The following is a 72,089-nucleotide window of genomic DNA, read 5'->3' as shown; positions in this document are numbered from 1 at the left end:
CCTTAGGAAGACTGGCCTAGATTCGCAAAAAAAAAAAAAAAAAAACTCCAACCTTCGCCGTAATCGTGAAAACAATTGCTCGAAACGATGAAGACACTTAATAGCGTACGCCCCTCCAAGGTGATGCCGAATGATTATCGCGTTCAATAAAATGAAAGAAGCTCACAGCTATAGCAACAATGATGAAAGAAAGGTCTTTGCGGCAGCGAAGAAGAAACCTACTGGCTGCAATCGTAGACTTCAACCTTTGTGATGGTAGTGTAGGTTGCGTACAGCTTCGCGACCTTCAAGTGATGATTGATTGTATGGTTTAACGCGCCGACGCAGCGCAGGCGATGAGGCATGCCGTGGTGGAGGGCTCCGGATTAATTTTGACCACCTGGGGTTCTTTAACGTGCGCCGAAATCTCATACACACGGACGTTTTTGCCTTTCGCCTCCATCAGAGACCCTCCAGTGTTATGCGTTAGTGTTAGCTTCTTCCATTTTTTTGTTTACCTTTAACTTGTTCATGAATATACTTTTCATCGGCATAAAAACTCTCGTAATGGCTTCTAGAACAGGATGACAGACATCCTTTACCTATGAAAATAATTCCAGGTATTTTGTTGCAAGGCTGTTGATATTCATTAAAGAACCTCTTTACAAGTAGGGACCCATTACGTTGGAGCTGTAATCTGAGATGTACAGGTGCCCCAAAAAGAAAACGGAGCACGGCTTCGGGAAATTAAATTTTTTCTGTTTTATTTTATGCGGCTGACAGCATAAATAGGATATCTGCGGCTCGATTTTATTCCAGAATGACTTTCTTGAAAAGGGAATTAGAGGTTGCTTGTTAGGCGCATGGCGGAGAAATACTCTTTAAAATCACCAACCCTTGCTCTGTCTACATTTTGTAGCACCTGCACTCCGGCAGACTATTTTTGTGATCACGCCAAAAAACTTTCCTTTTTAATAAAAGATCTTCCGCCCCCTTTCTCCCTTCTTTCTGTCTCTCTTACTTGGCGTGATGACCAGGTTTTGGGTTACAGCTTCAGCTGGCGGCCATAACTGGCGTATAACCCGAACGGAACAACCTACAGAGCGCTCCATCATTTATTACACGCATTCGCTGAGCGGAAACAGTTCCCACTTGACCAATGGTAGTGGCTGCCTTACCCCTCGGCGAGCCTGTTAAGCCAGCTGCTGGACTGTGGCGTACTAAAGCTTTAAATGCGAATTCTCAGTGATATGATTCCAACGGCGCCATACGGCAAAAACAATAAAAACAATTGGTTAATTCCGCTCGCAAAAGCAATTGGTTAACTTCGAAGATGGCTACGGCCACGAGAATGATTGTTTTATCTTGGCCGGAGTATGAGTACTTTAAAACTTCGCCAGAGCCTACCCTACAGCAGCTTCGATGGAAAGGCTTTAGGCTACCCCGGTGGGCGAACCCGGCTCTAGCAAATTGGAGTGCTCATCTGTCAACACGGCGTCACGCAGATATTAATTAAACACTCGACTGCGTCAGGCCAGGCCATGCAGTTGGAAATCGGGATATTTCCATTCCCTCCCGCAGGCAAGTCCCGCAGCATTAATCACTGATTCGTCTCCGCGCGCATTCAAGGAGACTTAAATTGCGCGGTTGTACTGTGGCGTACTGCAGTTCCATTAGCGTGGACAGACGGGGACCCGCATCACCTGCCTACGCTCATTTGTGTACACGCAGGTTTGAGACCCCGCACCTAACGTCATCACAAGACTGAATGCACGAGCGAGAACTGGCAAGTTCCAATGAATTTCGGAGCACTACTGATGAAGGCGGGTCAGAAAAAGGTCAACAACATCCTAAAGACTTTGTCACTACCGCTTCAAACAACCAAGTAAAAAAATTAGGTGTTCTGGCTGACTTCTTCGATGGACGATGCGTTTGCTCTCTTTCGATCGATCCTTCTCCTCCTCCAAGTGAAGTCGCCAAGCAGATTACGCGAGGGGCCAACACTAGATCTCAAGGTTTTGTGAGATAAAGCTAAGAAGGCTGTGAAGCAAGCTACAGTTGAAAGAAATTGGGTATCGTAGTTAATGTAACACGATTTACCTAGGGGAAAAGGGGGTTTTACGGTTGTGAACTCTAGAGGCTGTGTCATCTTCTCAAGGGACAGGAGTTCAATAGAAAGCAGTCCTATTAGCTGAAGCAGGTATTTTTCTAATAAAGTGTAATTAATTGTGTGTAGGTCTGTTGATTGCGTGCTGGCTAGGTGTACGTTCGACATTGGATGAACCTTGAGCTGTTCCAAACGAGATGATGAAGCTCCTGTACTGTTTCGCAAGGTTGCATGTTCCCTTTCGGAATTTCTCGGGGAGTAGGAGATTGCAGCATCGCTTTGCAAAAGAAGTACCCGTTCGCTGAACATATCCATATTTTGATGTCTGTGTGTGATTGGGGAAAGGGAAAGAGGGTACCAGCGCTTATCAGACCAAAACCTATGCTTCTCAATGTCTCGCAAGGTCATTCATCGCGGCGCAAGGACCTTGAGCAGCCGAAGCGTAAGTGTGGCAGATTTAATGTCGCGACACGTGATCCGCTGCAAAGAGGCGCCACACCTGCTGCACTCTCTAGGAGCCTCGCCGATACAGTACAACGTGACTAGGAGAGTGAGTCTTGCAATGGATGCAGCAAAGGCTGGGCCCTCTGTGCATGCACGTCACCGCACGCGACAGACTTTACCCAATCATCCAGTTCATAGCGGAGGCGAGGGAGGCGGTAATGCGTGGTCTCGTGGTAGTCCTACAGGCTATCACGAGCTGACCTAACTCGATGGGAGGCAATAGGGCTGGTGTAAGCCCGGTAGGTGAGGGCTCGGGCTGTTGAATGAGCCGCCTCGTTGCCTCCAAGCCCGGTGTGCCATGAGTCCCGATCACTGCTCCTTGGGTGGTGGGTGGATTTTGTTTAAGAAGATTTAGGGCCCGGGGTGAGATGGTACCAGCCGCTGCAAAATTTCGAATTGCCCTTTCCGAATATGATAATACGAATGGAGGGTTTCCTGGTGGGACAGGGCAGTGAGACTGCCCCGTCTTCCACCGTTGCAGGTTCCGAGATATGAACCGTAAGGTAGTTTATTCAGGGGGGAGGGGATAATGATCCCCATTGCGAAGGCGTTAATCGACAACATCTTTGTACACAGTGTGAGGCCGCATGGCTTGGCGTTCTGCTCTGGCGTTCAGCTGCTCTCTGCGGTCCTGGTGAATATGTGGATGCATATTAAGAAGGAGGGGGCGTATATATTTGAGACGGGCGTGGTTGTCATAGCTATGGGGTGTTTGTGGTCAGAATTGATAGGCACACTGAGCTGTCGAGTTGAAGAAGGTGTTTGCGAAGAGTGATTTTGGCTAGGCGGCTTAGTTTACTGATGTGGTGCGACTCTTTAAGCTCTTCGGCCGTGTTTTACACACCTGTTCCTTTTAGTATTGCAGTCGAGGTGCTCTTTTGGAGTCCCGTAGGAGCTTTGTATCTTGTTCAGATTAGGCATGTTGGCAAATTCTGAATTAGACAGTAGGTGGTAGAGAGGGCATATGTCATTTCGCTGACTACGAATGCTTGGATGAGGCAGAGCCGATATACTTCCTTAAACCCATGTTTTTTTTCGAGGCGGTGCGGTGAAAGAGTTCGATAGCTTGGGAAGCGTGTGAGGGGAGATGCTTGATGTAGTCTGTGTTTGGACGAGTATGGTGTGTGACTAGGTCAAGCATGTTGATTTGTGGGACGATTGGAACAGGCTTCGAATCTATAGCTTTAGATATTGGGAATTGTGCTGTTTGCTCTCATTGGTTATGACCGCACACCGGGACGTTCGTTTTCCATCGGCGCGAGACTGAAACACATGGGGAGCACCAAGAGTTTTCGTTCGCAGGCATTAAATGCATGGGACCCTGCCATATAAGCTTGGCTTAACAACAAGACTTGTGCAGCCATTAATGAGGTGCATCCCTTGACCTATGGTTGTGAGAGGGCACATTTTACAATGCAGCGAAGTGTTCTATTACTCCTGCATATTTCATACCCCACAGCTTGTTTCGATTATGTAAGGGTTCACTTCGGCGGCAGAGGCTTAAAGGCACTACAGAACATATATAAGCGCTCCGGATATATTAACAGCGGAGCGGTTTACCCGGCCGTAAGTTGTCCAACGCGAACAGAAGATCTCCAATTGAAAAGTGAAAAAAGAAGTTTCTTGGTGTAAATCGAACGTGGGTCCCTCGCTTTCTGAAACCGGTGCCTATCCAATTGACCTACCATCGCATTCCGGGCTCACAGCATTATTTCCTTCGGGTTATTTGCAGCGCTGGCTTTGGACTTCACGTGAGCGTTTGTTCGTTCGTTCGTTCGTCGTTCGTTCGTTAGTTCGTTCGTTCGTTCATTCGTTCGTTTTGCTTGCTTAGGCCTCACTGCCGGAACTGAGCCGCCTTGAGCCGCTCTCAACAGCAGAGATGTTTAAGCTTGAGCTTGGACCGTTAGCATGGCGTCGTCGATTCTTGCAGAGGAGCTTGCGCCACGTGATGAGCTCGCATAAAAAAAATTAGTAGTGGCTTAGCTCTGCTATGCCAGGATATACGTACCGTGAGTTAAGGTTCAGCAATCCAGTCCAGTCCAGTCCAGTCCAGTCCAATTCAGTCTAATCCAGTCCAGTCCAGTCCAGTCCTGTCCAGTCACTGCTCCTCGCGCATGCTCAGCACGGCGCTTCACGAGCCACGCGAAACGGCTATCAAGCGGCTCTGGTGTAGCGTCAGACTTGGCTACTGCGCAATTGAGGCGCACACCTGGGCACGCGCCAGGGCCAGTGCGTCTGCCGCGGCTATGACGCAACACAATCCAACACAATCCACTTTAATTCAATCCAATCCAAATCCGATCCAATTGAATCCAAGCCAAGCCAAGCCAAGCCAAGCTAATTTAATCCAATGCAATCCAATGCAATCCAATGTCCCTCGCGCTTGCGCAGAACGGCCCTTCACGGCACACGCGAAACTGCTCAACCTCGGCCAGTGTAGCTTACGCTACAAAACCAAGAAAACAGTTCACGGGCGTCCGCACCTCAAATGAAGAGCACAGGACCGCTCGCGCTACGAGCGCTGAGTTTGCGACACCCACTGCCTCGGGTTCTAGCACGTGCTAACGCGTTCCACTTCAGGGTAGAAGTGAACGGCTGCGGTCAAAACTCTCCAGGCCTGCACTCATGAAGAACTTTCATTGCCACGATCGGAAATCCATGTAAGGGGCAACAGCCGGGTCTCCGACGACGGTAGAGGGGCCGCGAGCTCTTGTGTTTCTCCAGCCTTGCGCCACTAGTGCAGGCTGCGCCATTTTTTATTACGAGTTTAGGCGTGATTCATTACCGGGACTTCCAGCATGTTCGCAGATATGGGCGTGCCGTGATGCAGTGAATAACATCCAGGCAGTCACTTATGAAGCATGCCGCGACGTGACCATGCTGCACGCAACAGGTGACACAGGGAGCTCCGTATAGAGTAACGACACGCGGGTCCAGTCGCTTACGCGGGTCATCTCTCAGAGAGCCTCTGGTGCGGCCCCGGCGCTCGCTCTTCGGAGGGCCTGGCCCATTAATTGCAGCGATCGATGGCTGCCCGTCCCAGATGTCGTCTCGCTACAGCCCATCATAGCCAACAGGAATGTGGAGGGTGGAGCGAAAGAAACGCAGGGGACTGCAGCCTAGTCCTTTCTCGCCCATTACATACAGGCGGGCCAGTGAAATGCTCTCGTATCCTTCTCCCACGCAGCTTGCGCCGAGTGCATGAACCAATAGGTTGGGTACGCCTCGGTGGTGGTCTTCAGCGCGCCTCTCCGTCTTGTGCAAGTGGACCTGTCTCGACGAGTGCACGATTGGCCTCTATTGTTTTGTCACGATATTTGGACTCTTTGGCGACGAAGTCATTTCCCTGCATCTTCGCTGAGTTAATCTTTTTTCCCGACTATGGATGAGTGGCCTGGTCGTCATTTGTTGCTGCTTCTGCTGCAGCTTCCGTTAGTATTTAGTACCTTAAGAATAAAATGCCATTTAATTCCGGGCTTATTTCTGGCAGAACATTTCGGGAGAAAATGTACTACGAAAACAGATAGCAAATGGCGTCGCAAACAACATTCAGGCTTCCCGCGTTATGGTCATTATTGCCCACAAGTACAGTATTCAGAATACGCTGTCATGATGAAAGGGAATGCTAGATTTTATGAATTATTTTTGTCTTTCGTTCTCTGAACAACATTACGGATAAGGCCTTCACTAAATAGTCATTTCCCTAAGTGTAAACAAGGGACGAATGTGATTGTGCTGCATTTACAAATAATTTTCTGCAGAACACTTAGCATGCTCCCAATGCACAAGGAAGGAGATTATACCGACTTCTCTGAGACCATGCCCTTCTGCATTTTTAGGCCAACCTACAGGAAACAGATATAGGGGGAATAAATGGTTATTAGAGTAAACGGTGGTGCTTAAGCCGTCGAACGGTGGGGTGGGTATCAGTCCAGGTACCCTTGGGCCCTGGCACGGGTGACCACAGATATCTGGTCAGCAGGCCCTCTTTCCACTGCTAGTGGAAGGGCTGAAATTGGGAGTGAGCAATGGGGTGTTCTGACGGATCCACACCATTTGGTAGGTAGTAATAAGAGAGGGGCACAAGTGACAGATGAGGGGGTATCGGAAAGGAGAAATAGAGCGGAGGATGGGTGCGTTGTAAAAGGTGTTTGCAATTGACGCCAGATGATTGCTTACTCCTGGGTCAGTTTAGAGGGAGGTTGAGTCAAGGAGAGGCAAAGTTTGCGTGAATAGTGCAGGTTATCGCGGAAGCGTGATAGAACAGCGCGAGGTGGGGACGCTTGGACGTGGTTCTGACCCTGAGTGCCCGGTGTGGAAGGGCGCAGGCAGCGGCGTGAGCCTCCCAATTTCCCTCGAGGGACGAGTGGCCAGGGGTGCAGACGATGTAGAGCTCTCGGAGGGGATTGATTGATGGGAGGATGCGTAAGGCCGGAAGTGATATGCGTCCACGTTGAATGTTACGGCAGGATTGATGTGAATCTGTGATAATTGTGAGGTATTCGGAGCCAGTGGTAACGGTGATGGCTATGGCAATTTCTTCGGCAGGGTTGGTTTATGTGTAGAGAGTGGTGAGGGAGGTGAGAAGTGTGATTTCTGAGTTGACAACCGCCTGAGCATGAGCTTGGCGTGAGGGGAAGAGGGCGGGGTCTGTATAGCGAGTACAAGGCTGAAAGTGGAATTTGGATCGCTGATGTTTAACCCGGGAGAGACTTCTACCTTGGTTGATTTTGGTGCATATTCTTAGGAATTTCTAAAACAGTGATGTGGGAACGGACTGAAGACGGAGTGCGTTGTAGGGCTTGTGAAGCAGGTCGGGTCGGCTAACCGAGGGCCTGAAGGACGTGTGGGCCGGTAGTGGTAAGGGGAGTCTGGTGAGTTGGCTGTTGCGTTGAGCTTCCGGGAGTTCTCCAAGGGTGTTGTGGATTCCGAGTTGAAGGAAACGACAAGTGAAGGTTTGATCACGGAGGCCAAGTCCAATTTTAAAATCTTTTCGAATTAGTATGTCGACTTTCTCTGGTGCTTTGGGTTTGGGAGCGATGTATTTGGTGGAATATTTAATGCGTGTAATTAAAAGTGCTTGAAGTAGTCGTATTGTATCCTTGGTTTGTGATGCATTGGATGAGATGGGTGGGTTTGGTAACAGTGGCTTTTAGCTGGGGAGAACTGCAGCACCAGAGCAATCTTGATGGAATTGGACTCCGAGTATACGAAGGGCGCGTACTTTGGGAATGGGTGTGTAATCGATTTTTGGTGCAGGGTCGGGTGCGGGAAGTGGAGGTCGCCCACGGGTGCGAAACCGGAAGATGAAGAGTGCTGACTTGCTGGGGGCACACGTAAGTCCTCGAGGTCGGAGATAAGCGAGGATGGTGTCGATGGCTTGTTGAAGGGTATCTTGTTGTCTGCCAGAAGATTTGGTGGTGGTTGAGAGAGTTAAATCGTCAGCGTATAGGCTATGGTGGAGACCAGGAATGATTAGAAGCAGAGGTGGGAGCTTAAGGAGAACGATATTGAAGCGCAGGAGTAATATAACTGAACGTTGTGGTGCTTCTTTGGAGATGTGCGAAATATATCGATGCGAAGTGGTCTAATGCCAACGGCGGCAGTGCAATCGGTAATAAAGGCCCGTCATAGTGAAGGCAGGCTCATTTGTTATAAGGAAGTCCGGGGGGCTCTCGTTCGTGGTGCCGGGGTCTAGGCAGTGAGAGACTCCAAGGCAGGTGTCAGGTCGGGGCGTCAGGTACGGTTGAAGTTCATGCATGATAGAGTTGAGTTGAACTGAGGACATGCGGCTGAGGGTTGTAATGTGAGTTTCGCTCGTGAGCTACAATATGTGAGCTACAATTATGTTTTGGAATGTCTGGATTTGAATTGTGGCTTGAGAGAAGAATTCATGCTGCGGAATGTTGCTGGCCACCGGTTAGCTTTGCGTGAGAAAGCAAGGCGACCAGGCAGAAAGAGCTAGATTGCATCGGGGTCGATGATTATGGTGTACATATTGGGAGGCAGGCGGGGTAGAGGGTTGCGCCGCTGCGTGGTGGCATCTCGGGGGAAGGAGGGGGAATTGGTAGCGACGTTGTCTTGTAAATTTTAACGATGTTCGGGACATAAACCGTCTTCTTTATGATGCGTGAGTGTAAAACTTCGATCCACGGACTGTCGGCATGAATTGTGGGACTACTCTGCGAGTTGCAGTAGATGTTCTCGGTAGAAGCGAAGCATGAGTGGCGGGAGAAGACTCCGCGCCCGCCGGCATGCTTGCTAATGCCGCAACGGGACCGGGAAAGAGCTCGTCAATGCGTTAGAGTGAGCGCATTGACGCTCACTTGAAAACTTGACAGGCGGTGATCCGGTGAAAGAGGCTCACCGGTTGTTCACAGATTCAGCTTGCCGTCAGGAGGTCGATGTTATAGTTTTCTCCGTGGCAGGGGTCGAAAGTCACCGAAAATAAAGGTTGATAGCCGCGGCTCGTTCAGAGTAGAAATGCAAGGCGAGCTTCTTCTTGGTCGTCGTATAGGAACGAACAATATGTTTTTTTTTTAATCTAACAAACTTGGTGTAGGATGCTTTTTCGAGCGCGCACCAACGTCTATATTTTAGTTTCTGATCCAAACAAGAAATTTTGATGCTTTAGTCCTAAACTGCCGCGGTTGTTTACAGGCTTAGGCGTGGTGATGCTGAGTTCAAGGAGGCGGGTTTGATTCCGGTCGCTGCGTCTGCTCTCCGATAAAGGCAAAAACAAAAACACCCGTGTGTCGAGATTCTGGCGCACTCTAAAGACGCCTGGGAATCGAAATCAATTCGCAGCCTTCCACTACTGCGCCCCTCATAGCCAGGGCTAGGTGTACACACCTTCGGCGCGTAAAACTCCTTAATCTGAAATTTTTATACATCTCGCTTCCAGGTTTCTTGTCATTACTGCAAGCCTAAGGAGGTAACCAGCTTCTGGCTTTATACTATAGGCTTTATGCGCTCTACACCTGAGCAATGCTCAGCCAAAGAGCTTAACAGCGCAGGCGTATCGTTTTGTTTTATGATGTTCAAATATATACCACCTATATAGAAAAGGGTGCGAGTATTTTTGATTCACGAATTATCCAAACATTGCCCCTTATCTAGTGACTTTGTGATTGAAAATCCGCCTCACTCTTTCGTTTTTAGGCATGTGACCTGGACTCCTGGAGTACAGAAAAGCCACTCTAAACCACATAAGAGAATGTAGCGATGCCTGAAAGCAGGACAGACTGTATGAGGAGTGACTTTCGGTGAGTTTGATACGATGTGTGTGCCGCCTACGCGCATCAATAGCCGGCAGCGCTGTGCAAGGCTCATCCCGACTTAGTTAGCAGCACCTGCTACTGCTACTAAAAGAAACAGGAATTCGCGCCGGAGGAGGTGATCTAAGGACCCTTAACTCGTGATTGTCGTTCCACGGCATGCCGCGTTTTTAGGGAAACCACAAGGGCAATTACAGAACTTAGACGATGTGTTGGTCAACTTGTGCAGGGCGCGCAGCTTCTTTAGTCAAGTCACTGCCGAAGATTCTGCCGTGACTAGGTAGGCACTGAGAGACAATTTGGCGACCGCTCGTGACACCGCGGCAGTAGTATTCACAAACCTGCAGCATCCGTCGTTTATGAGGTGTGCACCTAAGTCCGCCAAGTTAGATACATTGGAAGGTGTGTTTAGCAGCGCAGGGTACCAATGGTATTCAGGAACAGCAGTTTTAACCTATTTCGCGGTTTGCGAAGAGTGACTGCAATCAAGGAAGTAGTCGAAGTAGTAACACAGGCACAGCGTGACACGCGTTCCTGGAGAAATCGATAACATCACTGAACCCCGCGTGGTTTAGTTGAATAACCGTCGGATTTATATAAAAATTTTGACAGTCGTTGGGAGTAGATAGGCGTTCATTTTATGCCCGGATTATAGTAGCGAACTTTTTATTCTGACGTCCACCGCGGCGGAAACGATGGCATTCAAAGCGTTGTGCGTAGCACGGTTGTCGAGGGCCGTGTTTCTAAAAAAAAAGCTGCTCGATGTCTTCTCGAGGAATCTTTTCGATAAAAAAAGCGTTTTTAGAAACGGAAACTTGTACTCGTAAGTGAAACATTGCGGTAGCTGCCATTTGAAGCTCGGCGAAATAGTTTTGCACCCCATTGTTTCACTTTCTGAAGGGACATTGCGCTCCTAACATCATGCTGGCATTCGGCGCCCTCGATCTGATCAAGTGTCTCGTGCCGCATCAGGAGTTGTTTCGGAGGGCATTGCGTTGTCCTACAGTGTTCTGTAGCAATTTTCGTTCGGCGTATGTGAACCTGAGGGAATCCTTCAGGCGACAGTTACAAGATCACAGCACTCTGCCTCTGCGAGCCCATTCCGCTTGACAATTGGGGACCCACAAATATTGTAAATGCATGCTTTGCACCGCCTTTTTTAATGTCCGTGATAAAGGCAATTCACGTACGTGATTTGCATCAACCACACACACAGAAAAAGAATTCCCTGTCTACTTTGGCTGGTTCTAAGTTTTATCTCTGCAGTTGCCAAGTATAGCCTTCTAATAGCAGCATTAGGTGAAGTCGACGCTACAGGTGAAAAAATGTGATGAAAGTAAGCAGACATTTTTTGTTTTGTTAATTTCAACCCAAAGAAAGAAGTTACGTTCGTCGTACAATAATCACCCCAAAAGCCACAACGGCTTTAAAGGGACAGACAACCGATTTTGGTCGCGTATATGTTCTCTAGTTCATATGAAAGCCAGCGTTTTATATAGCCCGGTAACCACAAGCAATTTGTAAACAAATTGGCGGGAATAATTTTAATTTGGCAGCCAACTTCCTGAAATCGGAAGGGTGGCGGTTCGTAGTGTCGAAACTTGACACTACAATATGTGTCCCTGTCACGTGACCTGCAAACCTGGCAGCTACTGTAATTGCTGAAACGTTTATTTACGTATTGAAAACCTTTTAACACAAGTATTTGTACAAGCTTAAATTGTATATGTATTTCTAAACATTATTCTGAAATTTTTAAAGACACGCCGCCCGCCGTCGCTGGGTGCCTCTCAGCATGCCTCTCAGTGTGGCTAACTGAGCCTCCAAGCCCAGAACCAACGGCAGCGTTCAGTAAACAGACCCAGTGAAGGAGCTTTGACGGTTGTGCCTGAGTCAAGGGCGTTTGTTCTCCCAAAATATTTGATTTCAGTTTCCAAATACGTCAACGGCAGCTTAAAAAAAAACGTCGCCTCCGGGGAGAATCGAAATTCTTACCTCCACAACGTGAAGCCAGATTCTACCTATCGTCTATCCCAACAGATGGCGCATTCGTGCAAAATGGACCGTTGCATTTAAAAAAAACACATAAAGGAACAGGAAAGCCTGCGATTCAAACTTTTTAGCTGGGAAGAAGTTTTTAAATATCGTTTTTTATTTCGCATACAGACAAAAGTATGTTGCCGAGCTACTCTATGTCATGGTTGCCGGCATTATGTTTGGGAGGGACACATACGGCTCGTAGATCTAAAAATTTCGATTTAAAAAGTTCTAGGGCGTTAACAGCAAAACCGTTTCTCGTCAAGGTTCTTTAAGTGATGCCCTTTCATTTGGGATCGAGAATATACACTCGACAAAAATCGGTTGTCTGTCCCTTTAACGGTTGTGTGTTAAGACAACAGTTGTTCCTTCAGCGTTGCTATAAGCTACCCTGATTTTGAAAACTGCGGAGTATTCGCGCGAGAAGAGAGAGAGGGAGAGAGAGAATAAACGTTCAATCGAGCAAATGGTGGTGGTTGAGCCATCACTCGATGGGGTGGGTTGGCTTCATCCCACGAAACCCTTAGGCCCTGGCTGCAGCCCTGGCTGCAGCTCTGGCACGGGTGGCCAGAGCGATCTGGACAGTGTGATTATAAAGTGCTCAGCAGACCCTCCCACTGCTGGGGGGGTTGGGGGGGGGGGGAAGAGGGAGGGGTTGTTTTGACAGACCCACGCCATGTGGTTGGTTGTATATTAAGAGGGGGGCCGAAATAACAATTTAGGAGGACTTGGGCATGAGATATAGAGTGGAGAGTGGGTGTGTTGTAATAGGTGTTTTTTTGTGACCGACGCCAGATGAATGCTTACTCCTTGGCTGGTCGAGGGTGTAATTGAGGCAGGGTAAGGCGAAGTTTGCGATAACGATGAAGGATGTTGTGGTAGCGTGGTGGTACAGAGGGAGGTGCGGGAGGCTGGGCCGTGGGCTCTGACCCTGAAAGAAATGCCCGGTGTTAAAGCCCGGAGGTAGTTACGTGAGCCGTCTCATTTCCCTCGAGGGTCGGGGGGGCCAAGGGTCCAGACGATATTTGGAGTTGGATAGATGGTTGACTGATGTATCTGTGAGACGGAAAGTGAGATGCGTCCACGTAGAATGTTGGGATGTTGGGCACGTTTTCTGGGAATCTGCAATATAATGGTAATGTATTCGGAGCCAGTGGTAGCGACGAAGGCTATGACCATTCCTTCGGCAGTGGAGGTTTATGTGGAGAGAGTCGTGAGGTAGTGGGAAGTGTGCCTTCCACGGAGAGAAAAAAAAGTGATTGTTGAAATTATTACCGCCTCGAGTACAACCAGTCCCTTGACAGGCAAAAAGTAAATTTGTCGTGTTTATGAGGTCCAATATATGCGGCGTTTGGGTACATTCGTTTTCACAAAAAAATGAGCTCGAGGATTCTGCCCTGGTACGGTGCGATGGTCTCATGCGAAACTAAAAACCACAGAAAGCGTCAGCGGGATAAGGGAGAAAAAGTAAAGTCTTTCTTTCTCAGTATGTTCTTCCCTTTACCCTCACCGTGTACACAGCAAGCCCGCAACTCAGTTGAAGATCCGTCTTTTCGCATCCAAGAATCGATCGCAGCACGCTCGAAATTCGCTCGTCCCTCGGCCTGCGGGGCGTAAAACAGAAGGGCGGCTAGCTAGCTGGAGGCTCGTATTCATTCCACAGCGGCGTGTACAATATGCATTGAGGATGCGCGAGCAACAGGCCGGCTAGGGGAGTGTAGCCGACGCTCTAATGAAGGCCATCTATCTCCGGCCTGATAGAGAGGCTCCACGCCGGTTAAACAGCCTCTGCGGCCGGGTGAAAGAAAAAAAATATGGGAGGCATGATGGCGGTGTCATTAGAGTGGGTGAGGAAGAAAGCAATTGCCAAGTGTGATGCAGGTTGTTTTTGTAAATGTGGAGGTTAAAATTTACCGGGCGGACAAGAGTAGAGACGATTTGGCTACGGACAAAATACTTTGTATTCCAGGGACAAATAACTGACAAAAAACATAAATCAACATTAGCCTAATCAAGACAAGACAGTGAATGTCCTACGCAACAAAGTTCGCGCCTCAAAATAGTTCGCGCTCACGTGTTGTTCTCTGTCGGTGAGCTGGCCCGGTGCGCAGGGTTCGGTGCGCTGCTACGGTGTTCTTGTTGAGGTTGGTGCTCCGGCCGATAGAAGACACGTCGTCTTCGGTTGAAAGTTGTCTGGTAGTCAACGGGAAAGGTGCGGCTCGAAGCGGAGTTCCCCCGAACGTGAGCGCCCGGCAGGTCGCTCCCCGAACCTCGTTCTTCCTGCTCGTTCGTGCCACCACCGTCTTCTTCTTCACTTCTAAATGATGACACGGCGCTGCCCGTGCGCTCGCAGTTACCGGAAGAAGGCTGCTGTGAGGCCACCACAGAGACGGCGTTGGCAGTCCACCAGGCCAGGAGGGAAATGTGGCTCGGCTCTGAGTCTCCTGGGCGTTCGCGTCCAGCAGAGAACTCGCCGAGAGCCGCGTTCCTCCTGCCTTCAACTTGCTACCTCCGTTCCGCCTCTTCTTCCTCTTCTTTCTCCTTCATCCTGGCGTGCTCTTTCTTCTTTACGCCCCCAGCACGAGCGCTTCGTTGTCTTCACTTCTCACTCCGACTCCTGGCTCTTAAACACGCCTCCTCACAATTGCCCCCATCAGAAGAAGTGTTTTCGGGGAAAACCACTTCCAGTGAGAAGGTTTTCGGCAGTCACACTAAAGTGTCCGGTCATTGCACAACCACTGCACCACCTATCACTAATATCACCAACACAGGTTCAATTAATGAGCACATACCAGCAGCCTATACAATAATCAACTTAAGCACACAAACACAAACTAAAAATACAGCTGCTTAAGAATACAAAAACTTCCTGACACGTTCAAACAGCGTCTTACACAAAAACTAACCTAAGCATTACCAGAATCAAGATTGTGCTAAACAAACCAACAAACACACCTTTTAACTGTACCAAGCAAGAAAATAACACTCTGTGGAAACATTCCACACTCTAAACGATTGACTTTGGTTCAAGGCGGCTCAGGCAGCCCGCACACAATTGAGAGAGTACAACCCTTGAAAACATTACACAACAATCTACCACTTTTCTTTCCTAAAATAAATTATATTGAAATCTGTCCTTTTCCCTTACGCATCCAATTTATAGACAAGTTGGTGCCGTGAGTTCATACCGGTTCGTTGATCGTCGGCTTCATTTTCACCTTTTTGCGGCGCTTCCATTCAGACCCTTTCCCTGCGTTGTCCGCTTGGCTCTGAACAACAGAATTGTTCACAGCGCTCATGCGCCTGATGCACGAAACTGGGTCAATTTGTTTCGCTCGAAACCAATGCTTCCCGATTTTGCAGGATACCTTGCCCTTGCGAGGGATTCTTCGGGCCCATTTGTGAGTTCGCAAGCGGCGGGACCCATCAGGTAGTAGTTCTCCACCCTGCGCTTTTTGCGGTGGATAAGTATGGGTTCCATTCATCTGGAACCGTCTTCTGCACGTCCGTTTCTTTCGGTGCATCACTTTCTCGAGTTATTCATTTGGCCTGTATCCAAATTCAGGTCGACTCTCACCTCTGTCAACAACACTAGGTTTTGACCATTTAGACTCCCGCTTGTTCGCAGGTTTTCCAGAGGGTGTACGCTTTCGCTCAAAATCGCCAGTTAAAGATTGGCCGCGCTGGTCAGGCAAAAGATTTTTGACCGGGAACATGAACTCCTGCAGGCCATCTCTACCCGATTCTATTACTCGCTCTTCGTGGTCGACATTTAATTGCTCCGTCTGAGAGCGCGTTCTAAACAGCTCAGACAGCTCGGCACACGGCTGCACAACGCTGACCTCACTCAGTCCATTCGCAGTAGGCGTGCCAGCACGCGGCTCGTCTGCCTGTGTGCTAAACTCAGCGCGTGAATCTCTTCGTGTCTCGAACACGCTTTTCACCTGCGCGGCTTGCAGCTCAAAATCCTTCTCTTTATCTTCTTCTTTGCGCGTGGCCTCGTAGCAGGCTGCGACCCACGTGACTTCTCTTTCATCACGTGCTTGAAGTTCGATGCCTTCTTTTCTGCATTCTTCCTCCTCAAGGTGACTGTCTATCTCTAATATTTTACGGTCTATCTCCGCAATCGAAAGCTGATCTGAATTCTTCACGAGCTCTATCTTGCGGTCTAGAGCGGCCAGTTCGAGTTGGAGTCTTCGCACTTTTCCGTCTCTCGCGTGTGCCCTTCTTTCGCGAGCAGCGTATGCCTCTCTTTCCAACCATTTTCTCAGCTTAGTACCCGCCAGTCCTAGCCCTTCCCTGATATTCAGCAAATATTCTAATTCCATGTCGGCCGTCAAATGCTCGCCTCTCCGACACACCTTCCTCCTCAACTCTCTGATAATCTCTCAGAGAGTCCTGTCGCGGACGCCATTTTTGTGATGCAGGTTGTTTTTGTAAATAAGGAGGTTAAAATTTACCGGGCGGACAAGAGTAGAGACGATTTGGCTACGGACAAAATACTTTGTATTCCAGGGACAAATAACTGACAAAAAAGATAAATCAACATTAGCCTAATCAAGACAAGACAGTGAATTTCCTACGCAACAAAGTTCGCACCTCAAAATAGTTCGCGCTCACGTGTTGTTCTCTGTCGGTGAGCTGGCCCGGTGCGCAGGGTTCGGTGCGCTGCTACGGTGTTCTTGTTGAGGTTGGTGCTCCGGCCGATAGAAGACACGTCGGCTTCGGTTGAAAGTTGTCTGGTAGTCAACGGGAAAGGTGCGGCTCGAAGCGGAGTTCCCCCGAACGTGAGCGCCCGGCAGGTCGCTCCCCGAACCTCGTTCTTCCTGCTCGTTCGTGCCACCACCGTCTTCTTCACTTCTAAATGATGACACGGCGCTGCCCGTGCGCTCGCAGTTACCGGAAGAAGGCTGCTGTGAGGCCACCACAGAGACGGCGTTGGCAGTCCACTAGGCCAGGAGGGAAATGTGGCTCGGCTCTGAGTCTCCTGGGCGTTCGCGTCCAGCAGAGAACTCGCCGAGAGCCGCGTTTCTCCTGCCTTCAACTTGCTACCTCCGTTCCGCCTCTTCTTCCTCTTCTTTCTCCTTCATCCTGGCGTGCTCTTTCTTCTTTACGCCCCCAGCACGAGCGCTTCGTTGTCTTCACTTCTCACTCCGGCTCCTGGCTCTTAAACACGCCTCCTCACACCAAGCATGGTTTAGTTATCGGGAAAGAAACGGCAACAACGAAAGTAAAAGAGAGAATGCGTAGGAATGAAAACAACGCCACCGAAAGGCCAAGACCAACCTGGCACTTTTAGTCCTAAATTTCTCTTCTTTTTGCATACGATGAATGTCTTGGTGCACTGCAGCATGTTTTCTTGCGCTGCGTTTGGGCTTCGCTTAATTGAAACCCGTCTTCGCTTGGGGGGAAGGGGGTGGGCTTTTGCAATGCAAAATTACGGGGGCGGTTAGAACTTTTAATGAATGTGACGGCGAAAGCCGAGTTGGACCTTCTGTTGACCTGCTATTGAACTTTATGTTGAATTCTGACATTGCACTCGGCTTTTATACTTAAAGTACTCAGGTTCACAAATAAAAACGAAAAAGGCATGCAGCGTACATAAAAGAAGTAGCCGCAATATGACGAATGAAGAGGTGGGTAATTGCGATCCACGGTGAACATTGTGTGGTGTTTACGGCGTTCAGATGAAGACAAGAAGAGGTGACAACGCGGTCTCCCGGCTTTTCCAGCATCCGACACGGTCACTTACAGTTCAGCGGAAATAGTACTGACCGCAGTTTTAGAGCTCCGTACCCGTGTTCAAACCTCGGTCGTGTGCTTTTCTTATTGTGTAAACAAAGACATGGAGCTAACCAGACATCTCTATCCACACTCTATGCCACTAGCTTTATTATAAAAATTATGCTAGCACCACACCACACCGATATTATTCCGTTAATTGCAGTAAGCCTCCATTTTTTAACATAATTATTGCTTCTCCATCACGCACCTGCAAATTTCTTCACCGAAAGAGAAAAAAAACACAGACGTTCATTTGAAACGGAGGGTAAAACAGCAGGCTGTCGTTAGGTAAATGGTGGTTACAAATGCCCGTTTTATCGGCTCATGAGTTGAAATAAATTAATAGTGCCATGGTAAAAATCTCTTCAAAAGTAAAATGGCGTAAAAAGAACTACTTGACATGCAGAAACTAATATGTGAACTTACTGGCAATGCTAAATGTTGCTTTTGTTACAGAACATTATCACTTGGGAACAAATTGCACCCCCCCCCCCCCCTTCCTACCTCCTCCGCACCATACGTTCTGCTCTTTTTCTATGCAAATGCACACAAAATTAAACGTGATTCTTAAAAATACACTTGCTGTAGTCCGCATGATCATTCGATCTTCTTTAGCATGGAAAGGCCACCAAACTTTCCTCGCAGTGGTGATTGATTGTAGGGTTTAACGCGCCGACGCAACGCAGGCGATGAGGCGCGCCGTAGTGGAGGGCCCCGGATTAATTTTGACCACGTGGGGATCTTTAACGTGCGCCGAAATCTCGTACACACGGGCGTTTTTGCTTTTCGCCTCCATCAGAAAAGCGGCCGCCGCGGTCGGGAGTCGAACCCGCGACCTCGTGCTCAGCAGCGCAACGCCTTAGCCACTGAGCCACCGCGGCGGGTTTCCTCGCAGTGGTAAGGGCACTCATATTATCCCGGTTTACATGAATACCACTCCTCACCCGTTCGTTCCCTCCTCGCCCGTCTTCATCCCTGGCATTTCAGCAGATCCACTTTTTATCCGGATACTCTTGGCGGGGAATTTTCGGCACAACCTCAGACACTCTTTTCCGCTGACAGGCTGGCTGAACCTCTCAGTCTTTACCCGAGCCTGCTAGATATATGTTGTGATATTTCTTGGCTGTCGTTTATATAAAATGCAGAAGCAGTCAGCCGTGAACGACTGTTTATACATATATTCCTGTATCCCGGATATCTCATCGCATTTAGCCTGGAATCCAAGCCGGCTGAATGCACACGTCTAACCCGATCAACCAGCGTGGAATGGAACAGCGAGATCGACGCGCGTCTTCCCCGGCAAAGCTCTGCTCTAGGCTTTTTATGTTTTCCCGGGCTTTGCGTCGAAGCGTCTGAGCTCGATGTATGTACAGAATGGCGGTACCCGACAAGACTTGGCTGTAACGGTCCACGTCTTTATCCAAAATACGTTGCTGTTGCGGAGGAAAGAGGGACAAAGACATGTATGTACCTCCGCTGAGTAACTCCGGAGTTCCCCGAAGACCCGGTCGTTTCCAAACGCCCCGCTTTTGCGACAACAAATTTGCCCTCGTGTTTCGGAATAATTTATGACGGTAAGAATATCGTAAAAAATAGAGGCGTAGTAGAGGTCGGCGGAGTTGTGAGCCTCACCGGAAACGCCGCCATGCCGCCTTTGAAGAGTGGTCTGGTGTGTTGTATGTTCTAAAAGAAATGGCGTGAATACGTTAGGAGCACTTAAGGCACCCATTCGGAAAGGAGACCAACGTAACCATGAAAATTATGTACGTTGTATGACGACTCTTCCAACACTAAAGATGACAAAGAAAACAAGAGGCCATAGATAAGCTTAGGGTGGCAAATTCGCCCAGCATATGCAAAGTGTCACAGAAACCGGCGCTGGGTTTCCTTTGTCATTTTATCTCTCCATTCACTTTTCTACGCTTGTTTCCTGTCTGATTGCCTTCTTTTAATTATCTACCCACTCGGACTGTTGGAATCTATTTCTTTACGACACTGGATAGGGGCTTCCTAGCTTTCCTCACCGCTTTTTTTTTCTTTTTCACTCTCATTTTTTCAGCGAGCTCCGGCCTTCGCGCACACCGACGTCCGCAGATATATTTGTGCCCTAAAAATCTCTCAGATGTTTCTACAGGAACGGCTGGCGATCTTTTCCCATCCTTTTAAAGGGACCCTGCAAACCTTTTTTCAACTTTGTTTGAAATCTTAATCGTTTGCACAGTGTAGCCACCCAACACACCCAGTACGTAGATTAGGTGGTCGCAAAATACCCCAGACAAACATTACTGCTCTATGCCCATCAGATAACTTGGAAACTCGCTCAAAAGATTTTTTCCCTTTTTCCCGGTCTTGACGTTCTTCGACGACTAGAATTATGTCATTAAGGCCATGTAGCGGCTGTTGACCTGTTTTCATTCAGCTGCAGCAATGAACGCTTTTCGATAGCAACTTTAAAAATAACGCCACAAAATACAGCAGAAACGGAAGGCGTATCTGCTGAGACGAGCAAATCACGCATTTTCGTGCTGGCGATAACTGTAGCTTTCGCAGTGCCTACAGACGAGAAGGAAAGAGAAAAGCGTTTATAAAAAGTGTTGCAGGGTCACTTTAAACATAACGGAAAGATGCCGGTTCTCATCCTGTTCCTTTAACCTTTGAGGTGAAAAATGCCTCGGCTGAAGCAACGCGTTGTCACGCCTTATACGTGGCAATGTTGCGGTCATTCTATTTTAGTTTCCCGCCAGCGACGCCGTTTCTTAGCTTCAAGACACTTTGAGCGATTGACGGCTTCTTCAAAACTTGCTGGGGGCGTAGTACGTACCAACGTTTTTTGATGAGACGCTGACGTTTATTTTTAAATCGGAGATTTCTTTCTATAACCGGAATGTTGAAGGTAAGATTTACGTTCTGGAGATACGCAGAAATAGCTCTATGCAAAGTAGCCTGTGAATGAGCCGACAATCTTTTGATATGAATGCGGATACTCGACCTCAGCAAATTTGGCTTCTTGGATGCCTAAGAGTGGAAGAAATGAAAGGGTAGAATATGTCCTGCGAAAAGCAACCCTAAGTTGACTTAAGTTCCCATGCGACTGTCAGAAACAAAACAAAAACTCAGAGCACAAAAATGGGCGTTTCGCAACTTTGCCTCTATTGAACCTTAACGCTATAAAGCGAAAACAGTTACTGTTAGAACGTTCAGTTACCATAATAGTAAAGCTAAATCTGAGTAAGGCTGTACGATCCCTACAAGATACGTTTCGAACGAACGATGTGGCACTCGATGAGTTTTGTCTGCTTTCTTTTCTGGTTACCTCTTCGAGTCCCACTGCTCAGATTTCGACATTCCCAACTCATACGCGGGGTTGTGCCAGGGTATTCGTTCTCTTCTTTCTTGACCCACGATCATCACTGCGAACAGCAACTTGTTTATTGCCAAGTATTTCGAATAGGGGTATAATACGCTGCAACTGTAGCTGGAGATGCATGGCTGCAACGGCGGTTTTCGGAACAATGTGTACCCCCACAGGTTCCTTGACATGATTCGAAGGGTCTACCCCCATCTGGCGTAGCAAGCACTGCCGCTAGCAGAGCTGACCTCTCCAGCCCCCATTAAACAGTTATCTCTCTCTCTCTCTCTCGAAGGGTCTGCTTACGGGCGCTTTTGGAGGCTCTATCGCTACCAAGAACTGATACTCCATTGGCGATCTTTAGTTCAACCGCGCCACTACTTAAAAACCAGTTTTGCGACAGTTCTTGATTGACTATAATATCATCGTCATATGAGCTCCACTTTAAACGCAAATACTCCGGATAGGGAGTAAATGGCGTTTTTTTCTGACGCACTCCCTACACTTTGTTTGGCTTACTCCGCTGAGAGGGACTGTTTTGTTAACTCCCCTAAGGAAAAGTGTCTTTTGAAACATTTAGCGGAGTATTTTTGCTATCTATTATTCTGCTGATGAGGGGAGTTTCTTGGGGCATTTAGCGGGATATTTCCTGTTATTGAGAACACCCACGAAGGAGCGCGTATTTAGGCATTCGGCGGAGCTTTTCATTTAAGGCAACGCTGCGCCACGGATAAGAGAGTTGCTGAGTGCGTAGTGAAGTACTTTGTGTTTATAAGAACCACACTGAGCAGGCCAGTGTCGAGACTTGCAAAGAACACATAACTGAACTTTTTAGAGACTTTAAAAGAACACAAGAGAGATTTCTTTATCGTCCCATTTGGGCTACGTCAACTTGACTGTGGAACAAAATATTTGGGCTGAAAAGTAAATCTCCTGATACTCAAACATATCAGTGGAGCAAGAATAAATTCGATAGAGAAGACTACGTCACATCGAGAAATCAATCACATCAAACTCAAATCAGACACTAATCACTGGAACACACATTAAATATGGAAGGAAATATATGCAGCTACCAGTCGTGCGGTGGCTCAGTGGGGTTGTGCTACTGAGCCAAAAGATGCTTGTTCAATATTGACCAGGGTGAGCGTTTTTCTGGCGGACGCGAAAAACAGAAATGCCGATGTGTCGATATCAACGTGCGCGTTAACGACACCCAGGGGATCAAAATCCCTCCATCAAGGTGGGCCTCATTGTCATAGTACCGTAGGCTCGTTGAAACCCCGAAAAATATTTTGTCCGCAGCTCCAAAAAAGGCCCATCACATATGCACCTACTCTCCTCCCTCATTAGCGCAGATTCCAATTCCAAAGAAAAGGACTAGGCGATGTAAAACGGAAGTTAGATCTATGCCCTGTGGGTTTACATGGGGTTACCACATGGTTACATAAACTATGTGGTTTATGTAAAACAGGAACGAAATGAGAAACCAGTACCATATTTCGCAAGTACCCTTAATACCAACTTAAGAATGCTGTAACTGGACACGTCAGGAAAAATATCTACAGAAAAGCCACGCCACCCACATACGACGTCTCCAATAAAAAACCCAACGGCTCACCAAAAGAAAAAAATTAGCAGGGCATTCAGGCATGAAGAAATTGTAGAAATATATATCGCAATGGCCGAAAACGACAAACAGAAATTTAACTATAAGAATGTAAACAAGATGACGACATTAGAATGCGCTTAGGAACCTGTGTTTTTGGTGCCAGTCTACCTGCAATGTGTCCGCACGTGCATCTTTCTTTTAATCGCATTCCCTAAACGGCGGGGGAGCGCGCAAGTGCCTGGTTGTGTACTGGTACGACGTTCGTGAAAGTTCCCAGAAAACGATGGTGTGATTTCCTCCCCGTGTGACAGGCGGCGAAGATGGCGATGTAAGCTTGCAGCAACACCTTCTCGGCGTGTTTACGGCGGATTAAGAGTTTTTCTGGCACTGAAATCGGCGGTATAAGGGGGGGAGGGGGAAAAAATTTAGGCCAAGAAAATAAATAAGCAAGGAAACAATCTTTAATCAAAGCATGACATAGAGGTCGTCCTCAGAAAGTTCTCCGGCCAGCTACCCTGCGTTGGGAGGGGCTGGGAAAAGCAGAGGCGGAGAGAGGTAAGATGACTATAACAGAAAATAACATGCATGTCACGAGTTCTGACAGTTCCAGTACATTGCCTGTTCAGAACACAACTCAAGTCATATAAGTACGCCGAGCGTTGCATTGCAACATTGTAAATCGATACTCATGATCCGCAATCGACCATTAGGTACATTCAATCGTTAGAGAATTATCGCAAGAAGGGGCTCTACAACGTCCAATACTTGTGAAACAATCGTCGCAGCCTGTGCTTGCCCACCAGAAAAAAGTGAACGCATTGTATTAATTCAATGCTTTAGCATATTAAGAACCTTATCAGTTTCAAGATTTCCTTGGTCGACGGGTCGTGAATTTGTGCCTACAGACTCGCTTTTAGGAGCCGCGAGAGGTCGCGGATTAATGCCTACAGACTCATTTTTAGTAGTCGCCCTTGAGGAGATCGTGGACCACTGAACATTACGAGCAGTGCCTGATATCGATGTCCCCATCGGAGATAACTCCACTCACGGTTTCTTTCCCCTGCGCCAGGAAGGGTCGAACCGGAATATCTCCCAAGGTTGTAACAGCCAGCAACGTGGTAACGATCAGTCGAGTGCTCACGTCGACGGTCATAATGCTCCTTTCGGAATTAGTGCGGAATTATTATAGCTGTTGACGTGCCAGCAGTTCAAAAACTCAGATAAAATTTCCCTGTTGAGACCAGTGAGGTTGTCTGTCTTCCCAATAGGTAAACATTGCGTAAACCCTAAACTTTCCTTGGGCATTGGCTTCTCTGGGCATAGGACCACCTGGTGAGGCTGTTTGACGAACTTTCTGCTTGAGGCGGCGCTTAACGAAAGCTGAAAAATCGCTATCAGTGTCCATCGCTTGAGCCGATGACTAACCGGTGTAGTCGGGCAATGTACGGCTTGTCAATGCCGGCTCTGGACCACCCGACAGTGGCGGCAAAACGCCTGATGCGGGAGACTGGTCGGGGGGGAGGGGTCCAAGCCTTCACCCCGGTAGGTGATGGTGATGACTACACAAGCATACTCCCCTTCACGAACTATCGCAAAAACGTGACAGCCCGAGTACGCAGGTATATCATTATTTTACTTTGTCTGATAAAAAATGTATAGCTACTTTGCACAATCATGTGCTGTTTACAAAAAAAAACATGTAAACTGAACCCTGCAAATGACGGGGCTATTGCACAAAAGACTAGTTTCTCTTTGACTGACTTATCTCTAGTTTAAAACAAACAGCAGCGACTGGAATATTTACTTATGAAAAATGAGGCTATTGGGCGGGGTTTTTAGCAAATGATTGCACTCAGACGTAAACACGTTCACTTTCACTCCACTACACCGACGTCACAGTCTGCGACGGTTGCATCTTTAAATCAAAATTGCAATCCCAGGCTCTAAAAATCATACCGGCGCTGATAACATCGAGTATGCGCCTAGCGAAGTACTAAGTAAAGGCAAGGAAGCCTGCCTACAGTTTTCGACATCCACCTCGCTGTGTAGCAAGATTGGTTGCTTTCACAGCGCAACACTTTTATGCGTCCACGGGTCCTACGCTCTTTGTTCCAATCGGCGCTTGAAGTATCCTGCTCGTGCTCCCGCACGCACGCACCACATTCCATCACCGCCATGCGAACGCGTGCACCCCACCGCGCTTCGGGAACAGTGTTGGTTGATATTGATGATGCATTTCTTTCTGGTATGGTTTTTGAGCGGCAAGGTCACCATTGATTTTTTTTGCAAGCGACCGGCCACGTTTTCTATATCGGAGCTCGCTACAGGCCACTTCTTCTATATCGGAGCAGGTCCATTGGGATCAGCGGCCATTTTGACTAACTCCCTCTAGGTTGGGTCTAGATCTCGCGAGAGACTCGTTATTTACCTTCGTTTATAGACAGAGATTTTCCCGGCATAAATATCATCAGCCGGAGTTATCCTGGAGGTTTTGCGCTGAACTCCGTTCTCGCTCAGGGCAATGCTATGTCATTACATCGTATTTACACGATCACTTGGTTGACGGAGTGTTTACACGTACAATGCTTTATACACATCGCAGTACGGAGTAAACTTTGTACTTCTGGAGGATTTACCGGAAAATTCACCCAGTGAAACTCCCCATCCGGCTTGTTTTGATTTACTGTAGCCCGAATGTGTTACCACCGCCATCTAGGTACGCAAAAAATGTCGGAGCCCTATCTCGATGGTCACGCGACTGCACCGGCATGGCGAGACCGATTAGTGATCATAGTAATGTTTCGCAAGACGTTTTCGTTAAACCAATTGAAGTAAGACAACCTTAACAAATAAAACAAAAAAAGAAAAGAAAATAGCGGCGCACGGGTCTCAGTGCCTGTAAACGTCAAACGCTTGCGTGCGGATGCAAGTACGTGTGCAAGGAGCGTTTTGCCCAGTGCGCTGTTTTATTCTGGGATGCCGATAAATGCATGCGAGAGATTGTTGAGCGTGCGGAAATGCAACGAACAGTGCAGTAATACTGTCAGCCTAACCTCATGCCTCTGATCACGAGGCGGTGGTCTTCTTGGGGGCGTCTATGATATAGAAGCGTCACGAACAGGTGCGCGACGGTATAACGCGCAGTGCCGTGATGAAATTATCTGTTAGTTTATATTTATAAGTTACGTATATCTTCTTTATATGTCGTCCTTCGTCTAGTTTTTTTTTTCTGTTTTTTGCACTTAAAGATGGCATATGATGGAGTACCTACTAGCTCTAAACCATAGGTTGGAAAGAGAGCCATCGTGCTCAACAACCGGTCATATCGCGATTCTCTAAGCAAAATATTTTCATTCCCCCCCCCCCCCTCTCTCTTCTTCTCACACGTATGAATAAAAAATCGTGGGAGAAAACACAGGCCGTAGCATGGAAGCGTCTCCCACCAGTGTCGCCATTAGTGAAGCAGTGCGGTTCGGCACAATGTGGGGCCTCCTGACCGTTTCTCTTTGCCTTCGATATCGTCGACGTTTGCGCCTGTTGAGTGCATCGGCGCCAAGTTAATTAATCCAATTACTGGTACCGTCGATGCAACAAGGGTCCGCGCGACATTGTTTATGTTCCATCTCGGTCTTTGCATGTTTGGGCATGAGCCAGTCTGTTGTTGCTGTTGTATTTTTTTTTCTTTGTCTTCCTATGTCGTTAGTTTCGTTTGTTGACGCTTCCCGGGCGTCGCTCTCTGCCTGAAGGACGACTTATTACGCAGGAAAGAAGGATTATTTTTTTACGTTGTGTATTTTTTTTGTTTTTTCTGCAGCATAATCCCTCAAACGTTGTTTTATGGCGGTAGGCGCTGTAGCCTTATACCGTCTGATTTAGCGCCACCTCAGTATAACGGTAGAGTCCGTTCGATGCTGATGTGCACTGGTAATACAAACACATATAATATCACGATATTCTTGCAGTAGCTGCAGCAATAGCTGCTGGTTTCAGAATAAAATGGTCCAATATGGGCACACAGAATGAGGCTAGTAGCAAACAACAAAGTACAAACATATGCAGTATAGTTTGGTTGTATTTGGTCTTCCACAATCCCGTGATCACCTGGGAGTGCTCCAGAGTATCGGCGTGCTTGAAAAAATACTAAAGCACCATCATTTTTTTAACTTCAGCTGTCTTTACACATTGACAATTTATTTTTTTTACCTGTCTTGAGTCTGCGGCCTGTTTCGGTGGCATTTGTTTTCCATCGACATGCCCTCTTCGAAGCCCCCCCGCGCAACCACGGCAATTGCCTGTAGACATTACTGCACCATCCGCCTACTTACTGGCGACGATTGCAAGATGCACGATCAGAGCGCTCTAATATTACTAAGAGGTGATTAGTTTCATTCCATAGAGGTATCAGTACCACAACAACCACCTATTGGCCGCTTCATGCAAAATTGTTGCTACCTCAACTACTTTCGTAGGCTGGAGCCCCCACTACAAGCCCTCCCACTCCTTCTCCGCAAGTATTCCTATTTTGTCCATCCATCTGATCCCCTGTGCAGTTTTCCACAATTTACTGCCTCCACTCCACAAGTTGCGCTGCCCAAGTCTCGTACATTCTCCACACTACGCTAGGGTACCCCCACATTATTTTTCTATAATGAGTTACGGGGTGCACTGCGCCGAAATTCCCATTCCAGTGTGTCCTCTTAATGATGTCGGTTACACCAATTCTTTTTTTCCTTTCCAGGGCTGCCTGAACTACTCTAACTTTAATTTGGTGATGTTTGACACTGTAAAAAATTTGTGTTTCGTGGGTGATTAACATCAGTATGAATCGCTCGTATGCTTCATTCCTGAAGGAAGGAGGTAAGCGCCATTCGTTACCTGACAAGCCTTCCCAAATGCTCCATATTTCGCGCCAATTGTTTGTATTCGACTGCCAATGCGTAGAATAGGCAACTTGGTTGCTTATCACGCAGTAAGTAATGAAGCTGCAGCCTTGTACAAGTCGGTCTAAACACACTGCGTCCGTAAGGATGTAGACAGGGAGAGAGGGAGTGGTACTTAATGAAATTGGCGTGGTCAGCTTGGCACGCAGGGTGGCCTAAAATAATCAAGTTAAATAGCAAATAACGAATAGTTTCATGAATATGATAATGATGACGAAAATGCGCATGGCTATATAGACGTGTTGAAAAAAAAAAAAAAACATCGTGGATAGCGGGGGAAGGGGGAGATGCGACAGCACAAGCGCTGACTATCAACTGAGGTATGTATTGCGAGAACGACAAGAATACTTTACAAGAACAAAGGGTGAAAGAAAGAGGGAGAAAATTTTATTTTCAAAACCACACGGATCCTCGCACTAGTCTGTACAGGTGAACCGCATCCCACCGGGGCAATGCGGTGTTCTCCGCTAGGCCGCACAGTTATTCTTGTAGGGAGGAGTGTTGGTCAGCCAGGGCGGCTTTCTATGATGATGGTGAGGTGATGCAGGTAATGATGAGCGTAGGGGCTTGCGCTCCAACGGGATGGATGGAGGCGCCCATACGATACCTTGAAGTGAGGCAGATGAGATGGTGCAATATGGACAAGCATCACGGCTGAGTTTTGGTTGTGTAATACTAGCTAGTCTCTGAGTGAAGAGGGACTGAGTGTTTAGTCTGCGGTACGTGATGGCCTGTGAGTGTGGGAGTGAGGTGCGTGGCGGCAGGAAATGTTGTCTTGTGTATCTGGGATGGTCAAGGATGTCTGAGAATATAGCGAGGAGGCTGTCTCCGCTGGATATGACAGGAGGATCCTCGGGCGAGGGGAGTTCACACTGAGCCCCGGGGTGACTGCAGCCCTTGCTTGCTCACGGGATCCTGTATTGCCGGAGTGATTGGTGTGGGCGGGTACACGTTTGATGATAATGTTTCTACCTGAGTAAGTTCTTATAGCGAGTGGGGATATGGCACCGGAGCCGTAGTGAGATGTGGCCTTTCTGAGCCGCTGAGTAGGGTGATGGTTAGCCCAGGTAGGGTAGGGTGGGTATGCAATTAGGGCCTACATGCACAGTCCCGCCCCCCTCCTTCCCAGAACACATGCACCCTACATAAAACAAAGAACGCCGACTTGAAAAGGCTAGGGCTCTCAGAAATAACATACCCAGCAGGTTCCGCGCTCTGCAAAGATACGGCAACCTAGCCTACAACCAGTGACGACCGTATATTCCCATGTACGTCGTGTCGCTAAAGCATCACTCCAAACCGCGAACTCCACTGCCAGAAAAGATATTGCTATGGCCTTGGCGATAAAGGGTTGAAAAGGGAAAAGTTACAGCGGCCGACGGGGGCGAGCTGTGCCGGGCAACAATCAGGCAAAAATGTAATGTAGTTTGAGTCCTGGCACATGTCCCTAAGTGAGCGGAGTGGGGAAGGGGCCTGTTGTTGTTTTAATCGTTAGTTCATCATGCAAGCGACATTCAGCCGCACGCGGTGCAAAACCACTTTGTCATGCTTGGTGAGAACATTGGGCATCTTAAAGTTACTGATGCGGCGCAGTAAACCCTGTAGATCGCTCTATGCTAAAGGCAACCCTTGGCGCAAGAGCGAAAGCGTCTTGTATGGCGAATGGTGTAGGTAACATTGGCATGTGCAGAGCATGCCCGATGGATGCCTTAGTGTCAGCATTCACATTCCGATTTACGCCACAATGGGCAGGAAAGCCACTGGAGCGCTCTGTGATATCCTCTGATGACGAAGTCCTTGTCACGGCAGAAGATGTCATAACCTCGCCCGATCTACCATTAGACATAGAAAATCAAGGAGCTTGAAGACAATGCAATTCTTTCCTAAACACACACGTAAACAGTCTTAACTCTTTATTTTCATCATAATTTCTTTGCAAAGAATATTTTTATACACGGACATTTTGTTCCTGGCGAAAGATGAAACAATTAGAATAGAAAACTAAAAAAAAAAGTGATGTTTGAAATACCCTTTTGACCTCTGCAAGAAGATTAAGAAGTACCAAGCCAGCAAATTTAATTAATTCATTCCCCATATCTAGAAGGATCCATTTGAAAAAACATATTTATTGCTACATCAGAGCGGTTAAAGAAGTTTAACCCAGCTCCATTGCTTACGCACCAAGAAAAGGCAAATTGGAGGCAATTTGTAAAAGGTTTTGGGGTAGACAGAATGGGAGAAAAAGCACTGCTGGTGGAATTACCTGCTTCGCGAAATTGGATCTTGACAAAAAAGAAAAAGAGAGACAAGACAGCCTTCGATCAACGCCCGGGAAAGCACGCCCCTTACTCGGCACGGCTGACTGGTATCTCAAAATGAGCAGCATTTAAGCTAGAAGAGAAGAAAAGGAAATAAAAACAGGCAGATTGCATGAAATAAAGCCGCAGCTGTGTTTACTTCCTTCTACGGTGTTGTGATTTACAAAGCGTGCGGATAATAAGCTTTTTACCAAATGTAACCTTAGCATAAACAAATAGGTGGAAAAGGCGATCAAAACCGTGAAGACAGGACACGTTTTTATGACAGTTTTGTAATGTTTGGTTCACGCAACGAAGATGAAAGAAAAGAGCAAGTTGAACTTTTGCGAAAGCTTAAAGTACCAACTGAAGTGGGTGAATGAGACAAAACGTATACTCACCAAACCAAAGTTCATCTGCCTTTAGTTCACCCTTGTATGAATTTTTTGTTGAGGCAAACGCAATGGCTTATAAATTAAACGTGGATGATTCTACTAGAAGCCAATTTCTGGCGCCTAATAATTAGCTCAGGTTTTTAATACCAAAGCCCTACATGCCCAACTGGGCGGAAAAGGCGGTGTCTAGCGTCGGAGACCGTAGCAGTGAAACCACTCTATAAAAGCTCGATGGCGTAACGAAAATATAAAAGTAAAAAAAATTGAGCAGCAAAGAAATAAATTGGGTAAACAGCTTTACAGGTTCACCTGCACGGTGTACAAAAAACTTTCATCCAGGCCCACACCCATTTACAGTAACCACGCGTCTCATGCATCGCCGAAGTAGTGGCGAAGGCTCATGAATTTCTGGGCAGATTTAAAGGGACACTGAAGTGAATTTGTCAAGCTCCCGTTTTTGCTTGCACTGCGTAAACTGGCTCAAATTAGCACACTTTTCATCGTTTATCCGGTTGACAAATCGGTAATTATTTTACAAAGCGCGAAAGAATAAAAACTACCATGCGCGGTTTGCGGCGGCCGCACCAACTAAAGCTGTGACGTTAGGAGGAGCCGCACCGTGATTGGACGATGCCCAAGGTGAGCAACCAAACAAGTTTCGGTTTCGGTTTTGTAAAACACAACCGGTGGCGTTGTTGGATGGGCATTCTCAATAACTCAGTAATCATCGTACCGCGCTTCTGCCATGTTGTCAGCTGTAAAAATGCATAAAGATAAGCCTCCCAGGACGGCTTGGAATCGTAGCATTCACTAGCCGAGGCCTACGCAGTGCATGGACACCCTCCGCGTACCCGCAGACGCCCAAATGTCATGCGCTTTTCCCCCATATTTGGAGCTTGCCTCACTCATGCCTGTACCGTAAAAAGCGTGTTCGCACCAGGCCAAGGGTCTGTTCATTCTGGCCTGTGCCCACTGCCCGCAAGCAGTCGGTGCTTATGGCAACAGCACGCCAACGAGAACTCGCTAGCGCGCCAGTGCCAGCCTGCTCGCGTTCTGTGAACTAGTTCGTGGAGCCATGAACGTTGCGGCCGAATAAAAGGTGAACTCAATGTAGAAAACATCGGCAGAAAACGAAAAAGTTAACTTACAAAAAAAAAAAAGCACGTACCCGCGAGGACTCGAACCCGTGGCTTGCAAAACACTTGCGGCAACATACCTAGCGCCTCAGAGCACTCGGCTACGGAACGGGCTCTTGTGACCTTGGTAATATAAGGTATATATTGTACAACAAGTTTACACTTTTATTTAGTTTTGGCATTTCAAGCAGCTTAGGTGAATATTTGTTGTATTGCGCTCGTGCAGTAAGCGTCCCCCGAGTTTCCACAATAGCTCAGGTCTAGCAATTGCATTTCGTAGACGGAAAAGCGTTCGCAGATGCGTAGTCGTGCTGCTGACCGCTGTGCTTGTTTGCCCAGCGCAAAAAAGTGCTTCCCGCACCCTATTTTTACGCTGTGCGGTAAAAATATCAGTTGATTTTATTTCCTTAGTACCTATATTGACTTCGCTGACTCTTCTCCCGCCTTCAAGAGGCCTTATATTTTCCTACTGGCGTACCAGTCAGCGAAGCGTCGCATGTGCGCTTGTGCAGCGCGTGTGTCAAGCGACCTTGACTTGGAGCTAGATACAGTGTACAAACTAACCAAGTAAAGAAAGGCCCGTTCTTCCATTCACAAACGTGTCCTGGCTTCGTTTCAACTGAGCGAACGAATTGCGACGACCCGTCGGCGGCCGGCGGACGAAACGCTGGGCCGACTGACTCTGTCTGAAAGGCCGGGGAGCCGTGCAGTAGCGCCTAGCGCAGCCAATTGCGAGCTCGGCTCCTCTCGACGTCACACGAAAACGCCGCAGAAAATGGGCGAGCGTAAAGAGAGGAGGAACGCATTTTCGAATTAATTTTTCTACTAAATAAAATCGCGTAAACGCGCCCAGAGTGGTCGTAACATGGCCTCGGGACTCCGGACTACAATTTGCGCAAGTAATCCCGCAATGTTTACATATCACTTCAGTGTCCCTTTAAAGGGTCATGTGAGGTAAAAGCAAAACAATAAAGTTTCTTTGCACTGCTACATTGCACGTATACCTACGTGCAAAGAAATATTGGCTGGCGATTACGATACTCCCTAACGCGATATTTGGGCGCAGCAGCAGTGCGCTGAGGCAGCACTCACTCGTGGGTTTTCTCGACAGCAGCGATGATGAGCCTTTGCGTCGGCGGTGCGAGGTGCGTCTCAGGAAGGGACCGCGCACTGCGTCTCAAAGGGACACTGAAGTGAATTTGTCAAGCTCCCGTTTTTGCTTGCACTGCGTAGACTGGTTCAAATTAGCACACTTTTCACCGTTTATCCGGTTGACAAATCGGTAATTATTTTACAAAGCGCGAAAGAAGAAAAACTACCATGCGCGGTTTGCGGCGGCCGCACCAACTAAGGCTGTGACGTTGGGAGGAGGGGGCACCGTTATTGGACGATACCCAAGGTTAGCTATCAAACCAGTTTCGGTTTCGGTTTCGGTTCTGTAAAACACAACCGATGGCGTTGTTGGATGGACATTCTCAATATCTCAGTAATCATCGTACCGCGCTTCTGCCATGTTGTCGGCTGTAAAATGCGTAAGATAAGCCTCCCAGGACGTACGGCTTGGAATCGTAGCATTCACTAGCCGAGGCCTACGCAGTGCATGAACGCCCTCCGCGTCCCCGCAGACGCTCGAATGCCATGCGCTTTTCCCCCATATTTGGAGCTTGCCTCACTCATGCCTGCATCGTAAAAAGTGTGTTCGCACCAGGCCAAGGGTCTGTTGATTCAGGCCTGTGCCCACTGCCCGCAAGCAGTCGGTGCTTCACGCCAACGAGAACTGGCTAGCACGCCAGTGCCAGCCTGCGCGCGTTCTGTGAACTAGTTCGTGGAGCAATGAACTTTGCGGCCCAAAAAAAGGTGAACTCAGTATAGAAAACATCGGCGGAAAACGAAAAAGTTAACTTACGAAAAAAAAGCACGTACCCGCGGGGATTCGAACTTGTGACTTGCAAAGCACTTGCGATGACATATATCTACCGCTCCAAACCACTAGGCCACAGGCGAGCGCTGCCGACATTGGAAATATAAGGTATATAATGTATAACCAGTTAACACTTTTATTTAGTTTTAGCATTCCAAGCAGCTTGGGTGACTGTTTGTTGTTTTGCGCTCGTGCAGTAAGCATCCCCCAAGTTTCCACAATATCTCATGTCTAGCAAGTGCATTTCTTAGACGGAAAAGCGTTCGCAGATGCGTAATCGTGCTGCTGGCCGCTGTGCTTGTTCGCCCAGCGCAAATAAGTGCTTCCCGCACCCTAGTTTTACGCTGTACGGTAAAAATATCAGTTGATTTGATTTCCTTAGTACCTACACTCTTAGGCAAAAAGGACCAAAATAGGGACTAAAATACAGCCGTTAGTCTTCGCGGGCGACCGTTCATCTTCAAGGGGAGTATCTGCGGCAGAGTACGTGCCGTGTGCATAAATGCGGACTAACTGTTCGTCCCCGCCGATCTATAAGGAGTAACGGGAAGACGAAACGCATGCAGTTAGTCTCTCTGCTGCGTCGTTACTCCCCTAATGGCGTCGTCATTGCCCGTTCGCGCATATGTCTGCGAACAGCTTTATATTTCCAAAACACAAGCCATTGCAGTCACTGGGTGCTTTAGATGGTGCCACGGGACAAAATATCGGTGTTATAAGAAAATCGCCTAGGGTTAGTAGAGCGGCGGGTAATGGCAAGGAGCGGCGAAGCGCGAGTGCCATACGCTTCTCGGCGAGGTTATGTTGATACGCTGTGTTGTATACGATTCGTGCGAGGTAATAACGGCCAATGAAAGCTTTCGAGCGCCTTAAAACTAGTGACAATAGCAAAAGTGGATTCCTGAGCGTAATGACTATGTATATGTTTAACAGACGAGAAAAAAACGCATGTTGCTGATGACAACTGCAAAACAAAAAATTTCCCCGCATTTCCCCGAGGGGAAGAATGTGAAAGTGCGAATGCAAGAGTTGAATTTGCGCGGTTCGGTAATGTTCGCGAAAGAGAAATCACACACACACACACAACTACAAAGAAAGAAAGATGCATTTATTCACAGACACCTATTTGTGTTGTCGTTCTACTTGATTGCTAGAGCGGATCTCAGCTTTGAAATTTCGTGTCAGTACTCCTTTAAGCGGGTGCATTAGCCCTCCTCACGCCCGATTCCTGGCCAATCCCCCACGTGGGTATGTGCCATGCACAGACACCTATTTGTGTTGTCGTTGTACTTGATTGCTAGAGCGGATCTCAGCTTTGAAATTTCGTGTCAGTACTCCTTTAAGCGGGTGCATTAGCCCTTCTCACGCCTGATTCCTGGCCAATTCCCCACGTGGGTATGTGCCATGTCAGCGGCCAGGCAGCGCGCGCCCATCTCCCCCCGTTGCCAAGGAAGACGAGGAGATTCCTGGCCAATTCCCCACGTGGGTATGTGCCATGTCAGCGGCCAGGCAGCGCGCGCCCATCTCCCCCCGTTGCCAAGGAAGACGAGGAGCGCGCGCACCCGCAGCTGTTGCTATGTGGACGGACGGCGGTCACCGGAATTCAGGGTCGCTTATAAAGTGCATTCGCACTTAAAATGCTCGCGACCGGTAAGCGTCTCGAAGTTATCTTTTACACTCGGTACATAATTGCCTTGGGCACCAAAGCTATGACAATGCTGCAACTGCTGTAAAACCCGCTTGCATTTCCCAGTCGCAATCGTCTAGCGACGCGAATTTGAAGAATTCAGGCTAAGCAACACCGAATTCGCTTTCGCCGATGCAGGAAAATATGGCATGTTTCCTTAGTATGACACTCACACAGACGACACCTTTCACATACGTTACATAGAGCACTTAACATATGTATCGAACACTTAGCTTGCACTTGGAAAGCACTTAGCTTGCGCTAATTTGTGCGGAAACAAATGAGTCGTCCGATCGCCCAGCTACCTATCTCAACTAGGCGACGACGAGTTGATTGTTATTTACGAGAAAAACTATGGTTGTGAGGCTCTACTTCGAATCGAACTGAGCAATAGTCTTTAAACCTAGCAAAGCCCTAAGCGCAAGGCGCAAAACGCGGTCACGTTCGCTTGCACAGATAGAAATTCGGGCACCAGTCGCAATGGATCTGTTGCGTTATGCACAGAAGTACACGCTGTACACTAGAATATTATCTACCGCTCTTACAACCCGGCGGCGTGTACTAGTGGGTAGCGCGTCGGGTTCCTTGTGTATATTTCCGGGCGTCAGGGGTTCGATCCCTGCCGGTGCCGGAGGTTTTTCTTTTTTCTGCACTCTACGCAGTTCGGCCTTGGGGAGTATCGGAACGGACCATCCGGGTGGGGGACTAACCGTTCGTCCCTTCGCAGTTAGTCCCCAAAGGGACTAATGATTGTGGCAAAGGCCGTTAGTCCCCGAAAGGACGAACTTTTAGTCCTTTTTGCCTAAGAGTGTATATTAACTTCGCTGACTCTTCTCCCGCCTTCAAGAGGCCTTATATTTTCCTACTGGCGTACCAGTCAGCGAAGCGTCGCATGTGCGCTTGTGCAGCGCTTGTGTGAAGCGACCTTGACTTGGAGCTAGATACAGTGTACAAACTAACCAAGTAAAGAAAGGCACATTCTTCCATTCACAAACGTGTCCTGGCTTCGTTTCAACTGAGCGAACGAATTGCGACAACCCGTCAGCGGCCGCCGGCGGACGAAACGCTGGTCCGACTGACTGTTTGACGGCCGGGGAGCCGTGCAGTAGCGCAGCCAATTGCGAGCTCGGCTCCTCCCGACGTCACACGAAAACGCCACAGAAAATGGGCGAGCGTAAAGAGAGGAGGACAGCATTTTCGAAATAATTTTTCCACTAAATAAAATCGCGTTAACGCGCCCAGAGTGGTGGAAACATGGCCTTGGGACTCCGGACTACAATTTGCGCTAGTGATCCCGCAATGTTTACATATCACTTCAGTGTCCCTTTAAGCGACGCACATCATAGTCACGCGAACGCCCCCTCACGTTTTCGCCGAGCGTCGCGCCCTCGAGCGTCTCGAGCGGGCACAGCATAGTGCCCCCTCCCCATCCCCACCGCACACTTCAGAGAGCGCTAGCTCGCGCCGTCATGGAGAGAGAACCGCCCTCCTCTCCGAATTTCGCGACACTCTCCTCCTTTGCTTTCTTTCATCGTTCGCTCGCCGGTCCTGCCATCGGTCACTCAGTTACGCGGATAACACGACTCAGCCCAGAGAAGGCCGCCAAGGTGCTGCGCCCTAAAAAGCTTAGTGCACCACGCTGGGAATTACCGCTCGCTCGCTTGCTGGCTTGATTGCTTTATTGCTTGCTCACTCGTTCACTTGCTTGCTCGCTCGTTTGGCTGCTTGCTTGCTCGCTTATATTCTTGCTGGCTGGCTCAGCTAGACCGTTCATGCCCGATTTTATGCACCGGATGGCTTTCTCACGGACTGTCAACTGTCACTTCTTTTCACTAGATATAGCACCTTTATTGTACTAATACATTTTCCTCCGACTTTTTTTACTTTCCTCCAGACATCCACACAAAAGACGCTGATAGCCCTTGAAATTTAAATCGAACGACTTACAGTTTGGCGAGAAGTCTTGCTCTTTTAACATTTTGCTCTGCTAAGGTTATTTTCTGAGTACGCCGATAACGTTGTGATTTGAAACTTAAAATTTAATAATGCATTAACTACCGCAGCGATAATATAAGATTCCTAAGGCCAACATGAGAACCCTTTCACACCATTTAACCACAATGAAACGGCGCAGTCTTCACATAAGAGGGGGACGTACACGGGAAGCAAAAAATCTGCTCATTATTCTACGTGGTACCCTAGGAGTTTCCCGCAATATTCGCGCAAATTGTACTTGAAGTGATGCATTCGCGGCCATTCAGCACCGTTCATATCCCGCAGGCCGGTTCCTCACGTTGTTGTCTCCGCTTATAAAAAATCTCTCGTCTGAGGCTTGAGCGCGGCCCCTGTTACTAACTTTGTCGTGTCTTCGTTTACATCGTCTGACTTCAAAGGAACCCGGTTACTCACAACCCACGTCAGGCAGGAAAGCAGCCATCGAGTCCCATGTGTTCGTTGCCTCAAAGCTTCCACTTACGCCCACTAACAGGATGCATACGCATCTTCAGTCAGAAAAGCAGTAGTTAATCATGAATGGCATTTCAATGTACCGAGCAATCCTGTTCATGTGGGAAGCATGGCAGCGTTTAGTCTACTGGAACGGGTTTAACTTAAGCTGCCAACGTTACAACATTTTCCCACCCTTTCCTGCTTACCCTCGGCCGCGTCATCTCTGCACCCTTCTGTTCATATGTTATGGTGAACGGTGTTTATATAAGAATTTGCATCTCGTAAGAACAATACTGCGTTTATGCCTGCCACGGTCAGTCCGAGAGAAGTTCTAACATTCCGGAAACCTTGCACTACCCTGCAATGTACGTTCGTGACTGGTGGAAGTACGTGCGTATTTGTTTTTTATCCTCTCAGGCTGTGTGCATGACTGGTTTTAATACCTCGATGATTGAAGACGGCCTCCTACACCCATGCGTACTAATCATGCAGGTGTTCACAGTTTCGCTTGCTATGTATTTTTTCATTGATCTATTTTTCATTTTTTTGGGCACATGAAGCGAAGAAATAAGCAGAACATTGCCAAAAAATGGGGGGTGCAGACATTTTCCTCGGTAGAGGTATTCGAGGCGTGTATTATTCCTGGAACAAAGGCACGCCGAAGTACGCTAATCCTGGAGTTTCATTCCTGAATTCTTGACAATAATTTCTATGAGGGAATGTGTGCTTCGCATGTTTAAGCGGCTGTCTTTGCTTGGAGCAGTTTAAGACTTGTAACGTTTTTCCGCGAAGAGAGGCCATCCCAATCTTTCAAATATGAGCTTATTTTGCTGCGGGACGGCATGCACCTGTTACAGAACTGGCGGGACGTGTCTGCATACGTGATATTAGATCGACGTTCGCTTTGTTGAAGGACACCGACTGAATTTCATTTGATACGTTCAAAGTACTATCGGCCATATTCTGGGCGTGCTTAAACATTGCGTATCAGGAAACTCCGCACACGGCCGGCTTTCATTTTAAAATTGGACGTGCTTTCATTTCCATAGAAAACGACTCCAAGATATTGCTGCGACGGGTTATGCAGCCAGGCTATCCACCGAAGTAGCTGGGGCATGTACAAAGCTGGCGGAGAATCAAGGTGAAGAGAATGGCCATTGCGTCTGGGGCTACATAAGGAAAAGATGAAAAAGATGAGAAACGCAGCCTGGTCGACTATCCCGAGCTTCAGTCTGCCAAGGCTTCTGTGGCTTACGCCATAGAGTTTCATACTAATATATACTAGAGGCAAATCTGTCGCTGTAGTCGCGGGCCGCCGTGGGCGGCGCCATTGCCGCTAGCGACGTTCCTCGCCTACTTGGCTTAGCTGGCCATATGGCTTCTTTTTTGTCTCGAATCCAAAATCAACAAAAAGGGGAACGTTTTCTACGCAATCACTGACAAATTAATCTTTTTGGAGGTTCAATTGTATGATAACAAAATAAATTTGATAAACCTTGTACAGTAATATTGTTGCTTTTTTTCCAGCGAGAGCCAACTTTTCAGCCTATTCATGAGCCATGCCAAGGACAAGTGGAACGTACCTGCCCGGCACGTGACGGAACGCTCGCCGAAGCGCGGCTCCCCTAGACAGTGGCACCAGATTTTTCTCTAGTATATATTAGTATGAAACTCTATGGTTTACGCAAGTACACCAGCCTTTAAGCGTGCTTCCCCGTAACAATAATTATATAATGTGGCGAGCGGCGCTCCCACCCCACCATGAAGTAGTTAGAAAGCAGAAGTTGTCTTATGATACCCAGGTTGAATTGTTCTTATGCCAGATGGTTTGTAGATGAATCCAACGGCTAATGATGCACCATCTTTAGACCAAAATGTTACAGCAGACTGTTCCGCAGAATTCGGTCTCGATGCTTATAAATTGGTAGACAATGCTGTCATCGATGAGGCAGAATGCTCCACCAAATGCGGAGTTACGCTCTCTCCGCTCACAGAATAATTATACGGGATCACCTCACCATTGCTTATGGGGTTGTGAGCCAGGATCTCGTTCGAGAAACTACATACGCGGGTCTACACAAAAGCGAACCGAATTGGGTTGCTGGATTCCTGAGGTTGTACCAGGTGACTACGACCCATGCAAGGTCACGCTTACACGTCGAAGCAGTTTTTATTCGGCGATGCTAATCATTCATAGTTGCAGCATCTGTTTCAGTCCTGTTAGCAAAATCTTTTACTCAAACGCTAGGCTTGTTAACGCTAAGCTTGTAATCCACTCCTTGTTCTTGGACAGAGGGAAGCAACTTTTGCCTTTCCAGCCTAAATTTAAAAACGAAATCCTCAACAGTAAAATTTTGTTCTTAGTTCACCAGCCGCCATAAGCACTTGTCGTAAGTTTTTATGAAAGAGTACCGTCACAATTAGGGATTTCTGTTATGTAAACATGAAACGTCCGTATGTAAGCTTTCTCAATTGCGACAAAATTGATTGCAACCTTCAGTCCTGTGTAGAAAGTGCAACAGCACTGGCCTCTTCTTCAGCCCACGTTTCTTTTGCAACGCCTCCGAAGCCATACAAACTACGTTAATCGATCTAGAATTGGTTTTGCTATGTCATCGAGCCAGTTTTCATGTCTTGCAAGATTTCCGGTTCGGGAAACAAGTCTCTCTACGCCATGATTTATCGTTAGAACAGACGACATGAGCCTCTTTTGTGTTGTTTCAATATCTTGTTTTCAAAAGCGTTTTTCTCAAGTTGATTTGATTGATTGTGGGGTTTAACGCGCCGACGCAACGCAGGCGATGAGGCGCGCCGTAGTGGAGGGCTCCGGATTAATTTTGACCACCTGGGGATCTTTAACGTGCGCCGAAATCTCGTACACACGGGCGTTTTTGCTTTTCGCCTCCATCAGAAAAGCGGCCGCCGCGGCCGGGAATCGAACCCGCGACCTCGTGCTCAGCAGCGCAACGCCTTAGCCACTGAGCCACCGCGGCGGGTGTTTTTCTCAAGTTGAATAGAAAGAAGTATTCATTCATATTTTATACTGTTTTGTTTTGTATTCGTGGCTGCCATTACAATACTTAACATTCGTTTTAGCTCTTCATTTGACGACGTTCCCTGATTTTGTTCTATGTCACCCGGCGGTAGCAATTGTTTTTGAATAACACCGGCAGAAGACAGGCAGTTCGCGTCAAGTCCGGGGAAGCTTTAGGCGGCAGCAAGAAAAAATATTTTGAATTAGCGCCGACTTTCTGAACTACCTATACCACTCAGCAAAATATAAACGAAACCAGCGGGAACAAAAATGAGCATTGAGCGAGTGGCATTCACGTAGGCGCCAGATCCCGAAGAGCGGCAGATGATGTCGTTCCGCGCCGTCCGGCAGCGTCCCACGTCGCCAGTCCAAGTGACGGTGATCGAACGGTGCTGACAGTGCCGTCAGACATTACGTTGAAAAGCATTTCGAAATTCTTCCAAATCGGGAGAAATGCCATCCACAGCTCAAAGATCTGGCACATTGTCGGCCCGAATTCACAGATTTGTCCCCTTTCTGTGGAATCTGAGCAAAAGTAAGCATTCAATGAATGGCGTCTATGTTGGCGCTCATATTCGCCATATTCTTGGCAACGTCTATTTAACATAGCCACCTGTTCTTCTAATCCCTCATTCTTTGCTTCCAGACATAAACGTCCTGGGACAGTGCCTCGACCGACAACCAGGAGAAAACACACGCAAGTCTGGATATATAATTCTAGACACTAACAGCGAGTTCAGCGTCAACGCAACCATAGGCATGCGTTGCATCAGCTTCCCCTTTAATAGACTTCAGTAGACTGCGGCTTATTTTCTATCCTCCCTTTACACCTTTCTCTCAACCTTTATCCTTTCACTTTATCCTTTCACTCATCCTTTATTTCCCTTCCCCCGCACTGGGTTGTATGCAGGTGAGCCCCCTTCCGAGCTCCAAAATATCCCCAGTGCACTTCCTTTCCTTTCCCTTACCTGCAACCCACAGGCAACTTGTATATAACAGGTTAAAAGTAACAAAACTATTTGAGACTCCTCTCCGGACTTTCGTAATCAAAGGTCACCCTTTTTTTTTAATTGCTCTCCGAATGTTTTTCTCTCTTTGCGTTGCGAATGTGGTGTTATATTTAAAGTCAATGCACAGACGGAAATGAAGAGAACAAAGTTGTAGCACTGTTCTAAGTGAAAAAAAAATTTCAGTCCCCAGAAGAAATTTAGCACTACGTTCTGCAAACCGAAAGGAGGAAAGGAAATAACTTTTATTCTTGACTTAGTTGCCCAGTTTATCTACAAGCTAGGCCATCCGGTTGCGCTGTTTCTAACGTACTCTATTCTTTAGTGCTCAAATCATTATCAGAGCAGTCACCAATTCGAGAGCAAACGAAACGAAAAAAGTTGAGTACAGCTTTCATTTTTTCTTTACCCCTCCTTCTGCCCTATTAAAGAGAATTTTCGAAGTGCTTCACCCACTTTACGGCATTTGGATGGTCGGCTGTTACTCTTTCTGTGTCCCACAAAGTTTTTTGTACGCAGGTCGATGCCGTCGCGCCATCAACTCGCACCCGCAACTATTTTGGTAACTTTGTATCCCCTCAGCGCGTGTCACTGTGTGCTCGTGCCGTGCCTTTATCGGGCTTTCTCTTCCGCATTTCTTGGAGTCCTGTTTACGCCCTTGCCTGGATTCATATCTTCCTTTATCCACGGCTGAAACTCCCATATCTCATGAAACAGTTCACGCATCTCCACGAAGTGAATCACGACGAGTGGGCGAAGCACTGGGGATCATTCTTTCCGTAAATCACCCTTGACATCGCCCACTCACGCATGTAAATGAGTGAAGACGCGTGTGTACAGTATATACTCCGGGGTAGCTTGTTGCCTGCGTAGACATTGAGCCGCCGCATGCCGTGCCGTACGTTCGTTTTTGTCCATGGCAGAAAAAGAATGTCTGGTCTGAAACACGCTTATATACGGGTTTTCACCGCAGCGCGCTCTCTCTCTCTCTAACCTTTTGTGAAACTTTTATTTTGTTCTTGTTAACCTTTTGTGGACCCTTTGTTCACAGATGTTTCGATTTACATGGTGATTTGCCGTGAGCGCGGATGCCGGACGTACGCCAGATGGACAAGCCTCGGCCCAAACGTGCCTGGCCCCTAAAAGGCTATCCGAACTTATTCGCGAATTTCCAAACCGGATGTTCCAATCATTTATGGAGAATCTTGTGTTTCCGCCTGCGCCCTCCTCTTCCAACATATATTGGGCAGCCACAACCTACATTCGTTCGCTGAATGCCAGTCCCCCACCCTCTCTATTTTGTAATGTTTTCCCTCTCCTCTTCCTGTTTCCTTGTTCTCCCAGGACCTCCACGAACATCGCTCATGCATGTTGGCTTTTCCCCATGCAGGCAAACGTTGCAGGCAAACAAGCTTTGGGGAAGCCCTGAAGAGCTGCAGCGGTGGGAGGAATAGGGCGATGGCGAGCGCACAGGTTGTTACCAAGGCATGAGCGGGGCAAGCACCGTTGATTTGCTTTGAAGAACAGCAAACTGGACGCGTCGGGGAACGGGAGAAAAGTTGCGCAAAGAAAAACAACCCGTAAAGATACAAAACCTGCGAAACAAGCCGGACTATACTCTGGGCTCATCTATCCTTTTGCTCCTTTCTGGGTCCGTTCCACTGCGCAGTACTTTACTGTAGTTTACAGTTTACAGTCCTGTAGTCAACTTCATTCCTTGAGTCCGTTTTATTTGCGCATGTTTTCGCCGCAGACAGTTAATATGGCCACGTGGTGTGGCAGAGCCGGATAGAATAGCAAACCGGCAGGGATTAAGTTAGACGAGGCAGGGCCGAGGAGTCAAGACGGGATCGCTAAGATGACCTGCAGTAAAGAACAGGAAAATGTCCTACGTTATCCGGAAAAACAAAAGAAAACACTAAATTTGGACAAAAAAAGGCTTGCGAGGAAAAAAAACGCCGATGCTTAGCTTTAAAAAATAAATGCAGCGAACTGTTCGAATGACACATGTGGAATCTGAACAAGAAAGCAAAAACGAAATACACTTCGTGTTGATGAATTGTTAACAGTTAAAAAAACGAAAACCGTAAATTGACTTGATTTGGCTTCGTTCGATGGACTGGTGTTTGGGATAGCTGGCAGAGCAGTTGCAAATGTGTGAAGTTTTTCGGTTTTTGCTGTCTTTGTTGAACTGCTCAAAACTGTTTTATTTCTTGTAAATCACTTCTATTTCTTGCTTTATGTGTGCATTACCTAAAATATGACTTCATTTACTTACTTTGAAAAAAAATATATATATCGAGATGTTTATGACTTCATATGTTTTGCAGCAATATCGTGTTCCGTGGTTGCGGTCACCTTTTTGCTATTTGTTTTGTGTTCCGCGAACACGAAACAGATATTGTTATAAACAATACATATACGTACCGTAAACACCGAAGGTTTTTTCCGTGTTGGTTGATTGCCTGTTCTTAGGGTACAGTAACGTAATAAATTACGCACACGCTGAACCTGCGACCATTGCCACAGGGGCAATAACGCCATCAAGCTGCCTTAACGCATGTTTTTTTTTTCCTCATCCTTAAAGAATTCTACTTGTAAGCTTGCAACAGCGTCTCTACATTACTCCGGTAGTGCATCGCAAAAAACGGTCAGTTCAGGCATTGATATTGGCCATGATTCACACAACTTAAAAACAAATTGTTTGCGAGTATTATCAAAGAAATCCTTTTGTACCAGGAAGAAACATCGCGACGAAAATAATGAGGGTATCTTCGATGTCGTGTTGCTCTGGTGCTCGCACCAGCCGGTTTAACTTCTGCCCAAAGAGCAACAATAGGGTGGGAAACAGCTGAGGCAGCGAAAAAGACGAGGGCAAGCAAATAACGGGGCAAATGTCGCGCACCTTCATACTGCTGGATGCCAGCCGGAGGTGCGGAATGGACGCGTGGTCGTCCGGGAACATGGATGAAAGAAGAATTGGAGAGACGGCTTCCAGTCATGCAGAGAGTCATTGCAAGACAACCCCTGCTGTTGTCGCTGTCTCTACCCTCTACCTTTCGTGAGCCGACAGAACTTGGCCCAGCCCGTGACCAGTGGTACTTCCTTACTGTAAATTTACGCATGCAGCTGTTCGGCAAGGTTAAGGCCGCATGGCAACGGGCACGGTAAGGGGGGGGGGGGGGGGGGGGGGATCTGATTTTACTCTAAAAGCAGACTTCAAGCTTGTCACGTGCTGCCATCTACTCCTCATGCCCGTAATCATAGGGAATCTCTTATTGCCCTCTGACAGCTGGAATGCATTGTCTAGCTAGCGCACGGAGCTGTATCGACCATTGTGCAAGCGAAAACACCAGAAGGTGACTCGCAGCCTGTTCCACGTGCGAGGCGAAGGCTTGTAGAGCTGCCGATTTCTTCCTGCGGAGGGATTGAGTGCGTGCAATCAACTGATTTCATTTCTTTCGATATTCGCGCCGGTAATAGGGTAACTAGGCGGTGCAAACTAATCCTGCTTTTATTCAAGAGAGTAGTTTATTATTTGCCTCATTTTTCTTGAAATGACAAACGACGAGAACAACATAAGTGCGTCTCTGGCGATGCTCTTGTGCCGAGGCTTTTATTGTTAGGCTTCGGAGACGTGGTAGAACACTGTGTACGCTTGTTGCTATCAGAATCAAAAGCTTGCGTGGCTGTACTTATCGGTTACAGTACTACTGGGTCATCATCTGGCTGCTTCACGGGAGAATACACAGCGAGCCCAGGCACAACTGTAACACATAGCACGCGTTATGAGGAAGAAAATCTGGCGGAGAATTTTCTGCGCGCAGAGGTATGTTTTCATTTTCTGAACCAAGATTCTATTCGGTTAATGCCACATTTGATCCTGCGAGAGCAGCAACAGCGGCCGTTCGAGAGACATTTCCTTCCTCGTGCAAAGCAGTGTAAACGCTCACCGACACGCTGAAGCACACGAGCCCTAGCAACGGTTTTACAATTTCGACCAGAGTACTGGCAGCACATGTCAGTTTTTCTCGCCCCCGTGTTGGTGTTCTAATCATCCATGCATTTGCAGTAGGGTTGGTAGCACCAACAGATTTCATTCAGCAGCGCCTGTAACTTATAGAGCAACTTATCTCGTCTGAGATGTAGCTTGTGATGTGGGGGTGAAAGCTGCGGGTGCAGGTCAACAAAAGCAACAGTGGCCGAGCTAGCGGTGCCTTTGCTCACCACGAGGGCCATGCGACCATCTCCGCTCGCAAAGAGCGAGATCACGGCCCCGCATTGCACCGGACCCCAACCATGGCGGGTACTTTAAGTAGGAGCAGAGGCAGAACAAGCACGATCTCAAGCGCGAACAGGGCCGATAGCGCTTAATCAGTGGCAACATGTGTATGCAAATAGAGTGTGCGCGTAGTACCGCGACCGTGGAGTAGTCCTCGTAGCTTTGTCAAGGTAGCGTGGGCTGCGTGCATGCTAACGTTACAGGCCGTGGTGGTGCCGCGCTTCCACTAACTCCGGCGGCAGTTCACGTCCTCGACGCTAACGTTTTCGGTGCAGCGAAAGTGAGAGGCCTCGTCCCTGTCTCACAACGGGGAGTCACATTGAAGGAACATCGGCAACAAGTTATAAATACGCTGAAGCTGTCTTTTAAACACGTGTTTACAAGACTTGTAAACAATTCTTGTAAACAATGTGTTGTCATGCCTGTTTTTCTTGTGCGTGTATGCGCATGTGTGTATACGGACGCAAACCCACTGTTAGTTTTTTTTATTCGGAGGGAGGGAGCTTTTTTTTTTTGCTTCTTCAAAAAGATCGCCACCAGAAAGCTTTGGTATTCTCGTAAGCAAAGCCTTATTGCAAAAGCATGCACGGCGCACGCTTCGCACCAGGGTAAGCCGAGAGCTTGCGCTCTCTGTAGAAGAGCGAGGTGCGTTTCATTTCTAGAACGGAAGCTGGGTGACGTTTTCGTGTCATTACTGGCTGCCCTTTCAGGTTTGTATACAGCTCCAGCGTGGTTGCCCTGCGACGCAGCGAACAATACACAACATCCACTTTTTCGAGCGCCGCACGAAGAAAAGCACCCGGGGGCTGCATTTTCACACTTAGTGCACCACGACATAAAACCATTGGGTAACAATGAGGAGAAGGGGTGCAGGATTCCGGGCAAGAAAGATTCTTTTCCAATATTTTCACTTTGCACATTGTTGATTGCTTTATTTTTGTTACAGGAAGGACGAGAAATACGACAAAATTGTTTGCAAATGGCACTACAAATACCGGAAGCAAAACGTGTTGTTAGACGATTTAGTGCACCGTTGGGGGAAGCACGAATTTGCGAGGAAAGGGGACCAACAGTCGAGGAAGCAGGACAAGCGGAACCTACTGGAAAACGGTGTGTTATGCTACACAGATTTTGCTTTTGCTGTTCGTTCGAAGAAAGCCATGACGAAACAACTCGAATACTCGAATACCGAACGCTCGACAAAGCCCCCCACATAACGCATTGTAAAGCGAGGAAGTTTGCTAGGTTGTGTTTCAATGTCGATAAAAGAGCGTGGACTGCTACGAGAAGATTTCGAAGCAAATGTGTTTCCGCGGGAAAGTAAGCAAAATGCGAGTGGAAGCTTTTAGCAGCGAAGCTGTTGAGCAAATCGTTTGTGTATGGTGTCCGCAGTTAAAAATACCAAGAAAATGCCGAGCGCTCGTGCATGCATGCCTCGAGCGCCCGTTCGTCAAGCTAAGCATACCCACCGAGAGAAGTTGGCGAATATTGGCAAAAAAAACAAAAAAAAACTCAAAGTTTGACGCGTGCTTCGAGCACACGTTCGTCAAGCCAAACATACCAACTTAAGAACATTGGGCAACATTGGTTACAAAAAAAATTCCAGCGTTTGCCGTATCCTGACAACACATGCTCGGAACGAGACGGACACATTAGTGCATACTCGTGAGTGAGTGTCTCTCGCCCCCACAAAAAAAGAAAAACGAGCGAACGTTCATCAAGCCAAGCTTACCTACTTAAGGAGATCGGCCAACATTGCCCAGATAAAAAACGAAAAAAAAAAACTTGAATGAGAAAGTGAAACACTTTAAGCGAGAGGCCATGACGCCCTCGGGTGAGCAAGGATGAGGAGAAAAGGGTACGGTCGCAGCTCACACAATGAACCCAGTTGCAGTGTTTGGGTCGTAATCACAAAATTGACCCATGTAAGTCAGTCCGTGGCACCAAATGCTCGCCCTATCGTGGCAACACTTGTTCGGAACGAGAAAGACGCGTAATAGCGTACGCCCTCCTTTCGTTCGCCTTCGTGTCGTCATGCGCATGCGCTCTCTACCGTAAAAGCGGCGCGACTTGAATTTCGAAGCTGCTGTAGGTGATCATTGATTCGACATGGCTCGGCTGCGGTTAGTGGCTAGTTTAAGTGTGTGCGTTCGGCTCGTTCGTTCGTGAAAGAAGAACCCCTCTTCGCGTCATCCACGATTGCACGCGATCTGGTTCTTCTTCATCGTTATAGCAACAAAGATGGAGTAAAGGTCGTTGCGACCGCGAAGAAGAAGCAAATGACCGAAAATTGTAGACTTAAACCATCGTGATGGTCGTAAAGGTTGCGTACGGCTACGCTAAGTTCAGGTCTTACGCGTTAATGTCAGCTTCCTCCGTTGATTTTTGTTCGTTTCGCGTGTTTTTTAACATGCAGTATCTGTCAGGTTAAACATGGCGTCTGAATTTTGCATCCATCAATAACAACTTAGCAAGCGCAAAAAAAAGCGCTGTTCTTACGCTGGTTGTAGATTTGCACCGTACGTTGAAAACCCTGCGCTCTGTAGGCTTTAAGTGGAAACATGACAATAAAGAGTAATATATGTAGGTGCAGTGGCAATGCTAACATAGTTCGACTGCAAGGTAACTGGAAAGTCATGGAGCTATCGAAAAAGCACCAGAAGAAGCGTCTATACGTCCGCATGCTGATGAGAAACAACTGCCGTACCGGCAGAGTGCACACCCTAGACGTCTTCTATCGTCCCCTCGCCGCTCTGATCCCCTCGGCGTACACTGCGACCCGGTGGGCTCCGCCTCACATTGTGCCGTGTATGCAAATATCGCGAGCTCAAAAAAAAAAAAAAAAGCAGCCCCGGGGCAACGCTGCGGACTTAATTCTTGCCTTTAAGTGATCTAACTTAACATCAAAGGAAACTTCCCGTTGAGTGTTAGGCCTGAGCCAGGCAAGCGGGGATACCTAATATAACGGGTCACGGTGTCGCATATATTTGTTATCTCACGACATCCACGTGCGCCCACGAAAGATATTCAAACGACGCGCCTTATGATTCATGAGCGCTGCTTGTAGAGGAGCGTGTACGCCCTAGTGTGCGTTCGTGGCACTCAACGTTTTCTTTTCTTCTCTGGAAAATGGTGACGGTTACGGTGTCATTACGATGATAAAACTTCACCATAGGCGTCTTTGATAGAGCACCGTGAACTGTTCGTCGAGGTAGATAAACAGCGCAAAGCCTGGACCAGAACTGCCGGCGCCATTTTTTGTTTGTTTCAGCAGGCTCCCAAAACATATTAGCATGAAAACCTCTGCGAGCTCACAGCTCGCAATTCGACGAAGTATATAGCTTCTTTTCTGTCCATTTATTATTAGTTAGTGACACTGCGCGGTATATGTCCATATACCCATCATGCTGCGAATGTGTTTATTCTTTCTCCTTGAAGCCCGTGGGTGCTGTGTGAGAGCCTGAATACTTTTTCAATTGTTAGTACAACATGGACAAACTTTCGGCGCGGTATTAAACCGGGAAGCATATCCCTAGTGAACTATGATTTCTATCGGGGCACCCAGCAAAGAAAGAACGTTGTAACCATGCAACCTAACCACAACGTTCATCCTGGTGACCTTGTTTTTTCTTTTGGCATATCTCCGATTACCCGTGAGTGATTCGCACAAAGAGAGGATACCTTATAACAAACTCAAAGGGTAATAATTCTCGGTGAAATGAAACCAGATTTAGTTCTGTTTCAGCGTCCATTTATTGCAGAGTACGTGGCATACTTGTGTTCCCCCCACAGGTCACCAATGCTTGCTACGGCTTCTCCTTTTTTACCCCTACCATTACCTAGCCACGTGCAGGACCATTCCGCCTACCGTAGCGGTAGTGCTAGAAGTACACGTGGAGCAGAGTTTCGATGTGAGGACGTAGGAAGAGGCAAGGAAAGGTAGCCTGATACAGCGTCGATGTAAAAACTTCCCGCTTATTTTTTTACTTGACTGCAATATTGTTGAAAGACGATATTCGTCTACCATCCGGGCAGCGTACCACCTTCCCTTCCACTACTCCGCACTCCTCCGCCCCTCTTCGCCCAACCTATGATGAATGCAATGGAGATTAGGCTGAGTTCATTACTATTTGCTATGTTAGCAATACTCGCGAGCTATCCGTAGGGTCATTTTGTTTAAATTGATCTCGAAACAGCTCAAGGCTACATCTTTCAGAGGATTTGTGAGACCGCTGCGTTTCCTTGAAGGATACAGTCCACCCATCTGCGACTGAGATAGGTTTAGCTCGTGGTCACATACAAGTTAACTTTTGTAGTGAAAATTAAAAACTCCTAGCGCTTCAACCACTCGGCTGAAGCCGAAAAAAAAATACGCCACAAATCTGTTCACAACAGATACTGCGTCTCACTTTCGCGGGTCCCTACACTAATGCACCCCGTAAAGCGGCGCTTTCGCATGCTTTTAAGCCGGGATTACTTTCAGCTGCAGCCGAGTTAATTGTGTCGGAATGCCGGATCACTAACGAGAGACCGTATAGATTACACAACGAAGCCGTTGAACCGAGCCGGAACGTACAGCTCCGCGCAGAAGTAAACGGAGCACGGGAGCGGTGGCCGAACTGCATCGCTGCGCTGCGTATGGGCGCCGACGGGAACCAAGGAGCGCCGGTCAAAGAGTGTGTTCGCACTGCCCCGGCCGCCCTATCTGATATGTTTAATCGCCGCTCTGCTGGAGTGTCATGCTCGGCGAGACTGTCTTCAAAAGGCAGCGCTGGGCTATAGAGGGGCGCTGGTTGCATTGCCGCTCGCAAGCATCAGCGGTGACTGAATCCGCTGCTCACGAGCTGGACGAAGCTGCGCGCGCCCGGAAACGTTCGTTGTTGCTCGCTGTAAAGGGCGGCATAAAATTGTAGGCCGCTGCGGTTTGGCACAGCATGTCATTGCGATGTAATTGATAGTAAGCCGGCAACAAAATTGCACTGGACAATATAGAGAGCACATTCACAGGCATTTTCGTTGTTAGGAAAAAAGAAATCTCGCATACATTGTTTTTTTTTTAATTTTGAGTTTGTCCCAAGTTATTGCTGCCGCTCTGTCCAGGTCTGTTCTGAAGAAAGAGGGAAACAATCACTGCCTGCTATTATAGCGGGCCTCATAGGGCGCATATTTTGTTGTCGCATTAAAACCGACGTTGTTATTTTTAACGAGCACCAAATATCGGGTCAGACAGTGTTGTCAGATTTAAATTAAACTCCGCATTGAATTGAAAGATGGCTTTACCGCATGACCCCAATGCCTTGCAAAAAAGCGCCGTCAGGGCCCTAAATGACTGAAGACGAGTATAGTCGTCATGACCGATGACGACCATACTCGTCATCAGTTAATTTTGGTACAAAATCTTATGACGGCTATCCTCGTCAACGGGAGCGAAAGGATTAATGCGACAACAAAATATGCGCCCTACGAGGCCCGCTGTAATAGCAGGCAGTGATTGTACCTATGCTTTACGGCGTTCTCTATCACAGAATTTCCACCACATGGACATCTTTTCCACCTTTCTTCAGAACATACCTGGACTCAGCGGCAGCAATAACTTGGGACAAACTCAAAATTTAAAAAACAATGTCGCAGGCGAGATTTTTTTCCGAACAACGAAAATGCCTGGGAATGTGCTCTCTATATTGTACAGGGCAATTTTGTTGCCGGCTTACAATAAATTACATCGCAATGACATGCTGTGCCAAACCGCAGTGGCCTACAATTTTATGCCGCCCTTTACAGCGCGCAACAACGAACGTTCCCGGGCGCGCGCAGCTTCGTCCAGTTCGTGAGCAGCGGATTCAGTCGCCGCTGATGCTCACGAGCGGCAGTGCAACCAGCGCCCCTGTATAGCCCAGCGCTGCCTTTTGAAGACCGTCTCGCCGAGCATGACACGCCAGCAGAGCGGCGATTAAACATATCAGATAGGGCGGCGGGGGCAAGTGCGAACACACTCTTTGACCGGCGCTCCATGGTTCCCGTCGGCGCCCATACGCGGCGCAGCGATGCAGTTCGGCCACCGCTCCCGTGCTCCGTTTACTTCTGCGCGGACCTGTACGTGGCAACGGCGTGGAAATTAGCCACTGCTATTTGTTTGCGCGTACGAAAATTAAAAACTGTTGTTCGCATCCATGCACGCACATGCGGTTCCTCCTCTAATGCGCTGCTGAAAAGAAGGGAATTTTAACACCACAGGATTACCGCGGTATTCGCCCAACATTTCATGGGAGGGTGCTGGGGTGCGTCCACTCGTGGCTACCTAAGTCCTCGAAACCACCCAGCAAGCCTATTCCGTCTTGTCAGTTAGAGGCATTATGATCTCAAGAAGGCTTTCGTTTGCATTGTTACTATTTCACCCAAGTCTGTAGCCACGGTTCATTCGTTCTACGAGATCTACTTGTTGCAAAGATAGGTGAAGATAGACTCAGGCAGAGGCGCGCGCAAGATAGGTGGAAAAAGGAGGAGCATAAGCCGCGCTCACTGCCTCATTCAGTTGCACCGAGAGCCAGATAAAGGTCTGACGTCGGAGCGTCTTTTATTTGACTTTCATCTCGACTCGTTGGTGTGTTCATATCGAAAATGGTAAACACGAGTGCACCCGAGCTTTTTGGCGCTACGGCCTCGTGGCACGCGAAGCTTCGTGCTTCTTCATCCCAAAGGTCCTACCCTCGAATGTTATCCGTCATGGCTCACGACCAAACCGCCCCTTATCCCCTCCGCCACCCTTACCCATGCACCACGTCAATGACGCCATCGTTTCCTCCGAGGGATTAAAACTGCCCATTGCAGCTATTGACTATCTTGACCCGGCCCCACCCGAGCCCTATCTTTGTGTTTCTGTCGACCTTGTCCTAACAAGTTGATCATCAGTGGGTCTTGACGTGCCTATTCAAGAAGACCTGACGCACGACAAATTGAAGGACTGCATTAACGTCGGGCTGGCTGCCCTTCAACCATGAAAGCACCCCTTCCGGATAGGATCGCTACCTACGCGGCTGAGCTGCCGGGATACGGTCCGTACTGACTGGGCGAGCGCCAACCGACTGTGCATGGGTGTCTCATCCCAATAGTACCACACCGAAGCGCTACAAGAACGGCGTGATGCGCCTGCGCGCGATAAAAATGCAGCCGAGAATCAATCGTCAACTGGGATGCGGATCAATAACCGGGTTCTCCCCACTGCTCGCGATAGGTCATCACCCCTGCAGCCAGTCACCAAGCAAGCTGTGTGTACTTCCGAATGCCGACCGCATGTCTCAAATGAGCTGTCGTACAGTCCTCTCTAATCACCACTGCGGTCCTACAAGGACGCGCGAACAATCCTCAAAGTTAGGCCCTAGCGGAAGTGGTCTCTATATCAGTGTCATGTACAGGTGACCCTCACCTTAACTATGCTCCCGAGAGGCCTCCAAACGTGAAAACGGAGAAGCACCCCGATATCACCATGGTAAAGCAAGATAGGATTTCTCGAGGGCAGTTACATGAACAGCTAAGAAAGGAAAAACACTCACGCGAAGCAACGCCGACAGAAGTTGACTCGTCAAGCGCCCAGTCATGTGGATCACAGGGATCTTTGCAAGCGCCGGATGGCAAATACAGTGGCCTCCCATTAATACGGACTCCACCGGAACCGAAAACAGCTACCAATTAATCGAATTTCTAATTAAACAAAAAGCGCAAGAAGAGCATTTTTATTTGTCCGCAACACGTCTCCCTTCGTGGTTTTGTTCAGAATCTCGACTTTCGTCGCGATTCACTCGGGTTGCCCTGATAGTTGACACTTATCGCTAAAATCGAACCTTGAAGCGCCCACCACGCTAACTGCTCACACGGCGCTGTGCGCAACAAAGACGGTTGAGGACCTGAAAAGAGAGATGCGTAGACTGGCGCGGGTCTCAACTGAACCGCCCTTTATCGACTATGCCCCGCCACAGATGCGATGACGCTGACGTAGTGCACAGCACGACAGTTTTTTGGCGCTTTTAAATTAAGGGGTCTGGCACACCTCCATAAGCTATTTCACTTTTTTTCTTCGCATGTGGAAGCACTGCGAAAGCTATAGTTATCGCCAACATTGTGCGGTACTACACGATTTGCTCGTCGCAGCAGATACGCCTTCCGCTTTTGCTTTGCTTTAGTGGCTTTTTGTTATATGTGGCTATGGAATGCGTTCCCTGTTACAACTTAAGGAAAGCCGGCCAATAGCCGTAACACCGCTGTGATGGAGTAATTCCGGCGGTCAAAGGATGCCAAGACCGGGAAAGAGAGAAAGATCATTTCAGCAAATTTTTAATCTTTCTGATGGGCACAAAGCAGTAATTTTTGGCCGAGGTACTCCGCGACCCCTAATATAAGTAGCGGATGTATTGGTTGACTACGTTATGCAAGCATTTGCGAGTTTGAAAAAAGTTTGAAGAACTGTAGCAGGGTCCCTCCAAAATATTGAATTTTATGAAGAAATGATGGTCACATTCAGCTAACACCAAAAACGTTAACTGAAGGTCAGACGTCTGGTTCCACAGTCCAATTCTACACACCACTTTTGTAATGGGATATTTTCGTCGACTACCCACCTTTTGACCGGAGGAGAGGGGGGGCGATTTACAATCTCATGAGGAATAGATATTGCCGACAGTGCATCTACGACTGGGAAGAACATCTGGCCTGGTCCTGAAATAAGTTCCCTGCACTGGCGGAAGCGAATGACAATTACGGCAAGCGTTCTTCTCTTGCGTTGCGCAGCCTCGGTAGCGGCGTTTCGTTTCGGACCACTTGATCTGAGCTATAATAGAAACATGGCCTTTGTGTAGCCGCTCAGTCTGTTTTGTCATGCAAGCCTACGTTAAGCGAATTCAAGCAATCTTCCTGATCCCGATTCCCACCTGCAAATGGAAAAAACACCGAAGGAGCAGAATACGGCGTAACTCTATCGCCCCCAAAAGTACTATTTCCGGTGTTCCTAGAATGCACTTCACGTGTGTCGGAGCAAGGCCATTCGTAGGGAAGCTTCAAAGAACGAGGCTGCGCACTTCACTGAAAGTGCACTTTCCCCACTGGTTCCCAGGGCCCCATCTTCGATCTGGGCCGAGGAAAGGATGCAAGGCATCGGGCCTCTTGGGCCCTTCGCAAATGACGTTGCGCAGTATTTTTCACACACTGGTCGCATAAATAATGCAAGCGGGACGTGTTGTGCGTTGACATTTGTTGCATACGTGGCTTTAATGTTTCAGACTAGCGTCAGCGCGAAGGGCATAGCAGGAATTCATAGCAGGAAATAAATGCTCGCCGAAATCGGTCATCGCGTTATCGTTCGCACCTTGCTAGGCTGAGAAAAAGCATTTGGAAGTCGTAGGCGTTGCGCCTAGAGTGCAGTATTTTATTTTCAGTTTCTTTGAAGCGAAAATGGGGTGGGATCGGGGTCGTCGAAATACTAGTTATAGCCGAGCAGAGATTCGGTCCCTGTATGGCACCCAATACACCTGAGCATTCGCAGTACCAGTTTTTAGGCCTCTGCGCACGCCCAATGGCGCTGATCGCTTACCGGGTACCGTACCGGGACCGGTTTTCCGCTCTGCTATACTTAATAGCTTCAGCCGGGACTAGACGCTGTGTAGCAGATGCGTCCTTACGACGGATGGAATTGCATCCCTCTTATGTGTTTCATACGGTGATTAACATGACGTCAACATGTAAATTTACGACGAGAACGAGGTTATGTTTGTGTATCTAGATCGTGCTTGCTATCGGTTTGTATTTATTCATATACCTAAATCCGCCCTGAGGTGTTGTTTCCGGAAGTGGGGTGGGGTGGGGCTGGGTGGTCACTGCTGGAGGCGGGCGGGGGGGGGGGGGGGGGGGATCATCTGGCCTTTTTTCACTTTCTGAAAATGACTCGGTAACACAAATACAACACTTCCCACAGAATACAAAACAATCTTGTTTCTGTTTCAAACTTTCCAACTAACACCTTCCTTCCCCAAAACTCGCTACTCTCTATGTAAACACACAAAGACAAAAATGCCTTTTTGACAAGCTATGTATAATGGGGGTGTTCATTTCTGATCTTAGAGATGTTAGAATATAAATGAATTGTTCTCCTACGCTCAGAAACGTGGTCGTATAATTTACCTTCTTACAAATACCGTAAGTCAACCTGTAAGTCAACCTGTCCCGTTCACTTCGTTCGTCCCTGTTCATTTTGCGCTTACTTACACGATGAATGACCAACTCGCCCAAGAAACCACTCTGATGCTGTTTTAGTAGTTACAATTCAGTACGACAGGTTCAAACCACCAGCGGGAGACTGAATTAGGATTACGGTGACACATCCTCTGAAGATTTGCTCCGAACGAATGATCGGGTTTAGGGTGCTTGATACTAAATGCATCCCGAGGCTTTCAGAGAAATCAAATAATTAAATTTTCACCGTGGTGCCCACACAACTTAAGACATTCCGGGATAAAACAATGGCCCTAGGCTGCGATTTGCATGCACATTACTTAAGACACCCAGTTCGGTAGGGAAACCCTTTGCATAATAGGGAGTAGTCGCAAAGGCAAGTCTATTGAATTACCCAACCCGATAGAGCCAGGGTGATTATCACGGAGCTCATGCGTTCAGTGCACTTACGAGGTAATCCCATGTATCTCGTTTCCTTTAACAGTAACGGAAGAACTACTTTTACTCTACATTCCAGAGCATTCAGTGACGAAATCGCGCTGCTCCTAAAACCTATTTGATTGTGCCATCGAAGTGATCTACGCGCTTCGATTACCCTCACCACAACGCCTTCCACGAAAAAGATCCCAGCGGATTACTGGTAGGAGGGTTGTTTTGGCCAATAGTGCGAATGCCGTTTACGCCCTTCGAACGCAGTCCGAAAGTGCGCTACAACAATATGCGACCGTAGCCAATTTCAGGCAGGCTATCAGCGAAAAGCCAGCCAGTCATCCCATTTTCTGCCTCGCGGCGGCCGGCCCAAGAATGACGGCGGTTTTCTTGTGATCAGCCCCCTGATACCATAGCCGCCGAGACACCCTAGAAAAATGAAGCTCATTTACTGTAAGGACACCTACCGACAGGGTACGCCCATCGTTAAGCGCGACCACCACTCCGACTGCCTGCGTTGGGGTCGGAGTACGATGAGTGTCTCTGCGGGCACGCAGTGTCAAAAAGAAAACACATTTCTGCTTGCAGTGAATGCCGCCTCATTACTCTGGAATGAGCCCCATACACCCCAGCACCGCGCCTGTCGATCATTTGAACCCTTCTTGCACGGGCAGGACTTCTCACCCCAAATGGATAAGGCTCTGTGGGTTCTCGTTCGGTATTTGCTGGTTACACACCGAAGCAAGTAACAAAGGAGGGCGTTGACAATTTCACGTACTTAAGGCAAATTACACTGAGTAACCCGGGCACCTCAAACTGCACGCACCATCCTTAACTGTACCCACGAATCATCGTCTATTTTCCTTTTGATCTCAGGAAAACTAAAACTGATGGTATTTGCGACAGTATCAATCCCCGCTCTCTGACCATGCAAGAAAGAGCAGCGGAAAACGCTTTCCTATTAAAAACCTTCATATATCTCGGAGTCTGGAAGTAGTGATTTTATAGTGGAGAAGCATTAGAAGTAAATATACTCGCCTTTTTAAATAACTTCAGCGCCAATGGTTTGGATAGTTGCGAGAAGAAAGCGCTCGAAGATAAGTTCAGTCCTGTTACGACACGCTTAGTTCCGAAATTGAGAGTACTGAGACGAGGTTACAAGGGGAAAATTTATATTGAGTCAATTTATATTTCTTTTCGGTTCCCCAGCTGGCGTAGCAAGATAACTAAAATGACGACTAACATCAACATTCATTAATTACATTCTATCTATCTGTTCTTGTGTCTCCCTCCCTTTATTGCGGGCTCATTGAAATTTGTGCTGACAAAATGGAGCCAAACACACCCGGAACAGGAAAAGCAGTAAAATTCAAATTTTCTGATTCACTGTAAGCCGCCACGGAAGATTTGAGAGTTCTTAAAATCAGTTTAATGAATGTGTATTCTAATACCGTGCCTTGGGCTTTGGCCCTCCTGTTTTGTCTTATACTCTTCCCATTACAGAAGCTACGAGCAATATCTTGCGAAACGGCCACGTCTTGTCTTTTCTGCCTCAAATTCAATTTGTGAACATGGAGCTACGCTGCCTGTCTTTATTATTGTCTTCCAGAGTGCAAAGCGTGTCTGGTATACGCTGCTTTTCGGCCACCTTCCCTGAAGATTCCTAGCATCGAACAGCGCCATTGTTTCGTTACTAATAGACAAGGGCTCAGAATGAATGCCTGTGTTGGTGTCCAGTCGTAGTACGTTTATTCCTGATATAAAGTAGCCAAGCCGAACCCACTTTGCGGATTCGCTGGCTTTTCAGAGATAAGACAGCACTGCCCTACTAATTATACCGCAAGGTGCTATACAAGGAGGTGCAGAAAGAAGGTATACCGGTGATTAATGCGGCGGGCGTTTCCTTAACTGCACTCTGGCTTGAACAACGGCAATTCATATGGGTATAGCTCAGTTAAGAACAATGTCTCACAAAGGCCGCGCAATAAAATAAGCTTACGACAATATCACAGCCGTCGCCATCCGCTTGATCCGTTACAAAGGATACATTTTACTAGAGAACCTCACACAAGACGCCGGAGAATTTACGGGAATAGGTTTATAGCTGTCGTTTACTTGTGCTTTTATGATATCACTTACAAAACCACGCGAGTTCTGTTAGCCCGAAATGTAAAACAAAACGTAGCACACGAGATCTAATTTATAGCTGAAAATTGGCACATCCGGCAGGGTTGTCGAAAAGCCTTCACGGTTGTTAAAAACCTTCTTTACTGCACCCCATTTTTGCTCATATGCAGTGGACACAGATATAAAATAAGGCGCATTAACTGTGTCCCATACGTGTGAGATGCCTTGTTAGCCATGAGAGACATACCCAATCCAATACGGCTGGAGCCGTCGACCCATAAGTTACCGGTTATGGTTCTCTCAAGACAAATAAAACAACGCAGTTTCGGGTGTCTGCGGTTTCGAAACAGTCTGGTAGGCGTGCCTGTACAACGCCATAAGGCTAGGTAAACACACGTCTATAACCAGTGTCGTAACTGGCCCTGGTCAATAGTTGCGGCTGTACAGTCTCTAGGTGACTAACCGGACCTTTTCTCGCCATGTACATTTCTAATTAAACTCTATGAGGCCTTCTCCAGCGTATACAGGCTGCTGTGACCGACAATCAATCACGACTAAATCCCTGATGCTTTGATAATCTTCATCAGATGACGGAGATTCAATTCTAAGATTCCAACGACGGTTTCCACGCGTTCAAATAGGTGACCGGGCGAAGTCTGTCTTTATCATTGGCTGAAGGACCAGCCTGTACAAACAAGCGAGTCATGAAGGACACCCTGAACGAGAACCGGGAGCTCCGGTATCATTGGCTTACGAGCCCGCAATAAAGCTTATGATACTTGTCGGAGTCCAGCCCACGACCAAGCGAAAGGCGAAAAGCGAAAAGAGCTAACCACACTTTTCTTTCACTCAAAAAAAAGGTATAGAGCCCCAATTCAATTCAATTCAACTTTTATCACTGAAGTTGCGCATATTGTTAACAGAAAAAGGAAAAAAAGCCACAACATGACAGCTTCGCCCCGCTGTCCGAAATTAACGCATGGTCAGCCTGGCTCCCGATTGACCGGATAACAGCGATGTCCGGGTACGAACCACTACTCGACCACCTGTTGGCGAGCTGTTGCTTTTCACAAGGCCTTAGGCTTCATTTCGGTTTCCGATTAGCAGCTCGACACGACGGTATTGGCTGCGTCCATCCCCCGAGAATTCAGGAGTTGCTCATGACATCTCCGCGGCCCCCAAAAAAAGAAGAAAAATGATGATGATGATGATTGCTATTGGTCTCCCCTTTGAAGCGGGGTGATGACATGTCATCTTACCAAAAAGGACTAATATAATTATGTTTTACATTCTTGATTTAATACTAGCGCTCCTTAGAGCAGGCACTAAAGCTTGTTAGGCCGGTAATATTTTTTTTTCCCCTGTTACAGGTGGTAACTGTCCTAGGCAATATTCCCCTCTCTGCTTTTCGTCTACCAGCATTCTAATCTTCTTTTCGTCCCCTCGACAGCCGCGAAGTTAACTTCCTCTGTGATACCCTTAAATCGTAGGGCTTCTGAAAGCCCAATATTCCCTTCATGTAGATTTAGATGGGTACCCTCACATTCTAACACTATGTGCCGCATAGTTTCTGTTTCTTTTCCGCAGACCACGCATACCCCATCATTTTGTGAATACTTCCCCACAAAACTCTTAGTTCGCAGGCAACCTGCTCTAGCCTCAAAAAGCAAAGCACTGCCCTGGGAATTATCGTAGAAATTTTCCTTTCTGATGTTCAATTTCTCAGCCCTGTACATCTCTAACGACGTTTTACCTTCCATTTTTTCCCTCCATTTATTCTTTTCAATCTGCCTTCCCTCTTTTTTGGTTACCTTGGCTGTTTTGGATTCTCCACTGTTCTTTCCGTATTTCATCGTTAGCCTTCTAGTCTTTCTTAACCACTGCGTGTCCACGCTTTTCAAGTATAGGTACCTAAAAACCTTAGCTGCCCACCTTCGTTGATCCATTGCCCTGAACCATATCTCAAATAAACGCGAAAAGTATGCCGCTGCACCCCCCAAACTTCTTCCGCCAGAAAGAAGGCAAAACGCAAACAGAAACAAAATGAGGACGTCCGAGAAAAAACCCTACAGGCCCATAAATATTTTCATTGGTTCTTGCTTTGAGAGACTACATAAACACAGTAAACAAATTCCTGGACTTGAGGAAAATATACAGTTAACCAGGAAAATGGAAAGCGCCTAACTGAAACGTGCTTTATTAAATCATTTCGTTCCTCTGCAAGTACCTCTTGGTACTTATGTTTTTTGAAGTCTTCCTAATTTTTGCGTTTATAGACGTAATTAGGTAGCCCTTTGGGTGTTTTTCCTTTTGACATAGAGTTGCGAAGCCAGGATAAACTGCTTAATATATATATATATTATATATGGGCCTGTTCGTTTTCGGGCAAAACCCGATTTAGCGATTTCTACACCCCGAACATGTTTCAAGAGAATCGGGTTTAACCCGATTTCTTCCCAAATGGACCTTTTCAAAGTAGCCATCTGCACAATTGCGGTCTGACGGTTCGCCCTTCTCAACCAGTACTTCCGGGAAGCAAGCTCCACAAACACAACTTTCGCTCAGCGAAAGACACGGACGGTGTAAAGGACGCGATGGGCGCTAACCATCCGTGTCTTTCGCTGCGCTAAATCTTATTTCTGTACTACGAACCAACTCGCCAAACAGCACGTCTTACAGTTTTCGAACCCATTGAGTATTACCATGGCCCCACGGCTCGCTACCCCAGGCTAGCAAATGCTGCACTGACATTGTTGTGCCTAGCTAATCGAAGCTGTGATGCTGAGAGAACTTTCTCCCAGCTGGGGTGCGTACAACGATTCGACAGGTCTTGCGTGGGGGCCGAAATGTTGTGCGTGCAGGTGGTAATCCATGTAAACAAGGATGTGTAAACAATCGATTATAAGCTTTTCGTGAATAAAATGTTTTATTTCCTGCCGGTTATCAATACTCTTTACTGTCATCATTACTCATTCATGTCCAAAGAAACGCCACATTTCCCAGAGTATTTGCTACAAAAGCCCTGATGTCCCCCCGATTACCAGCTTGAAGCTACTACCAATTTTAACGCGTTAGAGTTGTGAAGCTCGTAATACCTTCTAATGAAACAAAACGAAGTGTATTACATAGTACGTGTGTAGATTTAACCCGAAAAACACCGAATTATGGCATGGTTTAAAAACAAAAAACGATTTCTCCGCGATTATAGTTTTGAAAATGAGCACCAGATTTCTAGCCCACAGCCCCGATTTTTAACAAATTTAAAACGCGAAAACGAACAAGAAAACGAAACGCGAAAACGAATGGCAGTTTTTAGACTAGTGCGGAAGAAACGAGAAACCCTGGGGTGTACACCGCAAGTGTGGCTTAAAATCAGAACGTCTTAACTGCCGTTCAAGCTTTATCCGAAGAAGTCAAGGCATCTCATTTCAGCTTTCCGCTCTCCATTTTTCGCGTTTTCTTCATATCTGCCTTAGCAGTAAGTTGCATTTATGCTTTGAAAATGCCAAAAAAAAAGAAGACACGGTGCAGCGGGTTTATCCAGCATTTTCTCAGTGCCCTCTTCTGCAGCTAACTGAAACTTTTGCAACTAGAAAAGGCGGCGCGCTGCATGTGATAGCGTCTCAGGAGCAGCCAAAGGCAAGAATGGGACCATGAATATTTTCAACCTAATAACTGTGGCAGCAACGCTTAAAATTCAGTAAACATCGCGGTCAGTGCCATTTCTACTCTTCTTCTAGTCGAGCAGCACCACAAGAAAGAGTTCCTGCATTTTGCATCGGATGAGTGATTCGGCGCTTGGATGCAAACGGCTAAGTCATCTCTTGTAGATGCCTTATGTTCATGTTCCCTAAACGATCGTAAACCGTATATGCACGCTCGCAAACACCCGTGCATGTTCGCAGCGAAACTAGGAAAGCCGCGTGACCACCATATGTTTGCCCCTAAATATTAGACAAGGTTACCTCCGTAAATTTTCAATTTAAATGCGCCCGACGGTACCCGTGCAAGCCATTCCGCGCTTCGGGCTTTCTTTGAACCGGTCGTTGTTCATGATATTTCTGCTGCAAAATGAAAAAATAACAATCAGGTGGGGCAGCCTCTTCTCTGCAATATCCTTTGTGACAAGGAAGCAGGGTCAAGCAATAAAAACTGTTTCGGCGTTTTTGAACTGAACAACTACCCCGACCAAGCTCTTTCTCAGAGCATACAGTTCGAGAGCCATACTTGCGATATACTCACCGCTGCAAACGCGTCCCTTACTCGCATAGGAGGAAGTCTTGCACTCTGGAGAAATATATCTTCTGTCGAATTTTACTGAATATGGGTGAAGTTGTTTTTGCAGAACGAAATAATCGTCTTGACCCTTGAATAAACAATGAACACAAGGCATACTGTGCGGAGATGAATTCGTTCACTGGAGATATATGTACCGCCCGATGCACTTTAGATATTGAGGAAAATGTCTTGGAACACGTAAAGGTGCGTAGGTGAGCGCAGGATACAACACAGTGAGAGGATAACGAGAGAATGCATCAATGCCATACTGCATTTGGCAATACCGCGATTGTAACCAAGGCTGGGAAGGAAACAATCGAGAATGCGCGGTCGCAAGCAAGGAAAATGTACCGGAGCGGCACTGTGCGGATCGTGGGATAACGCTTTGCACTCTGTCAGTCTTAGTACTAACCAATATCAGCATAGTGTACGAACAGAGCGATTGACCGAGCATGGAATACTACTGAGGTGGGGTTAATAAATGGTACTTGTAGGTTGGATGAACCTACCATTTGTGTCACTGTGTCGACGACATTGCCGTTCAATCGTTGAATTTCTCTAACGTGCTAATTTTAAGGCGTCGCTTACGGTCCTCGCACCCTTCCTACCATAAGTACTCGCCTCTGCCCATCAGACGCCACCTCCCTTGAGGAGTATTCTCGCGATCGGTGCTGTCATAGTATGCCGCTCTTACAACCGCTACTCAATGCTATGGTTACATCCTTACAGACTCACAATCCGCTATCCAAATTAATCTACACTGCGCCTTGCACTTTCTCCCGACGAACCTAGCGAGTAAAACGCTCGAGATCACCTTCTCCGCCACTTTGTCAATGGTGTGATTTCTTGCACAGGCCGGCATGGACGGCAGTGTAGAGTAAATGCGCTCTCCTGACATTTCTCTCCACGTCCGCCTATGCGCTCGCTAAACACAAACACATAGTTCCACCCCCCCCCCTCCCCAATTCTCCTCGGCGACCGTACCAGTCGTAAATTTACCAACCTCTCTTCTCACCTCCCACACCAAGCTTCAGTTTTCTCAACACCAAATGTCTCTCTCGTCCAAACCATTCTTTTCTTCCAGGGTCACACCATCTGCCTGCTACCTCTCACTGCATAAACGCTGTGGTCCCCATGCCGCGACTTCTACCGTGGTGCATATCGTCCATTGCACATTTACACTGAACCCTTTACACCCGCCCCCCTCCTTTCGGCTTCTACTACATCTCCTTATGGAAGACTTCCCCGACTACCCGGCACCGAAAAGACGTTCGCGCCACCCCAGATGCTCTCTGTCTTCACGTGTAAAAGATTTTTAGACATTTCGGCTTACTCTGGCGAGGGCTATGCCTCACCTCCAAGTTTTTTAGCTGACTTTTATCTAACTCGCGTACAAGGCAATAAATTTCTCTCTCTCTCTCTCTCTCTCTCTCTCTCTCTCTCTCTCTCTCTCTCTCTCTCTCTCTCTCTCTCTCTCTCTCTCTCTCTCTCTCTCTCTCTCTCTCTTTCTTTATCGTTTAGATCAAGTAGGCGGCAGTATGCCTCTCTATATATATATACCGCCATTGTAGCCGCCGTCTCGACCACTACATATTAATCCCAATCATCATTGCCGTACAGCTGTCGTCATTAAGATGACATTTTCATCCCAATCATTTCAGCATTACTGTACAGCATTGATGATGATGATGATGGTTGCGATGATGATTACGACGATGATGATGAGGATGATCATGATTGTGATGATGTCGATGGTGAAGACTAAACTTCATTACTTTGAGTCGAGGTGCTCACGTTAGTGCACCCACCCCTCCCCCCACCCCTGATGTTGGTCTGAGAGGTCGGAGCAGGTCAGCAGCTCCACCCACCGCTCAATGGTAGTGTAGGGGTTAGGGATGAGTAAATAATGTTGTTGGGCTAGTTGGGTTTACATATTTAAACGTAAAACTGCGCACACGCCCGGAGTAATGAAAAATAAGTGACAGTACGAGCGCGGGCGAGCGCACGGTGGGGATAGCTGGAAGACAGGAAGGTGTAGGAGCCTGAGGCAATGGCGTCACGTTATACGAAGCTGGAAACACCATTTAAAGAGGTCCTTTCTCCACTTCAGTTTTGCCCTCCCTGGAAGAGCTTGGGCCTCTGTTCACTTCACCACCGTATGCTCCCATCAACCACTAGAATCATCTAGGTTTGCCTTTGGTACAGGAGCTATGTGCCTGTTCCCGTGGACATCGACTGGATCTGAAGAAAACCAGCTTGTTTCCACCAGACTTGGTGCAATGCCCTATAAAAACATCTGACACTTTCCAAGCTTCTCGTCCCTCTAATTATTGCAGAAAAGAATGAAATTGCATTTTTTTTTGAGGAAGGAGGGCGGGAAGCATTGCGTAAATAGATATTATCGCACATCTCCCCGTATATTTTCAACACCCCTATTCTATAACGGGGGACGTGTCGCGCTTTCCGCCATGGTTTGTAAAGGCCAGTAAATAAACGCCATTACACTTCCCGCGTATTGAAATGACAGTGCTCTGAACACCCGCCCACTAGAAAGATTGATGGGAAGAGCGCTCGATCAGCAAACTAAAGTTTCGTAGTTACTGACGAAGCCGCACGATCGATCCAAGACATCAAATACATTTGAGAACCAAAATAAAAGAACACAGTACGCTTAATTATTTAAAACGTGCTTCGAACTATTTTCCGCCTGCCTCTCTCATAATTTTTACATAATGGGCAGATGCACTGGGAAAGACGGTCTTGTCTTCATTCTATAAAAATTATTTTATGTGGTGGTCTTCATTGTGTAATTAACACCCTTGCTTCTCCGTCATCATCGTCGTCAACTTGTGCAGGCTTCGTATCTAGCGCGGAATCTGCAAACGTCTGCTAAATAGACGTTGTCATACTACAAGAACCCCTCTGAGTTCGGTTCGAGCAGCCCTAAAGAAAATCTAATAAACCCTCGTGAGTTCTGAAGTTATAAGATAATCATAAGCTAAACAGCGAAAGAGTGCGAGCGAGGTCTGCGCACCGCTTCATATCGGCGCAGACGGAAACCTTATTCTAAGTTTCAAACTCGCTACAATAGCTGAAGGGAAAGTTGCGAACGCTGGTGAAATCATGCTCAACGGAACCAAGTCAATGCAGCTTTTTGTACTCTTAAAACAGTAGCCGAAGCTTGTCATTTACCATCCTGTTGCGTTCACAACAGAATAGAATTGCACGTGAACACAGCCGAAGGAAATAAAATGAGTGCATAATAGAATGCGACAAAAAGCGCCACTGACTTTGTGCTCTCAGCCAGCACACACAGAATTAACCGTGTCTGCTGCGGTCACGCGGAAAATCTTGCACAACCTGCTAGTTGAATTCGTGACAGTGAAAACTCGAATAAACAGTTCGCTTCTCCAAATTCCCTCACCATTTTTGCCGCAACTGCAACTTCACACGCGAGAGCAGTCTGCATCCGCCTGCTGGCCCGGTGTCATTGGCCCTGAGCATAAAAAGAGCAATCGCTCGTCAAAAGAAAGCGGGCGGCACGTTTGCGATCCAGCCAAACCCACAGAAACGCACGTACGAGGCTTTCCACGGCAGCTTGATCAATTTAGCGTTCGTATAAAGGAGAGGACACCAGTTGTATTCAACAGAGCGAGTAGTGTGCAAGGAGCACTCGAAAAAACAAAAAAAAAAAGCTCATGGGAAAGTAGGCTAGACGCGCTTCCAGAACGGGCGATGCAGTATGTTTCTAATCTTCCGCGGACCTGGTGGGGAAGCACTTTTGAGCCGCCGGTGTGCCAGATCAAATTGCGAAAAGCCGGCTCGAGTGCCTATTTGGGTTGTTGACTAGGGCTATGCAGCGCGCGCAGCCGTTGCGATTGCGAACACACAGGGACGCGGTACGCGAGGATCGCAAGACCCAGGAAGATCGTACAGAGGCGCAAATCGTGGTGTAGGCTCACGCGTGAACCCAAGACAATCAGGACAGGCGCTTATACCGGCGAACTCGAGGAATGTTGCGCTCTGCCGTTCGCGAAGCAAGGACGACGGGGAATGTGAGCAAAGGCAATCAAGCTGGTTCGCAGTTGTGGAAAGTTTTACGACTGAGCCTTCCTAAGAAAATAAATTGGGAGTCGAGCTAGCTGCCTCGCCGCACAATATTTTGTCGCCTGCTATCGAGCCAACTGCACAGTAATATTGGGGAAACGTCGGGAAGTATATTAAGGGTTAGGATTTGTACAGCAGTTTTTCGTGGCGGCAAAAAATGTACGGGGCATGAAGCATTCCTTTCCGAGAATGTAACGTTTCCCACCTCTCAGCGTAATTCTCAGAAGAATTAACAGCGAAACGTGGGAAGGGTTCATGGCCCTTCTTGTCATTAAATGCATGTGGATCGATAATGAGCTAGACTTCCCTTTTTTAAGCTGTAGTTGTGCAAGGGTACGTCGAAGGGTCTCCCTATTTGATTCTGGTGTGTCAATAAACTAAACCAAGGACGGTATGCGTGGGGTTTAACGACCGATTATTTGGCCATGCATAGCGGGATCGTTTATTCCAGTGTTCAACCCAAGCCATAAAGCACCGCGAATCCGCTGTCGTAATGCGATTTGCAGGAGCAGAGAAAAGCGTAAATGATGAGGGTGTGCGCGACCGTTTAGCTACCTTCCACAGTGAACGTGTTTCACGAACCACGTATGTGACCTGGTCGCAATTACGGATCACCCCTTGAACACCGCAAGCTTGTTATTCATTATGTTTGTCATGCGGACCTTTTCTTTTACGACTGAGCTTACTTCAAAACCACATCGACTGTTAAGTATCCATAAAGAAAGCCTGTCTGCTGCTCATGCGTTACCATCGATGACAACGTAGTATGTACTTAATTAGAGGCCCCATGGGATGCATTTTCCTGTTTTATTCAACAGCCTTTTTCTCGCTATTTCTGTTTTAACAGCGCCAAGTTGTTGCGAGCTCAATTTCGTTGACATCCCATCTTACAAGAGCGTAGTGCCCCCTGTCGTCGAAAGAAGCGATGCGCCTTTGTTATTTCGGAGAGTCCCCTCGGATGCGACATTGCCATCGTGCACTTTGGAGGGGAGAGCCATGGCAGCCGGCCTCCTGGCCAAGCGCTGTATCGTCTGCTATAAGTTCTTAACTGATTCTCCTTGCGGCCCGACATCCTCACCGAAAGTTGCATCGCGCACCTTCGGGGAACTATTTCCTGCAGCGGCAAAAGCACGAGAGATGAATTTCACCCGTGTCGTAAAGTGTCTACGTCATCTTAAATAAATATTTTTTCGCAGTAATTAATTTATTGCTACTGTAATCAAATCTTCCCGCAATTTTTATCTATTCAGTGCTGACAATGAACGTTGGAAATAGCGCCTCAAAGGCGCGCACTGCGGACAGTGACATGGGTCACATCATATCTAGGATCTCCTTTCGACAGCAAGAAATTTGAACAGTACAGGGGTTACCTATGCTCAAAGTCGGTGATGGGTTGTATTTTGAAACACCAGCCCTACCTAAATTCGGCTGTGCTTGCGTCATCTCTCCCATCAGGTTTCTAAGCTAGCTAGACGCTTTCCATTATCTTGAGCTGTACTTTTTTTATAATTCGATTTTAATCTGGGCTTTTAGTGGTGCTGAAGCTGTTAGTCATAAGCACCAAGGAGCGTCGTCGTGGTGGGTTGCGGAACAACCAGGATAGTCAGGGTATGGTACTGCAGAAGAAAGCAGCCGAGGCGCGTCGTTTACTGCCGTGCGTGACCAAACAACGCCCCCTCGCTCGAGTGCTACCACTTGCTTTCACATAAGTGAAACGAATTTCAATTTTACGCAGGAGGTTACATGCTATAATCTTGAAGATTCTTGTCCCTGGCGATGCACAATTACGCACGCATTAAGGGGACAATTAGAAAAACAGTGATGACTGAAATGAAAGAGCATATGCTCATACAAAATACCAGTTTACTTCGTGGAGCAATCCACGATTATATTTTTTTTCAAACAAAATGCCTGCCTCCAGTGATGCTAACGTTTTGGCGAGAGCGAAAGAAGTAATCACAGCCATCGCCTCTTCCGCAGTATTTTCGTGTGTACAGAACGTCTGGCGCATGCAACGTCTTCCCTAGATCCCTCTGGACGGCGCTACTCCTGCCCACATGAGGCGGTTTCAATATGCGAGGAGGCGTACATGAGCTAGGCACGAGTGGTAGGTTCGATGCCAACGTTCACGCGGCCTGAAAAGGTTAATATTATTTTCTTAAACAAAGCTTACCCTACCGATTACGAGTGCTACGAAGAGACATTTTTGGTTACGTGGCCCGGAGTAGCAAACGACGTGGAATTTCGGGAAAGCGTTAATCGTTTGACCGAAACCATGGGGGAAACTTACGAAACCGCTCGGTACGTGGTAGCCATGCATTCTGTTGCTTCTACACCGCTATACTTTACCGCTGTCTTGCTTGCTTCTGTTTATCGTGGCGGAAACAGCGGATGCAGCAGCCGCTGTTTGCGTCATGGAATCTCTGCGAGAGAAATTCAGAATGAAAGCGCGTTGTTTGATTAGAAATCTTTGAGCAATTCAGGCACCTCTCAGTCCCACATCAATGATAAAATCACTATGGTAAGGTCAGAGTGTAGTTTAAAACCAACTTGCTGGTTGCCTTCAGTGTCCTTTTAAACGGCAATGGCAGCCAATTGGTTAAAATATATTAGAAGTTGAAGTGTAACATGTCCCGCTGAATAAAGTCAATTCCAACGAACATGTTGTCCACGGACGCCCAACATAACATGCGCTGATTTACCTGCGTGCATTCGATGCTAGATTTTGCGGCTCCTCTTCTCTACGGAATGCGGTGAACCTACTGTGGACCTTGAAGCCCTCATTTGCAAATTTTCGATTACAGCGCCGAAAGGTACGGCACCAAATGCAGGTATTTGGCGCGCACTCATTTCAATCACTCTTTTCAAGCTCTTATTTCGCACACCGAAAAGTGTTAACGCCATCGAGTTTCGTTCATTTCTCACAATATATTCTTCACGTTCTTTCAACTTTTTTTAATGGAAAGTGCGTTTCTTCTTCTTTTCTTTCGGAACTGAACTGCAATCTTCGAAAATTCGAGGGGATTTTCCTGAGTATCTCCATTACCATTCAATCTTCTAGCACAGCTCTTTAGAACTAACTTCGAAAAAGGCAATATCCACGCCCTTAGGTTCTTGAAACAATTTCTGACCTTTCACAAAATACAGCCCATCGCTTAGAAGCTTCCATTATAAGAGAGATCCTTCAACCTAGCCCGTTTCGGTGCAATAACTCAACAGGACCAGTTCCGTTTTTGTGGTTTACTCCTTTTTTCGTTTAAGCGCGGTTTTGAGGCTGCAATATAAGGGGGAAAGTGTGATAGACTATAGAAAGACAGCCGCCAGACGCGATTGTGAAGAGAATGGGGGCCTCAAAATGAAGCCATGGGGTTGTTCCCTTAATGGTATGATGGTCTATCAGCTATTAACCGCAATACGCTCTTGGAAATAGAATGGGAGCATCGAAGTGAACCACCATGGGGTAAAAAGCACGCAAGAACATGCGAAAACACAATAGTTCTCGGCAGTATTGTGAAAGTAGAAACGCTCAAATAGAAATTGGAGATTCGTTCAAATAGAAATTCGAGATTACCCGACTGCATCCAGATGGGCGAGTTATAAATCGTTTCAGGGAAATACCGAACGCAAGTAAACATTGCAGGCTCTATTCTTGTAGAAGAATAGGGTTATCACAGAATGTGAACATCTATTGCCTTAAAGGCATTGTTTGTTGGGATATCGTGCTGGTAATCGTCCTGCTCCTCGGACTAGTGAGGGGTGCGGGACAGCGCACTGATCTTCGTGGAGGAGGGCAAAGACCACTGACTAGCGAGACGGTGCTGTCGCCCACAAATCCTTCACCGTGCTAGTGTGGAGTTTGCTGATGAATACAGACTCTTATAAGTTGTAAGCCAGGTCTTCATTTTGATCATCCTCCCCACCACCTCGCTAATAAGGAGCTAGGCATCTCTCGGTTACTGGGATACCTTTCATAATTATGGCTGTGATGATGCGATGGCTGCGGTGATGCACGCGCGTACGTAAAGTCCGTAAAGGCAGATGCGACGCATATACTAAAAAAAAAAAAAACATTCCTTCTCGGTAACATGCATACTACAAGAAGCGTAGTCTAGGAGTTGGCCTTAACCAAAATGTTTTTTGTCAGTCATGCGTGCGGCCGTCCTTAAAGGGGTCCTGAAATACCTTCCGCCGATGCATGGATGTACATGTACCCAAATAAAGCAATGTATTAGCAATCTCCTCCCGCAAGAATTTTGTTAAAGCGATGAGTATTAGCTGAGAAATCGTAAATCAAAAACCGCACATTATCGTCGCTCCGCGTTTCCTCCTCCTTTCGACTTACTCTCCGCTGTTGACGGCACGCGAGCCTTGCCTCCCATGATGCTGCACTCCGCAGTGGTGACGTACTTCCGCTATTGCGCTGCTCAGACTGTCGTCTGCTACGGGCAAGCTTTGTTGACACCATCCCGCTCTCCGCTCAAGGCTGGAAAAGCGAACGAAAAATCTGGCCGCATGTATGCGGCGGCCTGGCCTTGCCCTTTCGCGGTGTACGTTGCTGGCGGCACATTACTTTTTATCGGCGGCGAACTCGCAGCCGCACAAGGAGGGTCGTGCGCTCGTTCCCTTGATGCACCGCGCACTGTTTATCCAAAAAGCGCCGTATCAGATGTGGCCCCGCTGGTGCCGGGTCTTATTTTGCGGCGGTGGTAAATCCTGCCGGCGGCATGTGAAAAAGTCATATTAAACCGATACAGAACCCGTGCACAAAACGCTTCAATCATGTGACCAGTTCAGCTTGGGGCGACGCGTGGTGGAGAGCGGCAACGTTGGCAAAACATGCTGCGCCGCGGCTCTGAGCTTTCTAGCGCTGCAGAGCGAGCGCCATTTCTTTTACAATCTCAAACATCGGTTGCCTTGGCAACAAGGCACAAACCACTCCAGAAGTCAGTTACGGTTGCGTGATCCCGGTTCAGCTTGGGGCTTCACTTCGCGACATGTGGGCTGTGGGCACTGCAGGCGTACCACTCACTCCCATTGGGAAGTGCGAGATGCGTTTGGCATTACAGGAGGCGATGGTGTGTGTGTTCTGCATGTATTGTGGACGCCTTTGTTTCGCGATGAAATGGGACGTTGT

Source organism: Haemaphysalis longicornis, unplaced genomic scaffold, assembly GCF_048455015.1.
Source record: "Haemaphysalis longicornis isolate Haplotype H1 unplaced genomic scaffold, Haemaphysalis longicornis Haplotype H1 scaffold_2, whole genome shotgun sequence".
Taxonomy (NCBI): domain Eukaryota; kingdom Metazoa; phylum Arthropoda; class Arachnida; order Ixodida; family Ixodidae; genus Haemaphysalis; species Haemaphysalis longicornis.
Note: the sequence above shows the minus strand (reverse complement) of the source record.